The sequence below is a fragment of the Lissotriton vulgaris genome, chromosome 5 (genome assembly GCF_964263255.1).
Source record: "Lissotriton vulgaris chromosome 5, aLisVul1.2, whole genome shotgun sequence".
Taxonomy (NCBI): domain Eukaryota; kingdom Metazoa; phylum Chordata; class Amphibia; order Caudata; family Salamandridae; genus Lissotriton; species Lissotriton vulgaris.
This window is the reverse complement of record NC_141693.1, coordinates 1,499,899,722-1,499,971,810: the sequence shown is the minus strand read 5'-3', so window position 1 is coordinate 1,499,971,810 and position 72,089 is coordinate 1,499,899,722. Positions and strand designations below refer to the sequence as shown.

The window sequence follows — 72,089 nt, the reverse complement described above, 5'->3', positions numbered from 1 at the left end:
TCAAACACATGCAATAGAAATACTGCTAACCCTAACGAACCCTAAGTTAAGAATAGTGGCAAAGGCTTTCTTTAACTATGCCAAATCCCCCCTTTCCCACCATGGATTTTCTTCAAATGACTTGCAACCAAAATTACACATTCTCACGAGTGCTCTAAGACCCCAGAACTCAGTTGGAAAAATCTAGAACACCCCGAAACACATGCAATCCTGCTGCTAGGGCTAACCCTAACGAACCCTAAGTTACAAAAAGTGCCAAAAGGCTTTTCCGCGAGGATTTTGTCCCAACCACTTCTACCCGGTATTAGACCTTCCCAGGAATGCCCCAAGACCCGCCAAACCACCCGCCAAGAAGCATAACACCCCCAAACAGGCCAAAAGCAAAATCTCATACTTGCAATATTTCTGGGCCTTCGGTCCAAACGCGCTGCGTAGCTAGGCCATAAGTCGGGGTTGCCACGACGGATTTCCTGAAAAGCAAATGCAATCAAGATTAGAGTGTCCCAGCAGTGCTCCCAGACCACGAAACTCACCCACAAACACCAGGAAGCCCCCCAAACAGGCCCCCGAAAACGCTACATAGAGCAAAATGTCAGAAATAGCCAAAAAAAAATCGGCCTGGATTTTGTCCCAACCACTTCTACCCGGTATTAGACCTTCCCAGGAATGCCCCAAGACCCGCCAAACCACCCGCCAAGAAGCATAACACCCCCAAACAGGCCAAAAGCAAAATCTCATACTTGCAATATTTCTGGGCCTTCGGTCCAAACGCGCTGCGTAGCTAGGCCATAAGTCGGGGTTGCCACGACGGATTTCCTGAAAAGCAAATGCAATCAAGATTAGAGTGTCCCAGCAGTGCTCCCAGACCACGAAACTCACCCACAAACACCAGGAAGCCCCCCAAACAGGCCCCCGAAAACGCTACATAGAGCAAAATGTCAGAAATAGCCACAAAAAAATCGGCCTGGATTTTGTCCCAACCACTTCTACCCGGTATTAGACCTTCCCAGGAATGCCCCAAGACCCGCCAAACCACCCGCCAAGAAGCATAACACCCCCAAACAGGCCAAAAGCAAAATCTCATACTTGCAATATTTCTGGGCCTTCGGTCCAAACGCGCTGCGTAGCTAGGCCATAAGTCGGGGTTGCCACGACGGATTTCCTGAAAAGCAAATGCAATCAAGATTAGAGTGTCCCAGCAGTGCTCCCAGACCACGAAACTCACCCACAAACAGACGGAACCCCCCCTAAGAGCACCTCAAAGGCAAGCAAGTCATCAAAAACACAAAAAAATTTCCGCCTGGGATTTGGTCCAAAACACTTTTATCCGGTATTAGAGCTTCCCAGCAATGGCCCCAGAGCCATCAACCCAGGAGAAAACTAGTAGAAGACCCCCAAACAGCCAAAGAGCAAAAGTACAAAAATGGGGACTTAGTCAATTTTTCACAAATTTCCCAAATCACTCCGCGCGCGCTCTGCAGCTAGGCCCTAACTCCCCTCTGCCACCATGGATTTGCTTGAAACCTCTTGCAAAGTAAAGTATATATAGCCAGCAGTGCTCCCAAACCACGAAACTCACCCACAAACACCAGGAAGCCCCCCAAACAGGCCCCCGAAAACGCTACATAGAGCAAAATGTCAGAAATAGCCAAAAAAAAATCGGCCTGGATTTTGTCCCAACCACTTCTACCCGGTATTAGACCTTCCCAGGAATGCCCCAAGACCCGCCAAACCACCCGCCAAGAAGCATAACACCCCCAAACAGGCCAAAAGCAAAATCTCATACTTGCAATATTTCTGGGCCTTCGGTCCAAACGCGCTGCGTAGCTAGGCCATAAGTCGGGGTTGCCACGATGGATTTCCTGAAAAGCAAATGCAATCAAGATTAGAGTGTCCCAGCAGTGCTCCCAGACCACGAAACTCACCCACAAACACCAGGAAGCCCCCCAAACAGGCCCCCGAAAACGCTACATAGAGCAAAATGTCAGAAATAGCCACAAAAAAATCGGCCTGGATTTTGTCCCAACCACTTCTACCCGGTATTAGACCTTCCCAGGAATGCCCCAAGACCCGCCAAACCACCCGCCAAGAAGCATAACACCCCCAAACAGGCCAAAAGCAAAATCTCATACTTGCAATATTTCTGGGCCTTCGGTCCAAACGCGCTGCGTAGCTAGGCCATAAGTCGGGGTTGCCACGACGGATTTCCTGAAAAGCAAATGCAATCAAGATTAGAGTGTCCCAGCAGTGCTCCCAGACCACGAAACTCACCCACAAACAGACGGAACCCCCCCTAAGAGCACCTCAAAGGCAAGCAAGTCATCAAAAACACAAACAAATTTCCGCCTGGGATTTGGTCCAAAACACTTTTATCCGGTATTAGAGCTTCCCAGCAATGGCCCCAGAGCCATCAACCCAGGAGAAAACTAGTAGAAGACCCCCAAACAGCCAAAGAGCAAAAGTACAAAAATGGGGACTTAGTCAATTTTTCACAAATTTCCCAAATCACTCCGCGCGCGCTCTGCAGCTAGGCCCTAACTCCCCTCTGCCACCATGGATTTGCTTGAAACCTCTTGCAAAGTAAAGTATATATAGCCAGCAGTGCTCCCAAACCACGAAACTCACCCACAAACACCAGGAAGCCCCCCAAACAGGCCCCCGAAAACGCTACATAGAGCAAAATGTCAGAAATAGCCAAAAAAAAATCGGCCTGGATTTTGTCCCAACCACTTCTACCCGGTATTAGACCTTCCCAGGAATGCCCCAAGACCCGCCAAACCACCCGCCAAGAAGCATAACACCCCCAAACAGGCCAAAAGCAAAATCTCATACTTGCAATATTTCTGGGCCTTCGGTCCAAACGCGCTGCGTAGCTAGGCCATAAGTCGGGGTTGCCACGACGGATTTCCTGAAAAGCAAATGCAATCAAGATTAGAGTGTCCCAGCAGTGCTCCCAGACCACGAAACTCACCCACAAACACCAGGAAGCCCCCCAAACAGGCCCCCGAAAACGCTACATAGAGCAAAATGTCAGAAATAGCCAAAAAAAAATCGGCCTGGATTTTGTCCCAACCACTTCTACCCGGTATTAGACCTTCCCAGGAATGCCCCAAGACCCGCCAAACCACCCGCCAAGAAGCATAACACCCCCAAACAGGCCAAAAGCAAAATCTCATACTTGCAATATTTCTCGGCCTTCGGTCCAAACGCGCTGCGTAGCTAGGCCATAAGTCGGGGTTGGCACGACGGAATTCCTGAAAAGCAAATGCAATCAAGATTAGAGTGTCCCAGCAATGCTCCCAGACCACGAAACTCACCCACAAACAGACGGAACCTTCCCTAAGAGCACCTAAAAGGCAAGCAAGTCATCAAAAACACAAAAAAATTTCTTCCTGGGATTTGGTCCAAACCTCTTTTATCCGGTATTAGAGCTTCCCAACAATGGTCCCAGAGCCGTCAACTCACCTGCAAAGAGGTACAACAACACCCCCACAAGTGCTGAGTCTTTCTTCATTGGGCGTAAACCAGCCCTCTGGTTTGATGGAAATAGGAGTCTGGAGGAGGAGGATAGAGGAGCATGTTCTTCTGAACTTGTGAACCTGAGGAATGCAGACTGCGGCAACTTCAAATCAATTAGCAAACCAGCGAAGACAGTTTTGCTGATGGGCTTGATTTTGTGATTATCTGATTAAAGTTTGAAATATATTAACTGTGCACAACAAAGAAAGACAGACACACAGGAATAAAAGTGAATAGGGACGAAAAAGAAAGTTATTGATTCGTTGTCTCATTTTCAGGGCTCGGTATCACGGTCCAGGAATGAGAATAAGGCTTCGTCATCATACTCTGCGAATTCAGGCAGGGTGAGCTCAGTGTCACCTGACAGAGTAGAAATTCCCTCATCTATGTTGCTGGCCACCTCCTCTTCATCCGGCACGCTCTCTCGTACTCTGAAATCTGGTGGTATGAGGTGCTGATTCATCTTGATCATTGTTAACCTCTCCACATTTTTGGGCGAGAGGCGGCTCCGTTTGGGAGTTACAATCCCACCAGCCGCACTGAAAACCCGTTCAGAAGACACGCTTGCGAGTGGGCAAGACAAGTAGTTTAAAGCCAGGTTGGTGAGCTGTGGCCACAATTCTTTTTTCCCATGCCAATACGCCAATGGGTCAGAATTAACATAGACCTCTGTTGAGTCATTCAGATAGTCCTTCACCATCGACTCAAGGTCCTCATCCAAGGTTCCTCCACTTTGCTTAGCTCTTGCTGTGCCTCTGACCTTTTGAGAACCAAACCCACGCAGAGCTAGCCAATCCTCTTCAGCCTCCAATGTTTCTGTTGTGTTTCGTGCAGATGATCCGGTTGCCGGTGTCTTTAACGGCTGAGAGGTCACTTGTGCCACAGCCACAGGTGCAGAAGTGGATTGTTTTGACTGGGGATGGCCTGCTGATGTACTGCCATTTCCTTCAATTTCCAGCCGTTCTGTTTCAAACCTCTTGGCTGACAAGGCTAGCCAACGTTTGTACTTTGGAACATGTTCATCATCAAAAGGAAAGAATGCTTGGCCTGCCAGCGCCTTTTTGTAGCGTGGATCCAGAATAGTAGCACAAATGTAATGCTGTTCTGAGTGGATCTTTTTAAGACGTTCATCACCTTGTAGGAGCTCTAATAATTGCTCAGCCAGAAGCAAAGAGTCTTGGTTTTTGTCATCTTTTCCAAACACAGAACACACCTCCTTCAGTTGGTCCTCCAGCATGTACAACAATGGGATAGCTTTTCCCAAATTAGAGTCCTCCTTGCTGACTGCACGCGTGAAGAACTCAAAAGGACGAAGCATGCGTGTCAGGCTTTCAACTATGTTCCATTGCGGCCCACCCATCCTCAGCTCCTCTGTACCCTCTTTAAGGAAATATTGATCGAGTTCCGTATACTGCTCATACAGACGCTCAAGCATGTAGAAGGTTGAGTTCCAACGCGTTACCACCTCCTGGATGAGTGCTTTCACTGGCATTTGACGTTGATATAGCAGGCTCCTCAGCTGCTTCCGGGCCTTAAAAGAATGGCTGAAATGCTTGCACATTTTTCGGCAGGTCTCCAATACACTGTACGCTGCACTGCCTTTATTACCCAAGAATTTTTGGACAACCAGGTTTATACAGTGCGCCAAACACGGCACTCTGAAATAGTAACCGTCCCTCATGGCCTTAACTATATTGGCGCCATTGTCCGTGGAAACATAACCAACCTTGCGTTTTAGTGGGGACAGCCAGTTAAGGACCTTTGTGTTAAAGACATCCAAAATGTTTTCTGCTGTGTGACGTTTCTCCAAACCAAACATGGCTAGTGTTGCATGTTTCCGAGCAGCTTTAAAAACAATGTTTGTGTCAACACCTGTGTTTAGCTTTGCTTTAGCCCCTGAAAAAGAGACCCAGTGTGCAGTGATGCACATGTAATCAGCGCCTGCGCCACTGGTCCACATGTCTGTTGTCAGATGTATAGTGTGAACAGCACTCTTCTGCAAAGCTGCCCCAATCACCTTCAGAACATCTTCATGTAGTGCTGGAACCGCAACTCGGGCAAAATAGAACCGGCTAGGAACCTTCCATTTAGGGCAGAGCGCTGCCACTAATTCTAGAAAACCAACCCCTTCTACAAAAGAAAAAGGGAGAAGGTCCAGAGCTAGCATTTTAGCCAGCTTAGTGTTATACAGACGGGTCATTGGGTGGTTGCGTTCATATTGCGCTTCTGTAAACAACATCTTTTTAATGTTGCCCTGGACCAAGGATTTACGGGATGATGATGATCTCTTCGACCCAGTTACGCTCGCTGATGAACTTTTCCGCATTGATGTCTCACTCTCTCCCACACTCTTAGTGTGGCTCCCATGGGGTGTGCTGCTGACAGGGGAACTGGGTGTAAGTGAAGTGTTTGAATCGTCTTCTTCCTCCTCGTCATCATCAGATGAAAAATCAACGTTTTCATTGCGTGCAATTCGGGCTTCCTTGATCGCGTGTAGGTGCGCAAACCATTGGACATCGTGCGTTCTCCTAAGATGACCTCTCTGGCCTCCGGTACCATAGTTGGTACCAAACTTACCACGACTAACTCGAAGCTTACAAATGCTACAAATGGCTACGTTTTCCTTTTTTGGGCAAACACTAAAGAAGTCCCAAACTGGAGACTTGAAATGTCTTTGGGGGCCGGAGGAGGCGGCGATACTGGTGGTGGTGGTCCTGCTTCTAATGCCAGATGAAGTGGAGGATGTGGATTGCCGAACTTCAGTACGTTTTGCACTTTCACCACCACGAATTGAGGTCGAGGACGAGGTGGGTACCTTCTTGCGAGGAAGAAATATGGAAGCGGTAGGTTTTGGTGTACTACTTAACTCCAAATCTAATGATTCCATTTCCATTGCCTCCTCGCCGACATCATCATCACGCTCAGCAGCTTCTCGGGATAGGGTCAAAATGTCTCTCTGCTGCATGCCCGGTGGGGCTGCAGTGACCTTTGTGATGACTGGCTCGTCGTCATCGTGAGAGGCTTCATCACCAGCAGTATCTGTCACTTCTTGTTGAGCCTCATCACACTCCATAGGTTTGAGTTTTTGGACGACCTTCCTTTTACGCTTAGGTACCGGTGTCAGATCATGGTGTGCCTCACTGTCAGACCGCAGTTGTGGTTCCCAAGACAGATCACTTGCATCAGAACGAGGTGGGCTTGAAGAAGATGTAGACACCCCCCTTGATCTTTTCCTTGCTAGGGATGTGGAAGACAATGAATGATCATCAGGAGGAGTGGCTTCCAATGATACCTCGGCTTCATTGTCGATTTCCTGATGTGCCCCTACTTCGGGAGGAACAACTATTGTGGGCACTTGTGAACCTCCATGCACCTTTGCTTGCGCATCTCCTTTTGCTGCCTCTCCTTCCACATGTACTTGGGCGTGTACTTGCACATGGTGTTGTTGTTGCGGCTGTGGTTGTTCAACACTTGTCAGATGAGTTACAACAACCTGTGTTGATTCAGGGACATTGCTGCTACTTTCTTGCGATGAGCCAACATCACTGGTCGATGGTGATTGGAGAAGTACACTGACTGCCTCTGAAGCACTCAAGGGCTTTGACTTAAGTTGGCGTGGTGGTGGAGGCACTGAACCCAATGGAGCAGGGGTGCTGCTCCCAGCTTGGTCCCCAGCAGATCCTGCTGCTGCAGGCGTACTTTTTTTTTTTCTCCCAAAAAACGTGGCGGGTGGCACACCAGCCTCCTTGGTAACTTGCTTCTTCTGCTCCTTACTAGCAACTTTCTTGCTAGAGGAGCTACGGAGAACTTTCTTTGGGGCCATCTTCTTCAGAGCAGGTCAGACAGCAGGCCGCAGTTGCACGAATTGTAGAGTTGTCTGAGGCCAGACGTGACGTCGCGTGACGTTATGCTGCACACACACACCGCTGCAGGACTTCTTCCTGGCACTGGTGGTTCTCTTGAGTCTTGTGCACCTAAAAAAAATGGAAGACAGAGGAACATCAGTTCAGTTATAGAGCACAAAAAAATCGAAAAACACTGCAAAATCAGCACAATCCCAATCCATCCATGCCCTCCATAATGTTTAAATTCAAGACAACCCACAGAAAGACTAGGCCCATGCAAGACTCACTACCCCTGGGCATAAATAAAGGTTGAAAAGTAGGCAAAATGGTTGGAGGCCTAACAACAAAGCCTGCATTCAAAATGGCCACTTGCCTCCTAGCACATGGCCAGGGCCTGCCTGTACCAGCACTCAAAATGGCCCCCACCCACATGTCCTGTCCCCATGAACAATCCAAAAAATCGAAAAACACAGAAAAATCAGCACAATCCTCATGCCATCCATGCCCTCCATGATGTTTAAATTCAAGACACCCCACAGAAAGACTAGGCCCATGCACCACTCACTACCCCTGGTCGAAAGGCCCCAACAACAGGTCAAAAATCGAAAAACACAGAAAAATCAGCACAATCCCATTCCATCCATGCCCTCCATGATGTTTAAGTTCAAGACAGCCCACAGAAAGACTAGGCCCATGCTAGACTCAAATACCCCTGGTGAAAAGGCCACAAGTACAGGCCCAAAAAACGAAAATCACTGAAAAATCTGCACAATCCCATTCCATCCATGGCCTCCATGATGTTTAAATTCAAGACAACCCACAGAAAGACTAGGCCCATGCAAGACTCACTACCCCTGGGCATAAATAAAGGTTGAAAAGTAGGCAAAATGGTTGGAGGCCTAACAACAAAGCCTGCATTCAAAATGGCCACTTGCCTCCTAGCACATGGCCAGGGCCTGCCTGTACCAGCACTCAAAATGGCCCCCACCCACATGGCCTGTCCCCATGAGCAATCCAAAAAATCGAAAAACACAGAAAAATCAGCACAATCCCCATGCCATCCATGCCCTCCATGATGTTTAAATTCAAGACACCCCACAGAAAGACTAGGCCCATGCACCACTCACTACCCCTGGTCAAAACTCAAAAGGCCCCAACAACAGGTCAAAAATCGAAAAACACAGAAAAATCAGCACAATCCCATTCCATCCATGCCCTCCATGATGTTTAAGTTCAAGACAGCCCACAGAAAGACTAGGCCCATGCTAGACTCAAATACCCCTGGTGAAAAGGCCACAAGTACAGGCCCAAAAAACGAAAATCACTGAAAAATCAGCACAATCCCATTCCATCCGTGCCCTCCATGATGTTTAAATTCAAGACAACCTACAGAAAGACTAGGCCCATGCTACACTCAAATACCCCTGGTGAAAAGGCCACAAGTACAGCCCCAAAAAACGAAAATCACTGAAAAATCAGCACAATCCCAATTCATCCATGGCCTCCATGATGTTTAAGTTCAAGACAACCCACAGAAAGACTCAGTCCACCCACCACTGAGTACCCCTGGGCAAAAGGCCCCAAAACAGCCCAAAAATCGAAAATTCCAAAATTTTAATTGCAGCAACTGTAATGCCCCAAACAAACTTACTTGTAAAATTTCTAATCCAACAGTGATCCAAAGAAAGTCAAAAAGGCCTCAAATCCAAATATCCAGCAGCATCCACAAAAAGTAATCCTTCCAGCTCCAGACCCAAATGAAAAGTGACCAGGAGATGGACAAAGCACTGGGAGGAGCCTGCTGAACAGGAACAGGAAGTTGAAGACTGTGGGGCACTTCCTTCCTCCCACCCCCCTGCCCCCCTCCCCAAAATGGACTCCTCGCTAAAAAAGTGCAGGCAAATGTCAAACTAAGGAGTTATTCAGATAAAAATCATCATTCCTAGAAGGTTTATGCTGCTTGCTGGTGGATTTCTTGTGCAGAATTGCAAATTTATATTTTCGCTCGCCGCATCTCAAATCTCGCAATTGTGAAGTACCGCGAGACGTGATCTCGCCGTACTCGCGTTGACAAACTCTCGCTGTGCAAGTTGGCAAGCCGCGATGACGTAATCGCGCTCGCCAAATTCCCGCGGGATCACACAGCAAGATCCAAAATGGCGCAGCACTCGCAAAATATCGAGAAAAACAACTCGGCAAACGATGATAAACGCCGCGCGCCGCAAAAATTGTATCACCAACGCCGCGCGCCGCCAAAAAAATCCGCTGCGTGCGAATTTGCGGATTTTGCGGGAAATTCGCAAATCTCGCGGATTGCGAATTTCCCAAAAATCCGCAAAATCCGCGAGCGTAACGGATTTTCCGCCCATGCTTAATAGTGCCACATCTTCTCCCCCACTGAACACCATAATCTTCCACTAAAAGAAACTTGCACTGCCTTTAAATGCAATCCAATTGTGTCCTGCTATAAACGCCTGGAAGCAACTCAATTCAAATTATGCACTAGACAAGATATTCTGTCTGAAAAAACAGTAAGAACCTCCTACAAAAAGCAAACACTCACAGGGAAAAATAATTTTCTTGGCTGGAAGTGAATAATTTGGAAATGCATAATGAAATAAACATCTAATTACAAAGTACATGTAACAATACGTTGTACATGGCTATGTAGCACACAATGGATCGACGAGGGGCCCAGGATTATATAATGTACACACTACCACATACATGTCCACAATCATGCATGCAATTTAACTGTACAACATAGTGGTTTACAAAACAGGACAGAGCTGTACAGCATAGGAAGACAAGAAATGCACAGACGCTGCAGTGCACACCACAGTCCTAACCCTGAGTCCTAAAAACGACCCCCCAACCCTTAAAAATTACCCCAGCCACTATCCCCACTAACCTCACTGCGTCCTCTCCCAATCCTCCTTGTTCCTGGGCCCACCCATATCAGCATCTAGACCATGTATGGCCTTAATCACATTTGTTTAAGGCATATGCGTGGTTGTGCCTCCATTGGAGGGCCCGCGTGGTTCTGCCCATGTTGTTCAGACCGTTTCCTGTTTTAGAGAGATTTTACAGAGCCCACTAAGGTATTTCGCTAGTGGCCAACAGGCTACACAGATATCTCCGCAATAGTGACAGTAAGTACCCATCAAGCTAGCTGCCCAGGACTGGCAACTGATCTGCACGTTATACCTCGATGTCTGCAGAAGCACGTTAAACACCTTAATCTATTTTACTAGGAGTTAAACCTGTTACGTCCCGGTTACAGACTGACATCCGCAGCAGGTGGAGTAACATACAGAGCAATCTTTCTCAAGTAATACACAGAACTTTCCGGCAGGCGCATTAACCCACTGTACTATCTCCAGAAGGTTACAAACAGATCTGTGCTGCAGGTATATCAGTCTCCTGAGCTACCTTTGGAACATGCATATGGATTATATGAGGGCGTGGATAGCTCCATGCGGCTTGCACAAGGATATCTCTTGTGCAGTTTATAGGACATGCTATCTTTTAACTGTAGCACTGGATGAAACAAATTGTCTTTATCTGTAACACTAGGGTCCTCGGTACGAGTGCTCTGGAGCCACACGAGATAAGTTAGCACAGCAAACGTTAAGGTTACTGGTGGTCGTATTAATTGTGGGAGTGCTGGCTATTCTCAGTGGAACTCAGGGGTTCCAATGAGAAATGGGTCTGCCCAGGTGATTCAGTAATTTTGAGTTTAATTCACCTAGTAACGCTCTGTTCTTGCCTCTGTATATTCCCCTGAAATATTTGATATACTTAACATCCGAAAACTCAGTAGGAAACAAGACGGATCTGCTGTGTTTACGCAGACCTCATAATTTTGATGGCCCGATAACTCATGCTAGATTTCAGTAAATAAGATTTCAGGCTAGTTTCCTGAGAAGCTCAGGGTGCTAAACTCAGTCTTGGTTATGGTTAGGTGTTTGGGTCGAAGGGAAGAATCCTGACTTCAGAATCTACCCATGTGGTCAACATTTTCTGAGGAGTCTGGAGCTTAGTGCACACTCAGTCGGAATTGGTGGAACTGGATAATAAAAACAAGCTACATTCAAATTTTACAGATTCTAGCAAGGCTTTTCTGATTTCACAGGGTTGCCCAGAGTTTGTACTACCTCTAAGATGGACGCTGTGGACTTTTTGTAGATGTGTGTTTGTATTAGCATGCCCATATCTAAATTCCTCATTAAATTGCCCTAAAGCCCTCTCATTTAGGAGTAAGTGTTCCCCATTTTCCATTTACTCCCCCTAGTCCCGCCTATATAGGCGACAAAAAGTATAATCCTACATCTATGCAGCAGATCTCTTCAAACAGAAAAGAGAGGCGGAGGTCTCCAGTGATAGGTTTGTGATTGTGAATGTCATTTTGTGGTACGCGTACACGAATAGTACTACTGTAGTGCTACGATATTTACTAAAAAATGTAGTTTGTGAATAGGCCTGGCTAGCTCTACCGTGTTTAATTGAAGGTCATTGCTTCAAATCGATCCTGGTAGCAAAGGCGCACAGAGATACTGGAGACATTTTCAAAAATTAACAGGATGATGACTCACTTACTTTTAACTTCAAGCTGTGGGTGGGAGCAGGCAAGCCCGGGCCTTCAATCGTGCTGTAATTTTGCCTGCTCCTACGGTGTCACGGGCGGCCCTGCCTGGAAACAAACACCACCACTGACTGCACTCCACTGTGGGGGTGGGGGCTGTGTGACCTTACGCGTGGGTGCGGGCGCGGTACTTTGCAGCGTAAGAGCTGCACATGCAGCGTAATATAGGTGGCGCAGCACTCTCAGTCTGCCACCATGATGATGTTATAGGGATTTCCATGGTGCTGCTGCCGATTATACAAAAAAGAGGCCTGCCTGCTCACAAAATTAAAAGTTCCGATCTCCGATCATCATCCATTCTTTAATATATATATAACAAACAATGCTGGGGAATTAAAGAGGAAAATAAAAATGCCACTGACTCGACTCAGCACCAGACATTGGCCGGGTGATCCAGGGGGGGGCAAGTGCCCCCCCTTGCCCCCCCTGCGGACGCCCATGAACTCACTAGCTCAAAACGCATCCTGTCAGACCTGGAAATTCTACAATTGATTCAATTAGTAACATCAGCCACCCACAACAAAGGACATACCTTAGATCTGGTAATCACAAATAACCCAGATCTGAAAGTAGCCTCACCATCACCAGTCCCCTGGTCAGATCACTTCTTTATCCCAATAGAATTAAAAAAGCCAGGAAGACATAAGGATGAAAGCTTAGCCCCCAAGAAATGGAAAAAAGATGCTGGTCAAAGATTGATCAGCCAGAATGGGAAAGAATACTACCAAACCCAGCCAGTCCAGATACAGATAAACTAGGATCAGTGGAAGAAGGGTATTTAAGATGGGAAGCATGGATCGACAAATCTTTGGACCAAGTAGTCCCTCAATTAATGACAAAACTCAATACTAGAACAAGAGCCGAGGGATGGTTCAACCCTTAGCTCCTTGAATTAAAAAAGCAGTGCAAAAGGCATGAAAGGGAATGGAGGAAAACCTAGGATCCATCACTAAAAGTTGAATACAAAAAGGCGATCAAACTATCCCCAGAATATTAAACGTAGCCAAGCAAGATTCTTTGAGGAAAAAATAAACAACGCCCAGAATTCCTCAAAAGAACTATTTCGAGTAAATAAATTACTATCTAATATAAATCCCACCTCTAGTCCCACTGAAACATCGGTAGAGACATGTAATGAGCTGGCTACATACTTTCTCCCGAAAATGACAAACATATATAGTAACTTCAAGAACGTGAGAGACTCAGCCTCAGAGGACGATGAAGACATAGAGTCAACACCCTTACAACAAATGTTGACACAGTTCCCCCCCTATGGAACTGCAGGAGGTTATAGCACTGATGGAAATGGTGAAATCTGGCTCTCTGCTAGACTCAGCCCCACCAAAATTTTCGTAAGACCGTCACACCTGTCATCACACCGGAGCTATTGAGAATACTGAATCAATCCCTAGAGTCAGGGGAACTCCCAAGAACGTGGAAACGTACAGTAATAAAGCCCCTACTAAAGAAAGCTAATGCAGTTGGCAAATTTACGACTAATATCCAAAAAACCATATGCAGGCAAACTGCTAGAAAACACGTGAACAGGCACTTGTCTGATTTTCTGGAAAGCAATCATTGTCTACATACAACCTAGATGGGCTTCCCAGCACAGTACGTAATCTGCACTCTTTGTCGTGGTAGAGGAACTGAGACAAACATTTTAGACCAGGGGAAAACCGCGGCGCTCCTCCTGTTGGATTTGAGCGCCGCCTTCGATATGGTGGATCATCATATACTAGGTAGAAGGTTAGCCAATATCGGGATACAGGGTAATGCTCTTAAGTGGCTGCGATCATTCCTGAGCAAAAGAACCTTCCAGGTTCAGGAAAACTTTACCCTCTCGAAACCATGAACCTAGAGTGTGGGGTTCCACAGGGGCCGGCCCTGAGCCCTACCTTTTTTAATGTTTATATGGAACCCCTTGCAGAGATCATACAAGAGTTCAACATATCAATGACCTTGTACGCCGCTTATATCCAATTAGTGATATCATTAGACTGAAAAACAGCACAGACGGGGAGAAGCTGTCTCCCTGCTTGATAAAAGTCAAAGAGTGGATGACAAAAAGCTGTTTGAAGCTTATTGGGGAAAAAACAGAGATATTATATCTTGAGAATAAACTAACACCCAGCCCCATGTTAGCCTGGCCAGAGAGCTTAGGTAAGATACCCACGGCAACAGATAAAATCAAAAGCCTAGGCTTCTGGTTGGAACCCGATCTATCTATGCAGACACAAGCTGCAAAGGTAGCTTCAATCTGTTTTGGCCTACTAAGAAGTATCAGGAAAATCCTGGATAGAGTACCAATCCACTTAAGCAAGACAGTGATCCATTCTCTAGTCACCTCCCGACTAGACTATGGAAACTCTCTATTCCTTGGTGCACCTAAAGAGGTTACACGAAAGCTGCTGACCATGCAGAATGCAGCAACTAGACTGCTCTGTAACATCCTCAGTCTGGAACCGGTAAAAAACACCTAGCAAATTTGCACTGGCTCCCGATGGAGGCAAGAATAAAATTTATAACGCTAATTATCACACACAGAGCACGTCACGATAAAGGACCAGGGAAGATCAAGAAGCTTATCTCGCCGTATATACCACGCAGACAGCTGCGGTCCAGCACAGCAGATCGTCTGACACAAACAAAGGTCAAAATAGAAAGATGGGGGGGGTAAAGCTTTTTCACATCTAGCTCCCAAACTTTGGAACCCATTCCATCAGAATGTAGAAAACTAGATAATGAACTGCAATTTCGGAGGCGAATCAAAACGTGACTGTTCAGGCAATATCTTTGAACTACCTACTCTGCTCTTTTAACTGATCAAGTAGCGCTGGGAAGCCTTAGGGCAGCCATGCACTTTACAAATCTGCCATAATAATAATATATGATGATAAGCTTTTGACAAATTCTTGCAAGAAATAATCAACGTACTGAGAGACTTTCTAAAAGAGTCCCTCTCTTGCCGAGATGATTGACTGCCCTGGTAATGGTGTAGTTCCTTTGTGCACTTTGGAGATTAAGTAAATCACTGGTAACACCGGGAATTTATTGTTGAGGAACAAAAATTCATCCTTCGAAATGAGCCCTTCTTGCCTCCACTGAGCCAGATCTTCTTTTACTGCAGATTTGACAGCCCTGACTTTCTGTGGTGAAGATCTCCTGTAGCATCCTTTATCATCTAAGTGCCTGTAAGCCTCTTTGACATATTCCGTCTTCGGCCAGAGTACCGCATTACAGCCTTTGTCCTCTTTATTTACAACGATTTCATTTTGTTGCTCAATTTCTGCATTAGGTTGTTATATTGCCTTTCCTGATGTTTACATTTTCTGTTATCTTTATTAGTTTTTCGGTTGAGCTTTTTAAATTCTTCTACAACTCTATTTTTAAAGATGTTGACCTCATCCTTGGGCATCATTTGCATTAATGTTGAGGCTGGTTTGAACGGGCTTCAGAGTGTTCCTGGAATGTTACTGTAAAGAAAAAGTGTTCTCTGGGTAGTTTTTCTATTTATCTATTGGAGCGGTTATACTAATCTCATCATGGATAACCAATTCCTGTGTGAATCACATAAAATCTATCTCTGACTTTCACTTCCCACACACACGTAAGTAGAGCCACAAAGGCAAAAAGGTCAAAAAATGATTTGCTAATTCCACATGTACATTCTCTTATTTTTATTATTAAAAAAGATTATCAAAATTTTTTTTTAAAGGATTGTTGACAGATTAAAATTCACAAGTCCTTTGGCATAAACATTTCATCATTAATACAGTGCCTAATGCCAATCAACAATTTAGTCACAAACAGTTTATATGAACAACAATAACATTTAAAAAAATATATGTTTAACCAAACAAGGTTAGTTTTGTCGACGCGTTTCGGTGGATTCAGCAGTGAGCCCCACCTTCTTCAGGACAATTTTTAACCTTATTTACTTCACACAAGGACTAGGGTCATGTGTCTTTCAAGCCTCTTCCTCTTGTCTTGGATTTTATCAATTATCCATATCATCAATTTTTATCTATGGGGTACACCAGATTTACATTCAGTTTTTTGTCGCTTGCTATCTTAAGCTACTTTATCCCACATAATTCTATAGCACTACAAGCATTGTTGTGCAGGGGTTATTTAAAAATTCTCGGGTGTACTTTATATTGGGCTAAGTCCCTATTCTACTCAAGATACCTGATAACACACAACAATCTGTGGATATAAAAATCCAAAATAAAAATACATCTGGAATTACAGTTTTTATGTACATATCACATATTTGACTAAGTTGTTACATTCTATAACTATGCTGTTTGTGGTTTCACTGTCTGAATTATTAACACATGCTGTTCCACTTGCACACCAATCTTTTATTCGAGTAAGCCCCCTTCGTTTGCACATGCTTACTCTTTTGCTCACTCTGCACATTCTAATCTATAGGTTGCATACCTCTATTATGCCTAATCCGTATCCTTTCGTTAATTCTGGTATGTTTTTTCTTAAGTTACACTGCCGGGTATGTTAAATTCCAGCACCTATGGATATAAATAATTATCGTGTTATGCTCTCCATGTTTCAGTATTTAGATTTCAAGTTCGTTGTATTTTGCTGGATGCCTCATACCTGTTTTCCTTATGTAGCCGGATGCTTTTTAATATATCCTGGCCTTTGAGTACGTATAACTGCAGTCGTGGCTTAAATATTTAAATGTTCGGTAGCTTTAAAGTAAATATTTATCTCTTTTAGTAATTTACTTCCACTTTCTGGTTTGTTTAAATATGGGCCTGTTTAATGAATCATTCACCCTTGTAAGTCTTTACATGTTCTTGTATGGTGATGTCAATTTTCATACGTATTGTATTTCACAGACAACATGTGTTACTTATCTACATAGACAGTAAATAAAAAATGCTATTGGTCACCTGCTTTCTTCTGCGTTTATTAAGATATTTATCACATCTCTTTGTTATGCTCACCTTATTTACTTCACACAAGGACTAGGGTCATGTGTCTTTCAAGCCTCTTCCTCTTGTCTTGGATTTTATCAATTATGCATATCATCAATTTTTATCTATGGGGTACACCAGATTTACATTCAGTTTTTTGTCGCTTGTTATCTTAAGCTACTTTATCCCACATAATTCTATAGCACTACAAGCATTGTTGTGCAGGGGTTATTTAAAAATTCTCGGGTGTACTTTATATTGGGCTAAGTCCCTATTCTACTCAAGATACCTGATTCCCTCTTATATCTGGTATTAACAATACCGAGAGTTAAATCAAACAGAACATCTACCGTAGTAATGCTTACGGCATCATATAGGTGTGCGATGTTATAATTACCCGATAATCAGAAAAAAACGCTACCAAAGTATTGCTTGCAGCCCCACGTTGGTATCCGGTATACCTATACCCCGTCCTCTGTTTCTCAATAGTTGAAGTGCTGCACATGTGTTATACCCCATAGATTTACTTCTATTTATATTTTACACAAGCGTATGAGTTCGCGTATGTTATTAAACCAGCTGATCCTCGGAACATGCTTTTTTTAATTAATTTACTTTAAACTAGGCGTCACAACCAGTCTAGAGCTGCCCATGCATCTAGCAATAGCCCATACTTTCCTAGCGGCTTACCTCGAGTGTTTTCTTGCAGCGCAGCACGATTTCGCCTTCAATCTCTTGTGTGTGGAAAAGAAAATTGCATGCCGGTTCCGGCATTTTAAAATATTCAGCGCGGTCATGTGACCAACTCACACGCTTTCGTTCTCTTTTTTTATATCTTTATTCACTTGGTCTTGGATGGGCGCCATCTTTAAGTGGTGCTTCTTGCATACATTAACTCAGATATTAGCCTTGTTTGTGTTCTTTATTATTAATGTTATTATGCATACTCTATATTTATTTCAAATTTACTGTTCCACTCGATATCCATTCGGTTAGGTGGGCATATAAACGCCCTATTTCTATATCGATCGCTAGTCTATAAATCACGATTTCTATGTTACCTTTACTCCGGCGATCCCTTCTTATGATGCGATCAAAGTCAATGCTCATACATGTTTTTGACCTTGATATTGTTGTCAATATCCCCTGCCTGGCTTCCTAATAAAGAGTTAATCCAATGAAACGTCCCTTTTGCTTCTTCAACACTCTCAAGAAATACGGCATGTAGGGGATCAATTTTTATTATTATTGTTATGTGAACAGGGATATATATATATATATATATATATATATATATATATATATATATATATATATATATATATATATATATATATATATATCCACCACCACTCCCGTCTCTTGACAAGAAACGGGACCGACACATGCGTTTTGGAGGGGTCAGGAGATTTATTTTGCCACCATCTTGACAAGTAAGGTTAAAAACACCTGGCAGACGCGTTTCGGCGTGTGCCTTATTCATTGCCAGCTCCGTGTTCTAAAACCATGTTGTTGTAGTTTGGGACTTTAACTAGTGTTTCTGATGTTCCCATTGGTGCCGATGCACCCAATCACAGGCCAAAGATTTTCCTTTGCGAGCAGTGTTCGCTAAGCATGCTGGTGCATGAAGTCCCAGTAAGTCAGTAAGAGTCCCACAAAGCCTGGTCGCAGCTTCACCTCGCGAACTTCGATACAGTGATCCGTTCGTGCATATAGTAATGCCCCAGCTGTTGCTGGCTCGTGAGTCTGCTCATCCACCGCCTCAGGGACCATGGTTGCAAAATCGTCTCCCGACTCCATCCAACTCGGCAGCAAGCTGCCGCTCTCTCCTCGAACCAGGAACAGCTCATACATGTTTTTGACCTTGATATTGTTGTCAATATCCCCTGCCTGGCTTCCTAATAAAGAGTTAATCCAATGAAACGTCCCTTTTGCTTCTTCAACACTCTCAAGAAATACGGCATGTAGGGGATCAATTTTTATTATTATTGTTATGTGAACAGGGATATATACATATATATATATATATATATATATATATATATATATATATATATATATATATATATATATATATATATATGGAGATAGAGAGGAGATTGATTATTATTGTGATATGAACAGGGGTGTATCTATCTCATTTTTGTATGTAAGTGTCCTATCTACATTCGTTTATGTCAGCACACATTACTATCTCTCAAATTAATATCCCCAGTGTGTTAACGGGATATACTCCAGTGTTTTGCTCACAGTGTACTGGGTATGATGTATCATGCGAGTATCTATTATTTATGTAATTATCAATTCGCCCTCTGCATTTGTGTATCTATAATGTTCCTCCCTATCAATGATCATCTGTATTACTCATTAGTTATCTAATCCAAGCTCATTTATCTATGTAATCTCTCCCATTCTTCACGGCTATTAAGGCCATGTGTGTAAGTTTTGAATTTACACACAAAAAATTGTTCTTGTGTTTTTCTTTTTTGTTCAATATTGCCTCCTCTTCTGGACAAAACAGTTTTTTCTAAAACGCAACCAGCGTAGGTCTTCCACTGTGTGTTTACATTCGGACCAGTCTTCTGTTAAAGGAGCATTGCATTTATTCGTCCAAATAGCAGACCTATGTTTGTTCAAGCTCACTCTGACTTCTCTCATGGTCTCTCCTACATATCTTAGTCCGCAAGGACATATAATCAAATATATACCATTCTTAGTTTTACTGTTATACATGTCTTTAGGCATATGAACTCCTTCATTTAGTTCTATTTTCTGACCTGGTGTTATAGATTTACAGTTTACACAGGCACTACATGGATAAGTACCTACTATCTTTTGGTATCAATACTTCTCTGTTGGATTCCTATTTTTTCTCTGTATGTTTTCACTAACTGATTTCTGATAGTCCTGTTTCTCCTATAGGAGAATAATGGTTTCTCAATTTTTGCCATATTTGTATCTTGGAGATAGCTCCAGTTTTCTTTTTATGACGTTTTTCAACTTGTTACTGATTAGGGAATAATTTGAGACAAATACTATTTTGTCCATTGCCTGTTTGTCACGTGTATTATCTTCGAATAGGGCCTCAAGATTATAAAATGTAGCTCTTTTGTACGCCTGTTTTACTATTCGATTAGGGTAACCTCTATTTTTTAGTTTCACTTTTAGATTTTTCTGCATGACTTTCAAAATCTTTTCTATCAGTGCAGTTTCTGCGTAAACGCAAACATTGACCAAAAAGAATGTTATCCTTTTGGCATTTCGGGTGATCAGTGTTGTAGTGTAGCATCGTGTTTCGATCTGTGGGTTTTAGATATAGATCAACTATTAGTTCATCTCTTTTTTTTATTTTAATATTCAGAAAGTCACACTGTTCTTGACTTATGGTTGAAGTGAACCTAAGGTTAGGGTCTCCACAGTTTAGCCTTTCTATAAATTCAATAAGTTCATTCTCTTCTTCCGTTCCAAATAAAAAATATATCGTCTAAACGGGACCAGTTGGTCACGTTTTCATAGAACGTTGCCGCTTCATTGTGTATGTGCTTGTCTTCAAAGGTACCAACATAGAGGCAGGCCAGGCTAGTAGCACAGGTAGCCCCCATGCTGGTACCTTTGATCTAGCAGAATAAGTCCTCCTCAAATAGAAAAATATTATTTTTCAATATTATTTCTGTCAATTCAATAATGAAATATGAGTGCTCTGACAGATCACCATTTTCATCCTTAAGGAGCTCTCCTACTGTTTCTACTGTGGCTGACTGGGGTATGTTAGTATAGAGTGCCTCAATATCCAGCAATACTAACCATTGTTTGCGCCCGTCAAATTTTAAACCTTCTATCTTTTTGATCACATCGGTCGTATCTTTAATGTATGATCTTTGTTTAGATACTAAAGGTCTCAAGAATTTATCGACATAGATTCTTAGGGGTTCGGTAAGTGAATTTAGACTTGAGACTATAGGTCTCATAGGGGGATTGGTCAGACATTTATGGACCTTTTGGTAACCCCTATATTGCGGGAAGTACTGGATAGGGGTTATACAGAAATCCATACTCCTCGTTACAGATTATCTCATCTTCCTTCGCTAGATCCAAAGTTCTTTTAATACTCGCTTGTAGATTTTTCCATTCTTTCTGTGAGGAAGTTCTATAGTGTTCTTTGACTGCTAGAAGAGACAGCATTCCTTTATTGTAATCTTCTGTATCTAGTAACACTATGCTGCCCCCTTTATCTCCAGGTTTTATAGTCAGGCTCTCACATGTTTCTACGTTATTTAGAGCATCTCTGCATTCTTTGGATAAATTGTTGTTGTATATTTTAGTTTCTACTTTTAAAAGGTCTTCTATGTCTTTTTCTACCGCTTTTCCAAAAAGTTCTACATTTTTATTTAACATGGTGTGAGCAGGAGTCCATTTGAATAGTGGTTTTAAACCAGAGTGGTTTCTTTTCTCTGGTAGCTCTTTATTTAAAAAATATTGTTTTAGTCTGATTTTTCTAAAGAGACTCTTTACATCTTTCAAAATTTCATAGGAAATTGGTTTTGAGATGGGTGCATATCCTAATCCTAAACTTAACACTTTCTCCTCATCATTACTCAATTTCTTTTTAGATACATTTATAATTGGTGCTTTTTCTTTCTGGTTCAATCCCATGTTTTCTGGCTTCGTGTTTTCATATACTGGGGTCTGAATTGTGGAGCTGGTCGTTGGTAATTCCCCCGACCTCTCCCTCTCATTCCTTTATTTTGTCTCTTCTGGTGTTGCCCTAAAAAAGGTTTCTGATCTCTTATTTGACCTAAATGTGGGTCTTACCTATTCCTATTTTCAATGTGATTATCATCTTTAGATTCTGTGCTGGCATAGGACGTATCTGAAAAGCTCACATTTTTCTTTTGTCCTCTGGGGCGGTAGGGGTACCAGTTTTTCTTTTGATTCATATCTTGAACCGGTGTATCATAATAATCTTTTTGGGTGTACGGGTATACTAGTTCTGTACTATATCTATTTATATCTTTTCTCAGTTGATTAGTCTTTTCCCCGATCAGATATTCCCTATACCCATCTACATCTTCTGCTATCTCCTTGAATTTTTTCTTTGTCTCTTCCAGGGCGTTACTGCAGCTACTTTTAAGTTCTGCTTCCATCTTATCTAGATCTCTTTTTTCAATTAGAATATATTCTTGAGCTGTTTCGATTATAAAGAGCATCCAATCCCTACTGCAACGATTGGCTACTAAGGTCCAATGTTCAATACATTTTTCATTTTTCACAAACAGTCCAGGTTCGTTCTTCACCTGCAGACCTATAGGGATGATGCCTTTTTTGCAATATTCTATCAAGAATTCGGCATGTAGCTCAGTACGTATCACTTTTTTCTTTAAATTCCAGAAAGTATTCAATTTTTCTGAATTGGTATCAGTGATGATAGATGCACTGGTGTTACTGCCTGCTTTGCTCATTGCTTGTTACGTGAACATGGTAGTGTTGTGAGGTTCATCCTCATCCACAAGTGTTTGTAGTGCTTTCAGGGTTTCCACATCAGTGGCCGGTAGAACTTAGTTCTCATATTCTTTCAAGTGACCTCAATGTTTTGCATAGTTTGATCCCGTAGTGTCAGCTAGTGTCCCATTCTTTTTATTGGTGGTAACCTTCGGTAAATTTAGAAATAACGCTTCTACCACAGCTTCCCTTTTTAATATTATGGACGACAATGTTGCAGTTTTGGTGCTCTTGTGTTTCAGCCCAGTGCCTGCTACTCGCACACCTCCCCACCTGTTGGTTTGTTTATTTCTAGCACCATTTTACCATTGGTTTTTGCTGCGTCTCGTGGGACCTCTGACTTGTTAAGCGTTGCTGATACCACCTCACTCCAGGTGCTTTTCCTTCCTGTCAGGGGGCTGCCGCTGCGAATTTCCTTCCAGATAACTAACAAAAACACGCTGTGGTTGTGAAGTGGTGGCTTTCGTATGTTGATTTGGCATCTGTACATGGCTAACAATCTAAGACTTGCTGGGTTAGCTCCATGAATATAAAGCAGCCATATTTTAAACACATTTCATGCAGAAAGATATGAAAATCTCCTTATGCAGGAAATTTATAAGGTATGTCCTATATAAACTTTAATTGTGCAGAAAGGTTTACAAATTACAACACAAATAGTATGCCAAAAGAGTGGGAAAGAAAACAAGTAACTTTTTTTACCATGAATAATCGACTGCTATTTGTTATGCTGCGGTTTAGGTTACGTTCCTTGAACATGTCAAAGCAGAAAGTGCCACTTGCAAATGCTGTATAGCCAACTCACTGTTGCACTTGCTATGCAAAGGTGCTACAATGAAATAAACAGAATTGCTAAAGGCAACAGATAATAAATATAATATACATATAACACAAGCATACTGGAAAAAAAGGTTGTTAATGGAAATTTATTGCAGTTTACGTGGTTAGGTAGAATATCAATCACTTACCTTTTTAAGTGTTGGTTTTCTGCTTGTGAAGTATTCACTTCTGCTTGTAACCGTACAAACACTTAACTCAGAGAGGAACCAGGGCCAACAGATTAGGTTTCATTTTGGTTAATAATGGAAAATGCGTTATATAGCATTTCCTTGGAGAGAAAGTAAATTATAATTAGTCCATACAAGTGGAAATTAAATTTCCTATGCACCTTAAAAAATAATAAAACATTACCCCAGGGTGAAATGATGGACTATTCTCAGTTAACAAATGTAAGTCAAGTCAAGTCAGATAATTTATATAGCGCACTACATACCCAGAGGGTCTCAAGGCGCTAAGGAAGGGGAGGAGGATTACTTGTCAAATATCCACGTTTTAAGTTGCTTTCTGAATGCTAGGTGGTTCTGGGTAAGGCGGAGGTAAGTGGGGAGTGAGTTCCATGTTTTAGCGGCCAGGTATGAGAAGGATCTGCCTCCCATGGTGGTCTTGTTGATGCGAGGGACAGTGGCGAGGGCTTGGCTGGAAGAACGTAGTTGGCGGGAGGGGGTGTAGAAGGACAGTCGTGAGTTGAGGCATTCTGGTCCGATGTTGTAGAGTGATTTGTGTGCGTGGGTTAGCAGTCGGAAAGTGATTCTCTTGTTGACGGGTAGCCAGTGGAGGTCTTTCAGGTGACCAGAGATGTGTTCGTTGCGTGGGATGTCTAATATGATTCTGGCTGAGGCGTTTTGGATTCGTTGGAGTTTCTTCTGGAGTTTAGCGGTAGTACCTGCGTAGAGGGTGTTTCCGTAGTCCAGTCGGCTCGTGACCAGAGCATGGGTGACTGTTTTCCTGGTTTCGGTGGGGATCCAGCGAAATGTTTTTTTGAGCATGCGAAGAATGTTGAAGCAGGATGAGGATACGGCGCTGACTTGTCTGTTCATTGAAAGTGAAGAATCCAGGATAACGCCTAGGTTCCGTGCGTGGTCTGTCGGGATGGGTGCTTTTCCAAGGGCTTCTGGCCACCAAGAGTCGTCCCATGCAGAGGGGGATGTACCTAGGATGAGGACTTCTGTTTTATCTGAGTTCAGTTTCAGATGGCTATGTTTCATCCATTCAGCAACTTCTTTCATTCCTTCGTGTAGGTTAGTTTTGGCGGTGCTGGGGTCCTTGGTGAGAGAAAGGATTAGTTGAGTGTCATCCGCGTAAGAGATGATGTTGAGGTTGTGCTGGCGGGCGATGGTCGCGAGGGGGCTCATGTATACATTGAAGAGGGTGGGGCTGAGTGAGAATCCTTGTGGTACGCCACAGATGACCTCGGTGGCCTCGGACTTGAATGGTGGAAGGCGGACTCTCTGGGTTCTTCCGGTGAGGAACGAGGTGATCCATTCAAGTGCTTTTCCTTGTATTCCGATGTTGCTGAGACGTTGTAAAAGGGTGCTGTGGCAGACTGTGTCGAATGCTGCAGAGAGGTCGAGGAGGATGAGGGCGACTGTGTCTCCATTGTCCAGTAGAGTTCGAATGTCGTCTGTTGCTGCGATGAGGGCGGTCTCGGTGCTGTGTTTTGCTCTGAAGCCAGATTGTGAGGAGTCGAGGGATTTGTTGGCTTCGAGGAAAGCGGCGAGCTGGTTGTTGACAGCTTTCTCGATAACTTTGGCTGGGAATGGAAGGAGCGAAATGGGTCGGTAATTTTTGAGTTCGGTGGGGTCCGCTGTGGGTTTTTTCAGGAGGGCGGTGAGTTCAGCGTGTTTCCAGTTTTCCGGGAAGGTGGCGGAGTTGAAGGAGCAGTTGATGACGTCTCGGAGTTGCGGTGCTATGACGGAGTCTGCTTTGTTGAAGATGTGGTGAGGGCATGGGCCTGTGGGGGATCCTGAGTGGATGGAGTTCATCAGGCGGATGGTGTCCTCAGTGGAGATTGGGTTCCAGTCGTTAAGGGTGTTCGCGAGGGGAGAGTGTTCAGCATGTGGTTGGGTGGGTTGGACTCCGGGTTGGTTGTCGAAGCTGTTGTGGATGTCTGCAATCTTGTTGTGGAAGAATGAGGCTAGGGAGTCGCAGAGGGCTTGAGAGGGGGTGATGTCGTTGGAGTTGGCCGAGGGATTGGAAAACTCCTTGACGATGTTGAAAAGTTCCTTGCTGTTGTGGGCCTTGTTGTCAAGTCGCTCCTTGAATGCTGTTTTCTTGGCCTTTCGGATTAGTTGGTGGTGAATGCGGGTGGCGTTTTTGAAGGCGTCCTTGGTGCTGGTGGTTGGGTCTTTTTTCCAAGCTTTTTCAAGGGTGCGGCAGAGTTTCTTGGACTTCTTGAGATCATCATTGAACCATGAGGCCTTCTTGTTGCCAGGTTTGCTTTGACGTTTTTTCAGTGGTGCTAAGGTGTCGGCGGTGTTGGATAACCATAGGGTGAAGTTGGCGGCGGCTAGATTTGGGTCCGAGGAGTGGGCTGGTGTGTTTAGAAGGAGCGATGAGGAGATCTGGTCGGTGGTGATTTTGTTCCAGTTTCTTTGCAGAGTTGGTTGGGGGTCGTTGGTGGGTTTGGGCTTGTTGTAGGAGAAGTGAACGCAGCTGTGGTCAGTCCAGAGGAGGTCCGTAGTGTGGCTGAAGGAGACATGGTTGCTGGAGGTGAAGATGGGGTCGAGTGTGTGACCTGCGATGTGGGTGGGGGAAGTGACCAGTTGTTTAAGTCCGAGGTTGGCGAGGTTGTCCAAGAGGGTGGTGGTGTTGCGGTCGTTGATCTTTTCAAGGTGAAAGTTGAGGTCTCCCAGAAGGATGTATTCTTTGGAGGGGAGCGCGTGTGGAGTGATGAAGTCCGTGATGTCTTCACTGAATTTTGCGCGGGGTCCTGGTGGTCTGTAGAGGAGGGTGCCTCTGAGTGTGGTCTTGGGGTCGATGTGTATTTGGAAGTGAAGGTGTTCGGAGTTGGCGAGGTTGGCGTCAGAGCTGGTTGAGATGCGGATGGATTTCTTATGGACGATAGCGATTCCTCCTCCTGTGTGGCTGGTACGGTCTTTGCGAGTGATCTTATAGTCTTCAGGGATGGCAATGGTGATGTCTGGTGCGGAGGAAGCGTTCATCCATGTTTCCGTTAGGAAGGCGATGTCTGGAGAAATGGTGTCTAGTAGATTCCATAGGTCAATGGCGTGCCTGTGGACTGATCGGGTGTTGAGAAGGATGCATTGTAGGTGGTTGGGGTCGGGCGTCAGTGGTGTGGTCGTAGCGGAGATGTTGTCGGTGCCGCTGAATTTGCAGGAGTAGCAGGAGAAAGGTCCATGGGTTTGTCCAGGGGCGGCTTGGACGCAGTTGGGGGCGCGACCGGGGTTAAGGGCTAGGAGGGTGGCGGCATCGTAGGTAATGCGGGAGGGCTGGGGAGCGCGAAGGGCAGGGGGTCTGGCGCTGGGCGCGGTCCAGGCGCAGACGGGCGTAGACGGGCTTACCTTTGGCGCACCTTCGGCGTGTCCGTAGCGCGTGGACGCTGCGCGTGTGGACATCTAACATAAATGGAGAGTGGAGGGGGCGGAGCGTGGGCGGGTCAGCTGGGAGGCGGTATCGGGGAGGGTAGGCGGGCCAAAGGAAGGCAAAAACAAGCACAACAAAATGTCTCCTGGGAAAGTGAAACTGGGCTGAGGGAGATGTAATCAAAAGCAAAGCATACAATGCAGCACAGATGTCAATTGCTAATGGCGGCGGTAGCTTAAATAAACAATCTTCAAAGCAGCACACGATGTAAAAATGCTACAGGCGGCAGCAGGTTCACTGAGCTAAAGTAGCGCTTCGAAACAGGCTACAGTTAAATGCGAGATTCAGCGCTAAAATGCTCTGACATGAGAGACAGCCTACGATACCACAGGGAATCAGACAGCTCTTGAGGCAGGGAGCGTGGTGGGAGCAACCGCTTTCACAGAGGTCCAGACAGTCACAGCTGCAAGGAGGAGGGGGGGCGTTTAGTGTTCGTGGGTGGGCGGGTCAGCTGGGAGGCGGTATCGGGGAGGGTAGGCGGGCCAAAGGAAGGCAAAAACAAGCACAACAAAATGTCTCCTGGGAAAGTGAAACTGGGCTGAGGGAGATGCAATCAAAAGCAAAGCATACAATGCAGCACAGATGTCAATTGCTAATGGCGGCGGTAGCTTAAATAAACAATCTTCAAAGCAGCACACGATGTAAAAATGCTACAGGCGGCAGCAGGTTCACTGAGCTAAAGTAGCGCTTCGAAACAGACTACAGTTATTCCCTTATTTCCCTTATTGTCATAAGGGAAAAAAATACAAAAAAGGCAACCATTAGGCCATCATTTATACTGGTGTACATTTCAAAGTTTTCCATTTCTTTATTCACATTTTAAAAGTTATGCATATGTGCCTTATTGAAGAAATTATTGCGCCATATAAATTCTATGTTTTAATAAGGATGAAGGCTGTTTGCAGTGATAACAGGCAGAAGTTATGTAGTTGTTAAAAACAAGTTTTGGCAGCAAAAGGCACGCTGCGGTCACCATGGAAAAAGGGCTGGCATGCATGCTTAACTATTTGCCAATTGTGTATAATGGCAGCACTCTCTTAGCTCTTCATACCTCATGGTCACCGCTTTTGTTGCTTGAATAACAGGCAGAAGTTATGTAGTTGTTAAAAACAAGTTTTGGCAGCAAAAGGCACGCTGCGGTCACCATGGAAAAAGGGCTGGCATGCATGCTTAACTATTTGCCAATTGTGTATAATGGCAGCACTCTCTTAGCTCTTCATACCTCATGGTCACCGCTTTTGTTGCTTGAAAATGTGCCATTGTGGGGGGTTTGGTTAACATCCACATCTCTGACTATTACTGCAGATGAAAATTCACTGTAGGCCAGGCTGTGTGACTGTGACTGAGCCAAAAAACGTTGTTGTGTTAAAATATTTGGTGCCAAGTGTACCATAATGTTGTGATCTTGTTGCAGGGTCTAGTACATGTTACTACATTGCTCGAAACTGCCAGCTCTGGTGTAGGAAATATTTTTGGGGGTATTAACTGGTGAGGTGATGAAGGGAAAGCATATGTTCGTCCTTGATCCTTTTAAGAGGGGGCTCCAAGAAAGTTTTTTGTTTTCACAGTCTACTGCATCTTATTTACTTGTAGATTTCGGATGAGGGACACTAGCCATCCCTGATAAAAAGCCCGATTAATTACCTGCAAGTTACTCTGTGAACTCACATGACCAGGCTAAGAAGCTGCCCTTTAGACATAAGCTTGCCTAGCAACTCTTCTATTATTCTGCCCATTCAGCTTCGCTTTATTTTTTCCTTGCATCTTTTCTCTGCAATCTCTTTATCTTGGAGTACACCCAACACCCCTTAAGTCTTCCAGCGCTTTCCTGATTGCCTCAGTCCATTAACCATTCCAATATGAAGGTTTTTACTTATTATGCTTACCAGATGATTGGAAAAGAATCATAGCTTTGAAATGTGTCTTAGATGATTGGCCCACCAGTTTCATCTATATTTTCAACCAGCCATTTACTAAAAACTTCACCGGGATTGTCCAAAAGGAGAAATTCTCCATCTTTTCTAAGACAATGTTCTCAAGCAAATAATAGGTAATTGAATAAAGCACTGATTGTCTTTTGCCAGGTATAAAAATCAGGAATTAGTTTGTGACTGGTTTGAGTTTCAGAGGTATGATACAGAGCATATCATAAAGTAATTAACAGATTATTTAATTAGAGAAAAGCATCACAAAAAGTACACAGACCTAATGCAGTTTACATCGAACATAAGTATATTTTGGAATACAAAGAAGTGTTTAGGCCTCCATTGTGGGGTATTGAGGAAACTGCATACATGTTCAGTATGTGGTTACTAGACTAACGGTACTTTAGATTCTAATTAATATAATGTAAATGTAGGCATATCCCTATTGAGCTGCAATAATCTGCCTCATTGCCATCCTACTACTCTGCAGGCAGCAATGAAGTCGGCGTTGCTTGGTACCACAATACAGCTGTCCACACCATAACCATGGCCCATCTCATCCATTCCATCACATGCTTCTAAGGGTAGAAAGTTACCACTGTGTGCCTCACTCATAGGACTATGGGAAAAGACTTATGAGGCTGGCTGCTGGAAAAGAAAAAGCTGGAGTGGGGCTTTCTTGGAATGAAAGGTCGTTGGAGCAAGGGAACTCACATGTATCTGCCCCATACGCAAACCACTTGAAGCTCAAGGCAACAGGAGCAAAGACATATTTGGAGACTGTAGGCAGTGTGGCAAATGCCATAGAAATACTTGGATAAGTTGGGCCTAGTGGTACCGTTCACAAAGCACTGAATGCCAACTACATGTAACTTCAACATAACGTGTATTTGTAAACCATATGTTCACCCAATGGCATCTTGGCGATGAATATAACATGTTTATTGTTACCCAACTCATTGGAACTCATTTTATCAACCTCAGAGGGGTGAATGGTTGGGTGGACCCCCCAGTATTTGAATCAGTGACCAATAATTATTATTCCACTAAGCCACCAGACCCAGCTACTTCGAGGCACCAAGAGCATAGAGAGAAGTTGGAGACAAAGTAAAAACGAGGAAGAGAACAGGAAGTCTAATGTACACAAACAGTTTAAAGTATGTGTACTAAAACATTTTTTCAAGCGTGAAAAAGTACGGTCTTTGATATGCCCGAGGGCTGAATGTACATTGTGTCAGCATTGAGTTATTTTGAGGATTTAATTCCACACTGCTCTGTAAATTATGCCCCCAGTCTCTAGAAGAGGAATATATATGACATTGCTGTATTATGCTGTATCTCAGTCACAATCCCTCTACTGCACCCTGGAGTCAGCCCTCTCTATCTGATATTACTACTTTGAGTGTTACAAAAAACTCTTGACAGAAACCCCCAACAAGCTGTGCAATTCCCAGAGGTGGGTAGATACAAAGAGGCACATGCATCAATCGTTTAATAAATTGCAAAATGTGTGAATCGCAAAAACATGGCATTTGAAATCGCAAAATACAGTGTAGCAATGCATCAACTGTATACTTGCGAAAAACACTGATTTTCGCAAATATGAAGATTTGCAAAAAAGTCTGTGAAAATATTTGCGATTCTGTATTTGCGCCACCCAAATAGAGAATCGCAAATAAAGAATCGCTAATGACATGCATTAAAATGAGCAAATTGCGTTTTTCCAGAAAATCGCAATATTGCAAGCGCAAAATAAGAAGGATCACAACCAGGTGGTAATCATGAGTGAAAATCACATACAGCTGCAAATCAACTCAAACTTATTTAAACACACCCATAATGAGCTGCCACAATTCACAATGGCAGGGCTCTACCTGATGGCGAGGAGGAGGAGGCTGCAGGCTGCTGGACACAGACGGAGGCGAATAAATGAGCGCATTTTCAGAGTCTGCATAACTTTGCTAGGACAGCAAGAGGATGAGATATACGATAAGTATAGGCTAAATGCAGCAATGATTCATGATATATCCATTCGTATCCCTTCCTTGAATGCTCCTCCTTGTGTGACTATAACTTGTACATTTGCAATTTTTTTCTGTTTGTATCTTTTATGCAACGCACGTAATCCTGAGTCCTTATGTATCGCAACTGGTTCTTATGTAAAGCTCTCTGACACCTTCGGGTAAAGTTCACGCTTTATAAAATTGCATTAAATAAAAAAATAAAAAAATACATCTAATCAATGAATTGGACCCCATCCTGCAACAACAGACACATAGGACCATTGCCATCCCAACGCATGTGCAGGTCCTATGTTGCCTACATCTACTGGTGTCATGCAGTTTTCAGGGAGTCATTGCAGCAGCTGGGGGTGTGTCGCAAAGCACACTTTCTAGAATATTCAAAGCATTCCTTGATGCCATGATTGTCCGTATAGGCTCACACATAAATTTCCCTACCACAGTGCATGACCTTGCTAAAATTAAACAGGAGTTTTACCAGATTGCTCGCTTCCCACATGTTTTGGGTTGTATTGATTGCACCCATGTAGCAATATGTCCCTCTGCAGCACAGGAATATTTATATTGGAATGAGAAATGTTATCATTCCCTCAATATTTAGGTTGTCTGCAATGCCAAAAACATAATAACTGACATTGTATCGCAATTTCCAGTCAGTGCACTTGATTCCTATATATTCAGGCAAAGTGGCATTCACACCCGTCTTGTCAGGGGAGAATTTGGAGAGGGACATCTGCTTGGTAAATATGTGTAACACATTCTCACAGTCATTGTACGTATGTCAATGTCAAACTACCACTGACCCCCTTTGCTTTCTTACATGTAGATAACAGCGCATACGCCTTGCGTAATTACGTTATGACACCTTACCTCAATCCTACAACTGCCAACCAACAGAGGTACAATGCAGTACATATATCAACAAGGAACGTCATAGAGCGCACATTTGGGCTGCTGAAGAGCCGATTCAGATGCCTCCATAAGACTGGTGGAGCACTTCAATACAACCATGAACAATGCTGTTAGATAGTAGCAGCATGGCCCATGCTGCAAAATATTGCGACAAGGGGAGGAATGGAAATCGCGCTGTCTGACAGGGACTCGGAGGATGGGAACAGCAAGTGCCACACCACCGTGCAGCACAAGGGGCAAGCGCAGCAAAAGGGCGCAGGAGAAGATTGGACATCACACAAAATTACTTCTGAGGTGAGTAATGATGACACAAAAACTGTATATTGCAAGGAAAGTAATCTTTATGTAAAGAAATAATCACATGAGTGTTGAAGCACACTTTCAATATGACCAGTGGCACAGGAGTCAAGGTAATGGACATATGTGGAATGAAAAGTAAGGTCACATTGCATCAATGGTTACGTCACCATATTGGAATCTCATTGTACATGGCAGTATATCGCTTTCTCCCACGAACACCCAGGCGCCTGTCAGAGCCAGCATCTTCATCCATCATGTTGGAAGTGGAGGGGGTACTGCTCTGTGTGTTGCATCTTACTGCAGTGGCAACTGACATAACTATACTGCTCATGCTTGAGGCATCCTCACTACCCTCTAACTGTGTGTAAATGTTGGCTGCACTAGTGGATGCATTCGTCCTTTCCACTGCATTGGTCACCTGGTCCAGTGCTTTCGCCACATCCCCGCTCCAATGGCACATTTATGTTTGCATGGTCACAGACCTACGTGCCAGCAGTGCGGTTGTTGTGGCCAGCCTATTTCTCATAGATTTTGAGGTGCTGCATTAGTTGGCGATGGTGTCTTTTCTGAGATGCATGTCCCTGGTCAGTTGGTGCACACTATCGGACAGTACTGCAATGTTGTCTGCCATCTTTCCAATTTGGATCTCTACTAAACGTGTGTTCTTGGTCTGCACGCGCTGCGTACGGAGCATCTGTCCCTCAAGACCACCCCAGACCTCATTTGGTTGCTCCGCCTGCTGTGTTCTGTGTGCTCTACGTCTTCTACGCCGGACACTGATATTGCCTCTGCGAACCTGTGTTTGTGGATTTGGGATGGGAGTAGATTGGCGATGGCTGCCTTCAGGTGTTGCATTGGCCTCATCATCTGAATCCAAGGGGACCAGTGGTGGGACAGTTGCCCTGCGTGAGTTTGGTACACGTGATTGATTTGTTGGTAGTACCGGTGTGTCCACATGTTCAACTGCGCTGGAGCCCTGCATTTCCTGGACATCACTATCCTCAGCTCCTACACGTTCTGCATCTGTGAGGTTAAACAGTGCAAAACAGCGTTAATTTATGCTTGGAATGTCATGTCACAGTAATCAATTATTTGATTTGTCATTAAATTGAGGACATTATACACTATTTAGAGTTCTTTTTCGCATATTTGTGTGTTTTTCATTGTAACTGCTTGACCTAGCTACATCTCCCATAATGCACTTCCCTTTCTGAAAACATTGTGTACTGGATGGTAAAAAGTGTACACTTATGCTGTACTGAGCCCAGGTTCTAACTTTATTAATTGGGACAATGGCAACATGCATTTATCTTGCCTTCAGATGTGTGTGCTGCTCCTGAGGTGTCTAGCTGTGTCACACCAACAACAGCTTCAGGCTGGATTGTGGATTCCACCAAGTCCTCCATGGCAGTGTTCCCAGCATCTGTTGGTGTTCCCCCTCCTTTCTTCTTTGCCTCCTTCAGCTGGTCAGCAATGCGCACCTTAGCCTGACTGGGAAAATCATACCATCGTTTTTTCAACTCTTCAATGGTGCGGTGTGTCACCTGAATGGCATTCACCCTATTTTGGATCCGGATCCATATTTTTCTTTTCTCCTGCTCTGCCACTTTTAAAGATGCTTTGCCAGCTTATCATGGCTGTGGACTACTCCCTCAATGAGGGTGTCAATTTATTTTTCAGAAAATTAATTTTCCTTTTCCTGCCTGTTTGACTGTCTTCTGCTGTTTGTGCAGCTTCCATTTTCAGATAGATGGCAGGTGTTTCCAATCTCTCTGTCCCACTCCTGTTCAGCTCCCAGAGCCAGCACCCTCCTCTCCCTGAGCCTGTGCACTGAAAATGAGGCTTAGGCTGCTCACTTCCTGGTTCTGATGTCATCAAGATGCATCAATAGCGCGACTTCGGTAATTGCGATTTCGCAAATAGCAAACGCTAATAGCGAGATCGCAATTACCGATATCGCTATTTTATTTGCGATTTTTTGCGATTCTTTATTTTATCGCAATTTTTTTGTTGCATCGCCTTTTGCAATCCTTTATTTGCGATTCCTTAAATATCGCAAATAAGGAATCGCAAACTTTAACAATGATGCATGTGCCTGTAACAACCTACCTCCATCGCTAGACATTGGGGAAACATGGACTATTAGTGAACTCTGAGGCAAGACTGTAATGTAAATCAAAATGTAAATTTAAAAATGGCTGAATTTACAAGACCTTTTTTAAGCTGACATTAAAGTGATAAATCATGTTGCATTATGGGAGACTTTTTACTCTTACCTTGGTGCCATGGACATTGCATATATGGCTCCTATGTATTACCCATGGAAAGGGATTCCAGATTAACAAAGCCTTATTAACCTTGCTTCTGATGACTCTGCCTGATTCATTGAAGTGATGACTGCTGGCAGCACTGCACTGATGTTACTACTGTGGGTAATCTTCCATAGGGTGCCCATCAATGCAATCCTGTCCAATGCAATCCTGTCTGATGGGATTATTAATTCAGCCTTAATATTAGTAGTTCAGGATGATATTAATAGAACACAAGTAGCTCCTATTATAGAAAAAGTTGGAGATGCCTGATCTAACAACCTAGCTTAATAGGAGTGACAATTGACAACATTTGACCTCTGAGAACCTTGTTCAGCCTTTGCTGCACAACAGCCAGTGATGGAGGCACCCTGACTCCAGGGGTGTAACACAGGCCTTGCAGCCCCTGCCTAGAGATAGGGTTCTGTGGCATGTGGAGGTGATGCCTTCAAGGGCCCCCTTTCAACCCCAGGCCAGTGAACATCTCCATGGGGCAAATGCCATAGAAATACGTGGATAAGTTTGGCCTAGTGGTACCGTTCACAAAGCACTAAATGCCAACCACATGTAACTTCAACATAACGTGTATTTGTAAACCATATGTTCACCCAAGGGCATCTTGGCAAATGAATATAAAATGTTTATTGTTACCCAACTCATTGGAACTCATTTTATCAACCTTAGAGGGGTGAAAGGTTGAGTGGACCCGCCAGAATTTGAATCAGTGACCATTAATCTTTATCTTACTAAGCCACCAGACCGAGCTACTTCGAGGCACCAAGAGCATAGAGAGAAGTTGGAGACAAAGTAAAAACCAGGAGGAGAACAGGAAGTCTAATGGACACAACCAGTTTAAAGTATGGGTACTCAAAAAATATTTTAAGCGTCAACAGGTATGGTCTGTGGCATGCCAGAGAGTTGCATGTACATGGTGTCGGCAGTGAGTCATTGAGTTATTTTGAGGATTTAATTCCACACTGATCGGTAAATTATGCCCCCAGTCTCTAGAAGAGGAATATATGTGACATTAATGGGTTATGCTGTATCTCAGTTACAATTCCTCTTCTGCACCCTGGAGTAAGCCCTATCTGATATTACTACTTTGAGTGTTACAAAAATCTCTTGACAAAAACCTCCAACAAGCTGTGCAATTCCCAGAAATGGGTAGATACAAACAACCTACCTCCATCGCTAGACATTGGGAAACATGGACTATTAGTGAACTCTGAGGAAAGACTGTAATGTAAATCAAAATGTAAATTTTGAAATGGCTGAATTTAGAAGACCTATTTTAAGCTGACATTTAAGTGATAAATCATGTGGCATTGTAAATCGTGTGGCATTGTGGGAGACTTTTTACTGTTACCTTGTTGCTGATGACCCTGCCTGATGCATTGGAGTGATGACTGCTGGCAGCACTGCACAGAGGTGACTACTGTGGGTAATCTTCTATAGGGTGCCCATCAATGTAATCCTGTCTGATGGGGTTAATATTGTAGCTTTAATCTTAGTAGCTCAGGATGATTTTCATAGAACACAAGTAGCTCCTATTATAGAAAAAGTTGGAGATGCCTGATCTAACAACCTAGCTTATTAGAAGTGACAGTTGACAACATTTGAACTCTGAGAACCTTGTTCTGCCTTAGCTGCACAACAGCCTCCTGTTTGCTCAGTAATAGCTGGTGAATTAGGAACTCAATGGGACATAAAAACCTGCTGGGAACCTGGCCATACAAAGCGAATATCCCTTCAATTAAACTATAACTTCCATTCAGAAACAGTGATGGAGGCACCCTGACTCCAGGGGTGTAACACAGGTCTTGCAGCCCCTGCTTAGGGGTGGGTTTCGGTGGCATGTGGAGGTGATGCCTTCAGAGTACCCCTTTCAGCCCTAGGCCAGTGAACATCTGAGATATTGGAAACTTAGAACTCCAACTTGCAGACAAGCCAGCAAATTAACGGGTAGAGCTGAGCCCTGAATGTGTTTGTTTGATTTTGTAAATCATGCAAACATTCCAAAATTTGAAAACGTTTCTTCACAATTTAAAGCATATGTAATATTTAGAAGCTTTGACATTAATACGTCATGTAGTAGTATTGCACTGAGAAGAACTTACAATTTAACATGGTAATCACATCTTTTAAGCAGGGAAGCTGTGGTTTATCGAAGACCTCTAGTTTAACATTCTATAAATCAGCCAGTAAAGGGTATCAATTTGTATTATTGCTGTTATGTTAACGCTTAGTTTGTACCTCTTTGAGCATTTCCAGTAGTGTTTAGCACAAACTTGACAAAGTATTTTCAGAGGCCTGGCTTGTTCAGTAACACGGTGGTGGGTGGCGCGGTTTAAACTTTAGATTTCCCAACAATCATGCTTGCATAGCTTGTTAACATAAATTATTTGTGAAGAAGGACATGAGGGGGCCTTAAGGGGCAGTGGAAAGTGATAGCAGTAAAACTAATGACTACAGAATGCATTTATAAGGAGGGGGGTTACCACCAATGTCCCCACTAACTCTTTTCCTCTGTGTGCGGCAGGGGAGGGTCTCTGTGCGCTGCAACAAAGGCTATGTGCACCAAGAATCAGACCGTGTATGTGTGCAGTGCCAAATGTCACTCCAAACGTTTACTTAAAAAAGTGAAAAGATGGTGCATTTTCACTCATACAGCGACACAATAAGAATCTAAAGGCCGGTTTGAAAATTTCATAAACACGCCATGACATGAATTGGTTACACAGGCAAATACACTTCAGGTTTAGAAGAGCCCAAGACTCCAACAGTGGTACCATCATAAGATTTTACTAAATATTCTTAACTGAATCACTGCTCATTGAGTGGGGTAATGGTGAGAGCCTATACAATATCACATATACACAATAAGTTACAAAATTACATAACATATTTACAATTTGATGTGAAAGCTACTGAGTAATGTTGGGCTATCCCGCCAGAGATAGTTAGTAAAACTCTGACATCCAGGCAAACATGGACTGTGGGAGAGGGCTGTTCAGACACGTCAAGTGGCATTACTAGTTGGGTGACAGGGTTGCTTCTCACGGCGATCCTTGCCATTTCTCCAGTGCTGATAAACTCTAACGAGGTCAACTTTCCCATTCAGCAGGTCAGCGTTTGTCTTCCTCAGCAAATCCAAATGCTTCTGCTCTAGTCTATCTCTCAGTTTACTCTTGATAGTATTAATGAGGCTGAATCCTCGTTCACAATCTGCACAAAATGCTTGAAATGTTGCGCAGACATCAACAAGCTGAGACACCACACTATACTGAGCAGCATTGCGTACAGTGTAATTCACCATGTCTTGATAGGTGGTAAATAACGCACCCTTTACATGTTCTGCCACCACATATTTCTAGTCTCTGTATTGTAGAACAACATCTTCTGGTGTTTCACAATCACCCAGGACCAAGACATTTTTATACTTCTCAACAAGTCTTTGTATATTCTTTTTTGCATGTGCTCACTAAAAAGGGAAACAAAAGACAAAATAGGCCCACTGTCAAACTCTTGCCTTTCCTTGTACAACACCATAAGATCTCTTACATTTCTGCTTCAAAAGACAGTGTCTCCAAAATACGGTTCCTTAATATGACCAATCTTTGCTCTTGCAAACTGTACAGTAGTCAAATAACTTTTTTGGAACAGTGTGCACAAAGATGCAAATTCACTCAGAATGTCAGAATTAAGTACTGCAAGGGTGTTACAAGGATCCTGCTCATACACAGAATTGTGCACAGAGACCCAGGACATCAGTGAATTGTGGTGTACCAGAAACTCACCTCAGTACCTAGAAAAACCCCAACCAGCTAGCATCAGTGTCGCTTTAGCTCTTTGTCCTATAGCAAAGTAACCAATAATTAGATAACCTAGAACATGCAACTTAGGACAAACTCAGGAATGGTGGGAAGGGAGAACACTCTTTTGTTATACTCTCATACCAGTCCACAACAGGAGTAAATAAGAGACACGGGCAAGGTTAAAATATTTATTTTATGAACGTGCTCTCAGGTGCAGTATCTTAGCCAACATAAGCAGACATATGATTAGAAATAATATGGTCAACATTGTTACAATTCTATAAAATACAAAAGGAAAAATCATATTATAATGATGCTGAAAACAGGTCTTATAGCGCCTAGTTTTAACACCCTCTCTAAATAGGAACTATGAGGTCCATTAGGATGGTGGACGGATGCATGATCGCAGTGCTGGAGGCGGCGGAAAATGCACCTCACCGTCCGCCAGCAGCGGCCCTTCTGTCCGCCATATTAGGAAGTCGAACTGGGCTTATTTACCATAGACCCAGCCCTACACGCCTTCCTGGCCCTGTTCGTACTTCACTTCCAGCAAGTCATGCACCGTCGTGGACCCCGCCGCAGGTACACAAGTATGCAATACACACATACCATGCCACAGTATACATGAACACTGTTACCTGTTCACACCAGCAGCGTAGGGTTAGTAACAAGGGCACTAGGGCACTGCCCGAGGGGCTGGTGTCCAGTTCCAGCTGAGGGCTGCTGTTGTAGGGAAGCTGAGGTGGATCAATCTGGGCGGTCCCTGCATTTGTAAATGACCGCCAGCGACCCAGTGGGTGCCCGAGAGGCCTTCCTGTAAGTAAATGTGTGTTCATTGCCACCCTCCCATCTATGGCAGAGGTGTCACTCCCTTACTCTTGCTGGGCCAGACCAGTAATATATGTATATTGAGCGGTGCAGGGGGCATGATCAAAACTTGCCTCACTAGTTGTCAGGTGCGTCACCATTGTGAACTAATCCGTGGTAGACAGGGCATGTTGTAAACACAAGAAATCCACAATGCAAATACACAACAAACACGGACACTGACAAAGTACACAACATGAGTAACTGCCTTTATTAAACTTCACAAAGATAGCACTCTGATGTATCCAGGAGCCAGCCCAGTGGCCAGTTCACATTGCAGAGCATGTCCATGAGAAGCAGCACAACCAAGGGGCAAGAAACAGCACCGTTACAGGCAGGGCAATGAGGGAGTGCAGAGCATGTCCATGAGAAGCTGCACAACCAAGGGGCAAGAAGCAGCACAGTTACAGGCAGGGCAATGAGGGAGTGCAGAGCATGTCCATGAGAAGCTGCACAACCAAGGGGCATCAAGCAGCACAGTTACCATAGAGCCTGTGGCCAGAACAGAGCAGTTACATCTGAGGCAGCACAAGTGAGGGGCACATGACATCAGAACTCAAACAGGGCCAGTGGCCAGAATAGAGCAGGTACAGCTGAGGCAGCACAAGTGAGGGGCACATTGCATCACATTACTAACAGGGCCAGAGGCCAGAACTGAGCAGGTACATCTGAGGCAGCACAAGTGAGGGGCACATTGCATCACATTACTAACAGGGCCAGTGGCCAGAACAGAGCAGGTACATCTTTGGCAGCACAAGTGAGGGGCACAGTGCATTACATTACTAACAGGGCTAGTGGCCCGAATAGAGCAGGAACAGCTGAGGCAGCACAAGGACATGTGTCATACTGACAGTCCAATGGACAAGAATATTGCAAGGGTGGTTACAATGATCAGTCCAGACATCAAGTACAATGAGATTTGAGTGATGGGAACTGCACCTCACAGCACAGAATCAGGTGGACTGTGGGACCTCGCACCTTCGGACACAGTGGCAGGACCTGATACAGGAGTGTGAGAAACAGCCACAGTTCTAGTGACTGGCACTTGAGCGACAGACCCGGACACACTGCCAGGACCTGATACAGGAGTGTGAGAAACAGCCACAGCTCTAGTAACTGACACATGAGCGATAGACCCTGATACACTGCCAGGACCTGATACCGGAGTGTGAGAAACAGCCACAGCTGTAGTGACTGACTCATGAGCGACAGACCCTGACACACTGCCATGACCTGATACAGGAGTGTGAGAAACAGCCACAGCTCTAGTGACTGACACATGAGCGATAGACCCTGACACACTGCCACGACCTGTGCCTGGACACTGACAAACAAATACCATGCCAGCATCTGAGACATGAGATTGGCGGACACCCACAGTGGCAGTACCTGAAACAGGAGAGGGCACAACTGACACAGTGCTACTACATGAGGCATGACAGCGAACAACAGACACAGTGCCACTATCTGACACATGAGAGTGAACTGCAGTTGACCCACCGGGACCACTGAAATGATGAGCTACAGGGCTGTATGGGCCAGGAGGCAGGGTGGCTCTGGGAGCTGGAGACAGCTGTACTTGTGCGACATTGGGGTGGCCAGGTGTTACCAGTGTGTGCTTCCATTTCTTGGGGATTCGGTAGGGCACCCTGGAATTCACTGGACTGGTAAGTGGTGCGGCCTCATCTGAAACATCACCCATCAAGGTTGGATCATGTGCATGTGTGGGTCTGCTCTCTGGGGACGTGCTGGAACCTGCTTGACGTTTGCTCTGACCCTGCCTTCTGCCCTCTGCATCATGTGTAATGGGGGATGCTACATCAGTATACTCCTTCCTCTGCTTCACTGGGGTGTGGATGGGAGTAGAGGTATGTGGGCCTCCACCTCTGACACATGTGGTTTATGTTCCTTCACCAACACCAGCTTCAGGGGACGCATGGGTCATGGATGTCTGTCCTTGGTGGATGTCTGTCCTTGGTGGATGTCCTGTCCATGTGAGGCGCCTTGCCCCTGGGAGTAGCCTGCTTCCTGGGAGTAGCCTGCTCCCTGGGAGTAGCCTTGGCCGTGGGAGACGCCTTGGCCTTAGGAGGTGTCCTGCCTTTGGAATGTACCTTATCCGTGGGCGGTGCTCTGTCCCTGGGAGGTGCCCTGTCCATTGAAGGTGCCCTGTCCATTGAAGGTGCCCTGTCCATTGAAGGTGCCCTGTCCATTGAAGGTGCCCTGTCCTTGTGAGGTACCCTGTCTTTGTGAGGTTCCCTGTCTTTGTGAGGTTCCCTGTCCTTGTGAGGTACCCTGTCCTTGGGAGGTGCCCTGTCCTTGGGAGATGCCCTGTCCTTGGGAGATGCCCTGTCCTTGGGAGGTGCCCTGTCCTTGGGAGGCGACCTGTCCTTGGGAGGTGCCCTGTCCTTGGGAGGTGCCCTGTCCTTGGGAGGCGCCCTGTCCTTGGGAGGCGCCCTGTCCTTGGGAGGCGCCCTGTCCTTGGGAGGCGCCCTGTCCTTGGGAGGCGCCCTGTCCTTGGGAGGCGCCCTGTCCTTGGGAGGCGCCCTGTCCTTGGGAGGCGCCCTGTCCTTGGGAGGCGCCCTGTCCTTGGGAGGTGCCCTGTCCTTGGGAGGCGCCCTGTCCTTGAGAGGCGCCCTGGTCCTTGGGAGGTGCCTGCTCCTTGGGAGAAGCTGTGTCCATGGGTGGTGTCCTGTCCTTTGTGGATGCCCTGTCCTTGGTGGATGCCCTGTCCTTGGTCTGTGCCTTGTCCCTGAGATGTGCCTTGCCCTTGTGAGTACCTTTTGAGGGGGATGCATGTGTGTCCCGTGAATCTGTGCCCCCCATCACCCCTTGAGGGTCCTGTGTGTCATCTCCAGGGTAGCTGATGTCGTGTTCTATGAAAGATTTTCCTTTCCCAGGGGATGGTGTCTGTGGCCTCCGTTGCCTGCCTTGCCTCCTGTGGCTGCTTCTAGTGCAATACCCTGAAAATGACAACTGTTCAGAGGTGTCACTCTCCCCTGAGACAGTAAGTGGTGTTGATGGGGGAACTGAAGTAGAACCTTGTCCATGTGACTGTTGAATGGCTGCAGACACTGTGTTGGATAAGGACTGTACTGTCCCGTGGAGACTAGCAACATCACCATGCATCCCCTTCATGAATGCTACCACCTGCCCCAACTTCCTATCGTGGTCCAGGAATGCATTTATCATGTTTGTTTGCCCTACACACAGCTGTCGCAGCAGATCAACCGCCTCAGCACTAAGGGCAGTTTGTGTCACAGGGGCAGGGGCAGCGGTGCCTGCACCAAAGGCCACTCTGCTCCCCCTACTCTTGCGAGCACGAGCAGTACTTTTTGCAGTTGGTGGCAGTGTAGGCCCAGTGTGCTGTGTACCGACTGAAGGTGTAGATTGTATACTCCCTGTGTCTACCAACAGTGCTGACTCACCACCGCTGTCTGAAGATGATGACGATGGTGTCTCCACATGTGAGTCCTCAGGGATAGTTCTGTCCCCCTCTCCGGGGCTGCTCTGTTCCATCTCAGTCAGTGTTTGTGTGGTGTCTGATCCGGATGCATTGCTACCACTTCCCTCCGTCGTTTGTCTGTCAGTGCCCTCGTGCAAAGCTGAAAGAGAGATCAGAGGTATACCTAAGTGCCACACTCACTAACTGCAAATTACAAAATCCAAACTTCCTTGACTGCTGGACAACATGTCGAACCCATCCAGCACATGAACCACCCCTCCCAGACATCCTCATATCAAAGAATTAGTGGGCCATGTGACACATGTACACGAAACAAACAGGGCAAGTGCATGCAGATCACCACACATGTGATGCCATGGGACCGATGACATGAATGACATGTCCTGGGCCCCTGCACTACAATGCAACTGGTATGGCCAGCTGGCTGACATGGATGCTGACTCTCACTCCGCTAATCCACCAACATGCAATAGCAGCACACCATAGAGCCAATGGATGTCACTACTGTGTCTGACCAGCAATACATGCATGCACTCCCAAGTCACAAACCCATGTCTCACTGCTAGTTTGCTGCTGCTCCCCTCTCAGCCGTGCGGACAGGTCAGGATGTGTCACAGCTATGATACGTAGCATTAGAGGGGTCATGGTACGTCGTGCAAGCCGACCTGATCTCGGAATCAGCCCCAGTGTCATCTCCGCCACAGTCTTGCTGAGCCTGGAGATGTCGTCCCACCGCTTGTGGCAGTGTTTGTGTGGCCTGTTGCACACCCCCACTGCCCGTACATCACGTGCTATGGCCCTCCACACGGCCTTGCCATGGTGCAGCTTGACCTAACATAATGGGAGACAAGAGGGGGCAAGTCAGTGAACAGTTGGCCGTTCACACAGATAGAAGGTACAGGTATCTGTCAGCAGCCATGCACAGTACAACAACTGTGACTGGCAGGACAATATGGCATTAGTCCAACATAGATAGCAGGTGAGGCACACACACACAAGATAGCTGTGATCGGTCGTGACCCAGCACAGCCACAAGACTACACAGGTCATGTTTGTTACCCCTCAAAGATAACACTGCGCAGCATAGAGGTCACTCAGTCAGTGACAGAACCAAGAGCACATCACAGGGTTTCTGGCCTGCTGGGGCACACCCACACTGCCTCCCTCAGAACACAGCCCAGATTGCAGACACCAGGAGTCAGGGACCACCTCATGCACACCAACATGTCCCCCACTGCACTTACCACCTGTCCTGGGCCACCGTAGAGCCGTTCATAGTGGCTGAGCACACCGTCCACAAGGACCTCCAGCTCCTCTGCACTGAAGGGACGGGACCGGATCTGTCCAACTCTTGCCCTGGCAAGGTCCAGGACACTGGCACAACAGCAGCAGTCGGTGGAGTGGGCAGCAGCAGCAGCAGTTAGAGGTGATGGGTGCAGGCAGCAGTGGCTGGAAGCAGTGGATGTGTGGTGCTCAGACTCACACATTTATAGGGCCCTGAGCTGATATCGGTGGCACACGTCTGCAGCAGTTGGTGTTCCCGGGCTGCCTCATTCAAAATAAGCCAATGACTAGCCCCGCTGTGGCGGTGCACGGCTTCCACCTTTTTGAAAATCGCTTACGCGTCCCGCGGTACCTGTTTCCATTGGCTGCATGTGAAAGGACAATCACGGTCACACACCACCAACCGCAGGTGCGCGCTACCGCGATGGTGCATCATTTGAAATACATCACTTGCTGGCATCGCAATGGCGGAGCACGCATTCCGCGGCGATGGGGCAGGCTAACGGATAAATATGAATGTGCAAGTGGCAATGCAGTTGTTATCCCCCATTCTTCACATAGCGGCACCTACCGCCCGGACCCGGTGGTGGGTAACTGCCCATGCCCATTCAGTCCAAGGGCCCGCCATGCAGATAGCTGTACCCACCGCCGTTCCCCGGCGGTGAGTCACTGCCCATGCCCATTCAGTCCAGGGGCCCGCCATGCAGATAGCGGTACCCACCCCCGTTCCCACGCGGTGAGTCACTGCCCATGCCCATGCCCATTCAGTCCAGGGGTCCGCCATGCAGATAGCGGTACCCATCGCCATTCCCCGGCAGTGAGTCACCGCCCATGCCCATTCAGTCCAGGGGCCCGCCATGCAGATAGCGGTACCCACCGCCATTCCCCGGCTATGAGTCACCTCCCATGCCCATTCAGTCCAGGGCCCGCCATGCAGATAACGGTACCCACTGCCGTTCCCCGGCGGTGAGTCACCGCCCATGCCCATTCAGTCCAGGGGCCCGCCATGCAGATAGCGGTACCCACCACCGTTTCACTCACCGGTGGGTACCGCTATCTGCATGGCGGGCCCCTGGACTGAATGGGCATGGCATGGGCGGTGACTCAACGCCGGGGAACGGCGGTGGGTACCGCTATCTGCATGGAGGCACACACCAACTGCCATTTCACAATGTAGATTTAACTGTTGTAGAAAGCCTGCCCCGCCCACGCGGCATGCGTGAACCTCCATAGCGGTGCCGGAGACTGGATGCATTTGAAAGATGTACCCTAGCGGCAGCGCACGCATGACCGCACCGGTGTGTCCCAGCCAATAGGAAATGCATTCGGGGAGGCTGAATGCAAGTTTTGAAATTGCGGCAGGCGTGCACTGCCAGCGCGAGGCCAATTACTGCATGGTCAGGCACACATTCCGTTTTGGCAAGGGGACATGGGTGGCTGAGCAGGTACATGGTACCTGCCAACACATCATGCTGTGGCGCGGGCGCTGTCCAAGGGTGTCCATTGGCCACCATGATCATGCAACAGGGCAGTGCTAACATTGCAAGTTACACACTCAGACCAGTGCTGAGTGCACATGCCATGCCAGTGCACATCTGTGACAATGTAGTGATGTGGTGGCACAGTGGAGAAGCGTGGCTCAGTGGTTAGAGGCGGCAGACCCAGAAGCTGAGATCGGCCATGGACCAGGGTTCGATTCCCCGCCTCGGCGGGTCTCGGGCTCAAAAATTCCACGGAGTCGACAATTCTCGCTCTGGTGCCTACTCGACTCACGGGGCCACACTCTGCGACTCTGGGCAATAGCTTGCTTAATCTCCACTACGGCCCCTCGCAGCGGGATGCCTGGCTTTCACCTTGTGGATACCCGCCCGGGGTATCTCACAGGGGAATACCAGGACGGGTTCCCTAAGCAAGCGCCTTGAGGCCCCTGAGTTAAAGCGCGCTATATAAATCGAAACACATTTACATTTACATTTACATTTACATGGGTTGTTGGTTTACATTTACACAGTTCATTGTTACCATGGACCTGCAGATTGTGTTACATGTGTGTCTGTGCATGATATGTGCAACGAAATGTGATGTGATGGGTGCACTATGAATTTGTTGCTGTGTGATGTATGCCTGATGGATTGCCCTCTCATGTGTCCTTGTCCAGCCTATGCAAGTCTAGTCAGAGGTGCATGACCTCATGGACTGTGTATTTATATATTGGCATGGTGCAGCACAAAGATTGGGGCCTGTGTGGATGCATGAGGAGTATGTTGCACAATCAAGGCTGTCTGTGCTACATGTGGGAGCGTGCCTTTGTGCATACACATGTCTGTGACGTCATGTCATTGTGGGGCTGTCAATGTGGCAAGTCTACAGGTGTGCCATTGTTGTGTGCCATGGCCAACCCACATGTAGTCTGTGGTACCATCACTGGTGATGTCAGTCATTGTTATTGCTGTGTCTGTCATGATCAGAAATGTGGTACAGCTGTGTTGTGTTTACAATTGACATGTGCTACCATCCTAAGAGGGCTCCGAATGTGCACCGTCCATACACTGTGCTGGAGGACATTGTGGACGACGAGGTAATACACAGATTCTACTTGGTCCGTCCCACATTGCAGATCCTGGTTGCCCAACTGGAGCCCCACCTGCAGCCACGAAGGGAATATCCCGGGGCAATCACACCAACCGCCAAGGTGATGGCGGCACTTCACTTCTTCGCTACTGGCATTTTCCAGCACACAATTGGTACAGCAGGAGTGGTGTCCCAACCACTGTTCCCAAGAGGCCGCGCGCGCGCACTTCTCTACCCCCGAGCACGCAGTCCCATGTGTGGAGCGCGCACAGAGGGCACAGAGGGCACATCCCGTGAGAGTATTCGCGCCGCCGCCGCTTTTAAAAGGCGCGCAGTGTGAAAAGCGGGCATTTCCAGAAGGTAGGAGAAGGCGGCGAAAGGGGCGGAGGTAAGTGTTTCCATGTGGCCCCCTTGTGTTATGTATTTTCCTGAAGCACCTGTATTGTTTTGATAGTAACGCGAGGCTGCGGGGCAGATGGAGTGCTTTTATTTAAGAATCCATGTTAATTGCCCTTCACGAGCGGCGATTAACATGGATATTTAAATAAAAGCACTCCATCTCCGCCGCAGCCTCGCGTTACTATCAGAACAATACAGGTGCTTCAGGAAAATACATAACAAAAGGAGCCACATGGAAACACTTACCTCCGCTCCTTTCGCCGCCGTCTCCTGCGGTGGGGCCAGTAAACCTGAATGAGACACAAATGGAAGTCTGCCCCTGAATCAGGATTACAAGTAAATGAAAAATACTACACATTTTCACATTGCCAGGATGAACTGAGCAGTTTGTGCGGAGAAAACACTATATTCCTTGTTTGACATCGGACGAAAGCATCTGGTATCACTTATCCCAGTTTAGTTCTCGTTCTGAGACTGCACCCTGCAATATCTGTTGTTTCCGTTTGCAGTATTAAACATCAAATAACCAGGCACTCGGATGAGGCCCAAAATATTTAAAGGCTACTGCTGCAAATGAATAGTAATTGCTACCCGAGATATAAATATGCTTCAGAAAGAAGATCACAAATTCAAAGGCGTTCACAGAAGCATGGACACAATTTTTCAATTTTTATTCTCCAGACTACCACTTCTGTTATGAAAAATTCACTGCCCACAAAATGTTCACCGCACAAGTTATTTTCTAAAAAGTATGATGTGTGGTGGAAAAAAGCACCAAATCTAGAAGGCAAATAATTAATATGGGAATTCCTTTGTAGTGGTTTACTGACTAATTCATGTGTGAAATAAATAAAGCGCACTACCAGAGGCAACTCGGACACAAATTGCTGCTACATGAAGTTAAAATTAAAAAAGCACAGAAAATATCTAAAGATGTCAAAGCACAAAAAATCAAGAAAGTGAAGATCGAACTTGCTTACATCAAATTGTGTACCTTGTGAATGCTTTAGTACATTTGTCAGGAGCTATCTTTGCACTGTTTCTGCTTTACCCCGTATGTGTTTTGTTCTCAAAAGCTATTTGAAGGAAGTGGGACACTGCAATTCGGTGGCTGTCTGCTAATGTATATATAGACAAAAAGGGCCAAGGGGGAGATTTCGAAACCAGCGGGTATCAGGTCCCCACAACATGATTTAGAAACACAATAAAATACCCGGGTCTAAAATGATACATAAATGCGAAAAACGAACTCAGAAGTCTTTGAAATTGTGGGGCAGATTTATGAGGCCGTTGCGCCTCTTTGCGCCGCAATTGCGTCACTTTATTTGACGCAACTGCGGCACAAACAATGCGCCCTATTTACAACGTGACGCATCTAGGAAATGCGTCACGTTGTAAAGCACTGCGCCATAAGGAGGCGTTCCTGCGCAGGGGGGGGGGCGTTCCTGCGCAGGAACGCCTCCTGAAAGTGGCTGAGTGAAATCTATGAGACTTCACTCAGTCACTTTCAGGGCAATATTGCGTCAAAACCCTGCGCCTGCTTGAAGCAGGCGTAGGTCTTGACGCAGCATTGTGCAGATGGTGTACCCCCGAGCCTTGCTGGAGCTGCGGCGTGCTTGCGACGCAACTCCAGCAATGCGCCACATTTCCAGCACAGATGCGTCACGCATCTGTGCCGTTTTTGCACCATGGTGCGCCGCATTATAAATGCGGCGCACCATGGGTGGCGGAGCTGTGGCGCACTGTGGCGCACGTTAACTGGCGCATCCCTGGGGATGCGCCAGTTAACATAAATCTGCCCCTGTGTTTTTAAGGATGAGAACCCTCATCCACCAAAGGTGGCATGCTTCGTCATAGGGTCCCTCCTCACACCACCTTTTTGTAGGACCATATGTGACACAATAATTTAGGTGAATGATACTGTGTGTATGAAAATAAAAGAATAGTTAATTAAAAAAACTAAATACCCCACAGGCATTCTGCTCTATTCTTGTCTGTTGGGTGTTAGGATTAAAACCATGCAGAAGTGATTCCACTGGGAGGAAAAATTATTTTGTTGATATGGTCAACATGTTTCTGCCCCTCATTTGCCCTAACCTTAGTTGTAGGCGAATTCATTCGACAATACAACACTTCTGCTGTATAGTGCTAAAAAATGTGAAAGTAAAGGGAAAAAAATAGCATTTCATTAGCTGGTCACAAATGCTTTCTAGACGAGCCACTTCCACTGGACCCGCAAAAGTCCTGTCTTAACATTAGCCCTGGCAGGGTACTCAAGGTCCTCACTGTAGCAAGCCTCTCATTCGCCCGGTGCATATATATTGTATAGGCTCTCAACATTTCCCCACCCAATGAACAGTGCTCCAGTTAAGAATATTTAGTAAAAATCTCATGATTGTACCACCGTTGGAGTCTTGTGCTTTTCTAAACCTGAAGTGTACTTGCCTGTGTAATCAATTCATGTTATGTTTATCCAATTTGCAAACCGGCCTTGAGATCGGCCTTTTCACTTTTTTAAGTAAACGTTTAGACTGACATTTGGCACTGCACATGCGCGTCTGGTTCCTGGCGCACATAGCCGCGGTTGCAGTGCACAGAGACCCTCCACTGCCGCACACAGAGGAAAAAAGTTAGAGGGAACATTGGTCCCAACCCACGTTTAGTGTGGTACTGCGTGATGTCCTGGCAGCCATGATGCTATTTAAGGATGAATATATCCATTTTCCTGGGGCAGCGGAATTGCCAGCTGTGAAGGCTGATTTCTACGCTCTGAGTCGGATTCCACATGTGGTGGGTGCCATTGATGGCACACATATTGGTCTGGTTCCACCACAGGCATGTGAATACATTTATCGTAATAGGAAGCATTACCATTCCATCAACGTCCAAGTGGTGTGCCAGGCCAATCAGATCATCTTGCATGTGTGTGCCAGATTTCCAGGCTCTGCACATGACTCCCATGTCCTGCAGAGCAGCATTGTGCCCCGACTGATGGCGAATATGCATCCGGAACAGGGCTGGCTTGTTGGTGAGTTTTAAGTGTCAAACACTGTGTTGTATGTGTGCCCTGCTGACCCACACCACAGTGGTAATGTTGGATGTGCCTGTCCACCTCTCCCATAGGTGACTCTGCGTATCCGAACCGCCCATGGTTGTTGAGCCCAGAACGGAATCCCACTAACACCAGGCGAACAGCGATATAATGTGGCACATGGCAAGACACGTCGGGTGGTGGAGCGCACATTCGGGCTGCTGAAGTCAAGATTCCGCTGCCTGGACAAGACCGGAGGGGCCCTGCCTTACTCACCCGCAAAGGTCTGCAAAATCGTGGTTGCCTGCTGCATGCTCCACAACGTGGCCATGTGCAAGGAGATCCCCCTGATCCTGGACCCTGCAGACCAACAAGTGGCTCCGCATGCTATCTTGCCCGTGTCCAGTGATGACAATAGTGGAGAGGAGGAAGGTGTGGACCAGAGACGTCAGCTCAATAAGCGCTACTTCCCCTGAAGGTGGGTGTCAATGTACGGTGTTGACATGGTATGCGGGAGGGGTGGTTGGTGGTGATGTCTGGATGTGTGTTGTGACTGCTGCCTGTGGTTGGCTCTGTGCTGCTTGCAAATGTGTGTGGGACATGGTAGTCATGCACGGCTCACAAATGGGTATGTTATGACTGGTGAAAATTGTGGAGTAGATAGACAGCACAGCCGTGAAATGCGGTGTGGTGTGAAGGCTGTGATGCAGTATCCTGCCATGTGTATGTTGTGCTCTTGTTCTACCTAGGTCGCTTCATTTTCAACACGAGTACAGACAAGCATTGCTCCTTGGACATGGTAACGTTTACATCATTGTACACCCTGTGATTAAAACATGGAGTGCACACAGACATGAGTGTTTCAAGGGTGTTTATTTACAATGGTGGCAGTGTTGATGGAGTGCATATTTACAAGATGGGGGTGTGGGTATCATCAAGTTGAAAGTCATGGAGGATGAGAACATCGTGTAGAACCCACAATGTCGTGGGAACCCAGTACAACACATAAAAGTGATAGCCTGGCGGTGTGGGGGAGGATAGTCCGCAGAGTGAATCGCAGGCTCAGGGCATGGTGAAGTCAGCGCCGGCTCCTCGTCTGGTAGCTGGCTGGTGCTTTGCCACTGGTTTCAGCTGGCTGTTTCCTCGGACTTCCCCTCTGTATTTTGGACGGAGGAGGGACTCCTGTGGGGGCAGCTTGCTCGGGGGACACATACCTCTCTGTGACCTCAGGGGATGTTTGTGTAATGACATCCTGAAGGCCACTGGGGGTAGGGGAGGTGGTATATGGGCTGCAGGCTGCTCCCTCCGAGACGCTGCTTGCTGCCCCATGATGTCCACCACTTGTGCCAGCCTGTTGACGATGGACCTCAACAGCTGCCGGTGCTCCAGTGTGTCATGGCGTGTCTGTGCCCGCTCATAAACGTCCACAACCCTGTTGATGGCATCCAGGGCCTCAGCACCACAATTGGGTGGGTGTTGCTGGCCACCTGCCCTTCCACTTGCTCTCCTGTCTGGAGCCTGTTACCTCACCTGGGTCCTAGCCTGGAGACTCTCCCTGCTCTCCTGGGATGTGGTGGGTGTTTTGTTGTCCAATGGGTCTGGGAGGGTGGGACAGGGTAGACTTGTTGCAGTGGTGATGGTGGTGGTAGTGGCAGTACAGGTCCCGACGGCAGGGGCCACTGTTGGTGTTGTGGTCAAGGTGGTGGTGACAGCAATGTCCTGGGACCGAGAAGGCACTGGCGACACTGGTGTACTGGCCACTTCCAGGGCATCCGAGGCGTCAAGGTCATCAGCTCCAGAGAGTCCATGGTCTGAGGCGGGTGCCTGGTGTTTCCGGTTGCTGACATTTCCTGCCAGTTCACGATCACCTGTTGTACAAAGGATAGAGAGTCATTGATGTGTACTGCACAGGTTGGTTGTTGTGACAATTGGGATGTCATGTCATGCAGCAAAAGATTGACGAACTCATCACATTTTTGTGGTACACAGTACAGGGCATCATGACGGGTTCGGGTGGCATACGCCACTTGGCTAGGTGTCATACTGTGCTGGCCCCTCACCCAGGTACACCCCTCCCTGTGAAGATGGCTACCTACCTGTTACTTTGGTGAGGCTAGCTCATGGTGGAGGGACTCCATCTTGCTGGGCTGTGAGTCAAGGGGGCCTGTTGGGAGTTGTAGCGCTGGCCCCTCAACCAGGTACACCCCTCCCTGTGAATATGGCTACCTACCTGTTACTTTGGTGAGGCTAGCACATGGTGGAGGGACTCCATCTTGCTGGGCTGTGAGTCAAGGGGGCCTGTTGGGAGTTGTAGTGCTGGCCCCTCAACCAGGTACACCCCTCCCTGTGAAGATGGCTACATACCTGTTGCTTTGGTGAGGCTTGCACATGGTGGAGGGACTCCATCTAGCTGGGCTGTGGGTGAAGGGGGCCTGTTGGGAGTTGTAGTGCTGGCCCCTCAACCAGGTACACCCCTCCCTGTGAATATGGCTTCCTACCTGTTACTTTGGTGAGGCTAGCACATGGTGGAGGGACTCCATCTTGCTGGGCTGTGGGTGAAGGGGGCCTGTTGGGAGTTGTAGTGCTGGCCCCTCAACCAGGTACACCCCTCCCTGTGAAGATGGCTACATACCTGTTACTTTGGTGAGGCTAGCACATGGTGGAGGGACTCCATCTAGCTGGGCTGTGGGTGAAGGGGGCCTGTTGGGAGTTGTAGTGCTGGCCCCTCAACCAGGTACACCCCTCCCTGTGAAGATGGCTACCTACCTATTACTTTGGTGAGCGGGGTTGCATTGCTAGTACATGGTGGAGGGACTCCATCTTGCTGGGCTGTGGGTGAAAGGGGCCTGTTGGGAGTTGTAGTGCTGGCTGCTTAGCCACATGTGACCCAGGAAATGGTGGTTGCTCCGTGTGTGGGTGGTCATGGTGGATGCATTTTGGCCCTGCCATTCACCCATTTGGATGTATGTGTGCTCAACATGCATGGTGTGGGGCGTAGGCGGAGTATCGTAGCAGTTGTGCACGGCATTACTTAACATTGTGATTGTGGTCATTAGGTTGTACTTACCAGCCTCCATTCCCTCAGCTATTCCTTCCAGGCTCTCTGGGTGCAGCATTCCAAGCACCTTCTCCTCCCATTCAGTGTATGGTATTGGCTGGATGGAACTGCCGGTGCCAGTACGCTCGGCCCGCTCACGGTTCTTGGCTCTCATTGACTTCACCTTTGCCTTGAGGTCGTGCCACCACCTCTGGATGTCTCTTTTGTTGTGTGGTGCGGTCCCTGATGCGTTCGTTCTGGTGACTATCCTTTCCCACATTCTGGTTTTGTTGGCCAGTGTGGTCCGTTGTACAAGGTTTCCAAACAGAGTGGGTTCTACGCATATGATCTCATCCACCATGACTTTCAGCTCACTCTCTGTGAATTTGGGCTGTTTCTTGTGGGCCATGGTGTGTGCTGTGCAGGGTGTTGGGGGTGCAGGTGTGTGGTTTGTTGTGATGGTGTTGTGGTGGATGGTGAGGTGGGTGTGTTGATGTGCAGGTTGTTGTGTGGCTATTGGTGTATGTGGTGCTGTGCTCTGCTGTGTATGTGGTACTGTGCTCTGCTGTGTGCTTCTTCCTCACAGTTCTGCTGTATGCCTCTTTCTCTCAGTTCTGCTGTGATGCAAAGGATTGTGGGGATGGGAGGGGCTCCTTTTATTTTCGTTTTTGTGGCTGTGTCCCAATGGGATCTTGCAGTCAGATATGTTGTGTGGGTGGACCCTTGCCTGTCAGGTATTCCACCATGGGGGTGAGTTTTTGATGTGGGTTATTGGGGGAGAGGTGTGTTCATGGAAGGTTTGTGTCCTTATTTGCTGGATTGCATAGTGCCTTGCAGCCGCCATTTCTTTTGCGGTCAGACCGCCCTTCCGCAGTTACTTATATTTGTCGATGTTATTTTCCACGACGGTCGCGGAGGAGGATTCTTTACGTTGCCCTGACGGTGTTATCCTAATCGTGCAGCCGGTCGCTCCGCTGCACTGTCGGCGGTTGGGCCTGTTACCGCGGCCACTCCGTCCACGGCGGTCATTTTTTTCAATGGTTCAATCCGCGGTCGGCGGTCTTTGTTGTCATCCCTCTGCCGCGGACAAGTTTTCTATGCTTCCGTCCGCGGTCGGAGGACTTTGATGACATCCGTCCGCCGCGGTAGGGTTTTGCTGGAGGGGAATCATAATTGCACCGCCGTTTTCACCACGGTGCAGTCGGACGGACAATTCCCGCGGGACTGGCGGTCAGGACGCTTTCCGTCCGCAATCCTAATCGGCCCCTATGTTTATAAACTAAAGAAGGTCTCTTAGGCTTGCTTGGGGGACCCCATTACCTTTCCGCTCAGTAAGAGTAAATCACATTTTAAAAGTTATGTATATGTGCCTTATCGAAGAAATTAATGCACCATATTAATTCTGTTTTAATAAGGATCAAGGCTGTTTGCAGTGATAATGGGCAGAAGATTTGTTGTTGTTAAAAACAAGTTTCGGCAGCAAAAGGCACGTTGCGGTCACCAAGGAAAAAGGGCTGGCATGCATGCTTAACTATTTGCCAATTGAGTATAACGGCAGCCCTATGTTAGCTCTTCTTACCTCATGATCACCGTGGCAAGGGGTATGGTTCACATCCACATCTGACTATTGCTGCAGATGGAAATTCACTGTAGGCAAGGCTGTGTGACTGTGACTGAGCCAAAAAACTTTGTAGTGTCAAAATATTTGGTTCCAAGTGTACCATAATTTTGTGATCTCGTTTGCAGGGTCTAGTAGGTATTACTCCATTGCTCGAAACAGCCAGCTCTAGTGTAGGAAATATATTTTGGGGTATTAACTGGTGAGGTGGTGAAGGGAAGGCATATTTTCGTCCTTGATCCTTTAATTTCCGAGGGAACTCCAAGAAAGTTTCATTTTCACGGTCTACTGCATCATATTTACTTGTAGATTTTGTATGAAGGACACTAGCCATCCCTGAGGAAAGGGCAGGGATTTAATTATCTGCAAGTTAATCTGTGAACTCACATCACCAGGCTAAGAAGCTGTCCTTTAGGCATAAGCGACTAGCAACTCTTATATTATCCTGCCCATTCAGCTTGGCTTTATTTTTTCCTTGCATCTTTTCTCTGCAATCTCGTTGTCTTGGAGTACACCCAACACGCTCTTAAGTCTTACAGCACTTTCCTGATTGCCTCGGTCCATTACCCATCCCAATATGAAGGTTTTTACCTATTTTGCTTACCAGATGATTGGAAAAGAATCATAGCTTTGAAATGTGTCTTTGGTGATTGGCCGACCAGTTTCATCTATATTTTCGACTAACCACTTACTAAGAACTTCATCAGGATTGTCCAAAAGGAGAAATTTTCCATCTTTTCCAACACAAACTGAATGTTCGCAAGCGAAGAATAGGTCATTGAATGAAGCAATGATTGTATCCTGCCAGATATAAAAATCAGGAATTAGTTTGTGACTGGTTTAAGTTTCAGAGGTATGATACAGAGCATATCATAAAGTAATTAACAGATTATTTAATTGGAGAAAAGAATCACAAAAAGTACACGGACCTAGTGCAGTTTACATCGAACATAAGCATATTTTGGAATACAAAGAAGTGTTTAGGCCTCCACTGTGGGGTATTGAGGAAACTGCATAAATATCTAGTATTTGGTTACTAGACTAACAGTACTTCAGATTCCAATTAATGTAATATAAATGTAGGCATATCCCTATTGAGCTGCAATAATCTGCCCCATTGCCATCCTACTACTCTGCAGATAGCAATGAAGTCTGGCGTTGCCTGGTAACACAATGCAGTTGTCCACACCATAACCATGGCCCATCTCATCCATTCCATCACATGCTTCTTAGGGTAGAAAGTGAGCACTGTGTGCCTCATAGGACTATGGGAAAAGACTTATGAGGCCGGCTGCTGGAAAAGAAAAAGCTGGAGTGGGGCTTTCTTGGAATGAAAGGTAGTTGGAACAAGGGAACTCCAATGTATCTGCCCGATACGCAAACCACTTGAAGTTCAAGGCAACAGGAGCAAAGACATACTTGGAGACTCTAGGCAGTGTGGCAAATGCCATAGAAATACTTGGATAAGTTGGGCCTAGTGGTACCGTTCACAAAGCACTAAATGCCAACCACATGTAACTTCAACATAACTTGTATTTGTAAACCATATGTTCAACCAAGGGCATCTTGGCGATGAATAGAACATGTTTATTGTTAACCAACTCATTGGAACTCATTTTATCAACCTCAGAGGAGTGAATGGTTGAGTGGGCCCGCCAGAATTTGAATCAGTGACCATTAATCTTTATTCCACTAAGCCACCAGACCCAGCTACTTCTAGGCACCAAGAGCATAGAGAGAAGTTGGAGACAAAGTAAACACCAGAAAGAGAACAGGAAGTCTAATGTTCACAAACAGTTTAAGGTATGGTTACTCAAACATTTTTTCAAGCTTCAAAAAGTATTGTCTGTGGTATGCCAGAGGGCTGAATGTACATGCTGTCGGTAGTGAGTCATTGAGTTATGTTGAGGATTTAATTCCACACTGCTCTGTAAATTATGCCCCCAGTCTCTAGAAGAGGAATATATATTACATTACTGTTTTATGCTGTATCTCAGTCACAATCCCTCTACTGCACCCTGGAGTAAGCCCTCTCTCTCTGATATTACTACTTTGAGTGTTACAAAAAACTCTTGACAAAACACCTCAACAAGCTGTGCCATTCCCAGAGTTGGGTAGATACAAACAACCTACCTCCATCTCTAGGCATTGGGAAACATGGACTATTAGTGAACTCTGAGGTAAGACTGTAATGTAAATCAAAATGTAAATTTTAAAACGGCTGTCATCGCATATATGGCTCCTATGTATTACCCATGGAAAGGAATTCCGGACTAACAAATCCTTATTAGGGGGTCGTGGCTAGCCGGCCATGAAGGCAGTTGGTGGCCGATAGAGCTCCAGAGGCACCCGGGGCTTTAATCCTGACACAGGGCTTCTGTAGGAGCCTGGATGTGCCCGCGAGTGGCGGAGGGGACACGGAGGACTGGGCGACGACCTGGTGGCCTGCCCTGGGCAGCAGCGCCCTGTATTGGGCTCCTCTTGTGGCTGAGCCTGCCGGGGCCTCCTACGAGTGCGAGCCGGGGGCGAGCCGGGGGCTCACGTTTGAGCTGGATCCGCTCGTTCATCTCTGGCCGAACTCAATCGGTTAGACTGGGCACTTTTACAGCTCCCACCATATCCACCAACTGTGGAGTGCCTCAAGGTTCTTCGTTGTCCCCCCTGCTTTTTAATTTGTACCTGCGTCCTCTTTTGTTTTCCCTCAGAAACGCCAAGGTAACCATCTTCAACTATGCAGATGATTTGCAGCTCATCTTCCCTCTTAACACCAAGGACTCAGTGGTAGAATTTCAAAACACCATGTCCCACATTCTGAGTTGGATGAGCTGCAATCATTTGAAACTTAACTCAGGCAAGACCGAATTGGTCTTGCCTGGACAGAGTATACATAGTTGGAACCCCAGCTTCTGGCCCTCCTGCATGGGTGCCCCTCCATCTAAGTCATCTTCGGTCAAAAGTCTGGGCATCCACATCAGTGAAGACCTTTCCTTGAAGAAACCGGTGGGAGCAGTCGTATCCTCCAGCTTTTTTCAGCTGAAAAAAATTTAAAAAATCTCCTTGGTCTTATCCAGATTGGACTTTTCCAATAGTCTCTATCTTGGGCTCCAAAAAGGAGAGCTTAAACGCCTCCAGTTGGTTCAGAATCAAGCAGCCAGACTTCTTCTGAACATCCCTAGAAGGCAATCAGTCAGACCTGGCCTGAAACAATTACACTGGTTGCCGGTGGAACAACGTGTGGCCTTTAAAGTGGGCTGCATTTTATTCAAATCCCTACACGACACTGGCCCCCAATTCATTAGGGACCTATTCCATAAATACAGCCCCCCCGATATCTCCGGTCCACCCATAAATCCCTCTTGATTGTGCCGCCGTACAAAAGGAATCGTCTCGGAGGCAGCTGCTTTGACCATCTCGCAGCTGCCTTCTGGAACTCTCTCCCCCCTCATCTAAAACTAAGTGATAATCTCCTCAGTTTCAGACATCTTCTGAAGACCTGGCTCTTTTCTCAGGCACATCATTGAGCTGCCTCCTTCTATCAAATGATTGATGCGCCCTGTTCCTTCCTACAGCGCCATGAAGCCTCCGGGCGTACGAGCGCTCAATAAATGACAGTTAACATTAACATTAACATTAACGTACGGGCGGAAGTGTGTGGCGTGGCGGTTCGCCCGGGCGGAAGTGCCGGGAAAAGACACCATAGCCGGGCGGAACGGATGGGGAGGCCGTCTGGAGCTTCAGACCTCCTGCGGCGCCCAGGTACCGTCACTGATGCGGGACTCGAGACGGAGCGGGTCCCTGTGAGACCCGTGTTTCGGCCGGGACGGATCACGTGGCTACCCTGATTCTACTGCTGCATTGCTGAACGGGACAGCTGTCCCCCACGACTGTCGTGCTGCCTGGAAAGCGGAGCAGGGACTTGGAGTGGTGGAGGTGGGGGTGAACTAGATTGCCCCCCCCTGCACACATCCCACGCCGGGGCCTCCCCCTTCCCCCCTGTCTCCTCGACGGGCTTTGGCTGCAGCAAAGGCCATAGAGGTTGCTCTAGCCCCACCCAAGAGCGGATTGAGGCGGGCCGTGACACTCGGACATAGTACATGGCCCCTGGGATATCGAATGAAGCCCGGGGCTGACCGCTGGCTGGCGGAGGCTGGAGATGACTGGTTGCCCTGAGGTTGCCCTGCTGTGCGACGCCGATGGTGCTGTGCTGGTCAAGAGCGCATATACGCTGTGGCTGTGGTCTTGAGGGCATGCACTGGGGGTTGGTGGACTCCCCACCCTGGATACTGTGAGACTGCCGTGAGTCCTGCTGCCCGGTAGGCTGACTCTTGAAAGGCCTTCTCCTTCTCAGCGCCTGACAAATGGGGGCCCCCTCGAGGACATTGGGGTGGTTGATTGCTGGGACACTCTGCTAGGGGCGACACCCCTTTCGCCTGCAGACGACCTTGGGAGCTGTGACCCTGAACCTCACTTCCATTGCTGTTGTTCAGCTCCCCTTGGCCTGCATAACCTGCTTTTGCACTACTGCCGAACCCCTACGGCCTCGTAGAGGTTGTTCGGTACGTCTGACCCTGGGAGAAACTATCTAGAGGATTAACTGTATAGACGGCGCTCTAACTCTACTGTTGGCGCTATGGTTCGTAAGGGACCTAAAGGGCTAGGGGGCCCAGAAGACCCTGAGTAGGCATGAGCGGATTTTGCGGATTGGCAATCCGCGAATTTGCGGATTTGCGAACTCGCAATCCGCAAAATCCGCGAATTCCCGCGAATTTGCGGATTTTTTTTTTTTTTTTGTGTTCGCCCGTGTTTCTGCCAGTTCGCGAGGGTTTTTACAATTTCGCAATTTGCGAACTTACCTGTCGGGTCGCAAGTTTTGCGAACTTGTTGTTTCTACGTGTCCAACCTGTTTGGGACACTCTTCTTCATCACTGCCACTCTCTGTCACCACTGCCACTCTCTGACTACTCATGCCACCCTCTGGCCCACCCATGCCACCCTCTGTTTCATCACCACACCCTCTGGTTGTCCAGTGTACATTATTTTCGGCAAAGCAAAGCACACCTTCCCTGCCTCAAGTGACCTGAATTAATTTGGGGCTGATTAATGTGTCACAGAATATTTTTTTAGCTGGCACCTGCTTCCTTAGTGCGCCCTGATTAGTGATCTTTTGCACTTGCTAAGTGCTTTCATTGTTGCAAAATTAGTTACAACACCTGCCCTGCCCCAACTGACAATAATGAATTAGGGGCTGATTAATGGATTTTAACTTCCAGCCTGGCTCCTGCTTGTCTCCCTTAGCTGTAATTCATGACCTTTGTGGCATATGTGTAACTATTCTGAGGTTCAGAGCAGGGTCACATAATAGTTTCAACTGGCAACTGAACTCTGGAGGGGCCCTCAGGAAGCACTACAGGAAATGGCTACTAATGATGTGCCTGAACTTTTGAACCTGGTAAGTAGTTACTTTCAGTTTTGCTTAGATCGTATTTCTGCAATTTCGCACTTATTCGCGGGGCGCGAACTCACGCGAACAGTGCGAGCAGTGCGAGCAAAATCCGCTGCTCGCGGATTTGCGGATTTTGCAGGAAATTCGCAAATCTCGCGGATTGCGGATTTCCCGAAAATCCGCAAAATCCGCGAGCGGAACGGATTTTCCGCCCATGGCTGACCCTGAGTTGACGCGTGCTGGTTCTGGGATTGGAAAGAGCCGGCCCATGCCTGGAGCGGCGGGACCTGGGGGTGATGGGAGCACTCCACCGGACAAGTTGGATCTAATTTTTTAAGAAATACGAGATTCTAGAGCGGCGATGGAGCTGGGGGCCCTGACTACTAACTTTTCCCTCTTGAAAGCGGACAATGGCAAATTAGCGGACAAGGTTAAAGACCAGAGCCTGGTTCTTGTAGACCTCGCACCGACTGTGGCGGACCCCTCTTCCTCCATACAACATCTTCAACAGCAGGTCACCTCATTGATCGATCGTGTGGAAGATGCAGAAGGAAGAAACAGTGCAATAACATACGCGTTATTTGCCTGCCGGAACACTGTGAAGGGACTCGAGCGGCAGACTATATGGAGCAATGGTTCCGTGACCACGTAACGTCAGAGGGCCTCTCTCCGTACTTTTGTGTTGAGCGGGCGCATCGGATCCCGACGGGCCGGCCTAGACCGGGCCGGCCTCCTAGGCCTCTGATTGTGAAGGTCCTCAACTACAGGGCCCGTGACTTCTTGTTACAGAAGGCTCGGGAGAAGTCGCTCATACAGTTTGAAAACCACAGAATCTCCCTCTACCCCGATTACACCAATATGGTTCAGAAGCAGCGCTCGTCGTACCAACAGATGAAGAGAAGACTGCAGAAGGCCGGGCTGCCCTCCACTTCCCTGCCAGACAGAAGGTTATTCACGACCAGAAGACGCACTTCTTTGAAAGCCCCTCGGACGCAGAAGAATGGCTGAAAGTAATGGACATAGTGGATGGCCTTGAGTTGACGCAGGAACGGTCGGGACCGTCCAGGATGGTTGAACCGGATCAGGATCTGGAGGGGTCCCTTGAGCCTGATGGGAGAAGTGGCCGCTCAGGTCCATCGTGGAGGCAGCAGAAAAAGGACCAACTGGGAGCACTGGTGACAGCCTGGCGGTGGCCCAGACCTTTCGGGAGGCGGCGGACAAGATTGAGACGGACTCGGAGGACAGTATGCTTCATTCTGATTCCGATCACAGCGCTGTCCTTTTCCCCACAATTACACCCAGAACGGCTGATGATCTTGTAGACAACTGAGAACACTGTTGGACCAGTGGGACACGGACTCATGCAGATGATTCAAGTAGTATCCTTTTTTCTTTGGAACTGGTACTGGCCACCATATGGTGCTTCCCTAGATATATTGCTCAGTTACTTTGGATGTGTTTGGGTTGTGATGTGGGGTTGTGATGTGGGGGGCCTGGTGCATGGAGCCTGCCTCCTCTGGGACATGGGAGGATGTTGATGCAAGGGAGGGCCTACGCCCAATATGGATGCTTACATAGCCTGTATTTCCCCCCTTCTTTTTTCTCCCCCTCCCCCCACTCCCCTCCCACATGCTGCGGGCTGTCATACATCCTGGTACCACAGGGTGACCTGCCGTTGAGCAATCGGAGCTAGCCATGAACAATGACCCGATGGTTGAAGGTCAGCCACCCCCCCATTAGCATAGGCACCATGATTTGGACTGATTTGTTTATTCACTTCTTGTTGGGCCCAGCAGTGTTTTGCTGCTGTGCCGAGTTTTTTTTTTTAATGGTTTTGGGGTATAGGGACTCCTGGTCGCTACATGCAGTGGACACGACATCTGACCTATTGTTCACTTTACCAGAAATAAGAGACGCACATGGCTGAGACTACAGGGTCATATCAATTTCTCATTTGGAACGTGCAGGGTTTGGGTGCAATCCAAAAATGTCACAGGATACACTTGTTCCTCCTCCGACACGTATACAGATTGCATTCCTACAGGAAACACATCTGACTGTCATGGAGTCGCAGAAATTGTGAAAGAAATAGAGACGCATGGTCTATTCTACGTCATACTCTGCCTTCTCCAGGGGAGCTGCTATATGGGTGCGTCATGGGGTACCTTTTGAGGAGGTGGAGATAAAGGTAGATGACCAGAGCAAGTATATCTTAGTCAAAGGTACATTAGACGGGAGACTAATAGTCCTGGGAAGTATATACGCACCAAATTATGACCAGGATCAGTTTTTAACTAAATTGGGTTTGGCATTATCAGACTGGGCGGAAATACCCTGGGTACTGGGCGGTGACTGGAATGCGGTTTTAAATGTGGATATGGACAGATCTCATCCTCCCCTGCAGGCTACTGGAATTGCCAAATTAGCCGATATTTTTTATACCTGGGCTGCGGGATGGAGATTATTGGACACATGGCATGAGTTATATCCCACCCACAAGGAATATTCGTTCTACTCCCATGTTCATAACTTACACACTAGAATTGACCGATTCCTATGCTCAAGGTCGATAATCCCTAACGTGGAGAAATCTGAATACTTAGCAAAAAGTTCTCCGACCACAGACCCTTAACTGTTTTATTCCTTTGGGGCAGGGTACCGACGCCAGTTCCCACCTGGAAACTTAATCCTTCTTTATTGGAGGACCCCCCTTTCAGGCATCCTTGTCTGATGCTTTCACTGACTATTTTAGATTTAATTGGATTCCGCCTCCTCAAATCTGGTGGTCTGGGATGCAATGAAGGTAGTGATCAGGGGGGCCACTATAGGGAAATTAGTGGGGGCGAGGCAAGAAGTTCATAAAAAACTCTGTGAGGTGGAGGATCGGTTGAAGACCCTGGAGCGGGAGGCTAGTAATATCGCGGGTAAGAGAGGTGACCTACAGGTAGGGTACATTGACCACGCAGAGATTTTAGAAACCTTACGGACGATTGATTATAAGGAATACTTACGTAGACAACATACAGAAGCTGATAAGTCTGGCGCACTCTTGGCCAGGTTGGTCTGAGACGGCCAGATCCGCCGACTATAACGCAAATACGTGACCCGTCGGGTACCTTGGTGTGTACCCAGGCAGATAAATAGCGCCTTCTACGCTCATCTGAGCGGCCTTTATTCGCACACAGGATTTGAGGACTCGATGCAAAGTGCAGACTTCCTGCGGGATCTTCCCTTCCCGGTACTACCGGAGGACATACAAAAGTTGCTAGAGGGTCCTGTCACACAACACGAGATACGTGCCGCGATCAAGTGCCTTAATCGTAATATGTCCCCCGGCATGGACGGGTTGCTGGTAGAATTTTATGCTACTTACTTGGATATCCTTGTCCCAGTACTCGAATCAATATTTAAGGAGGCGTTCAAAGAGGGTCTCCTACCCGAGTCTACCATGCAGGCCCTGGTTGCTTCCATCCCCAAACCCGATAGGGATACTCTGGACCTGGGTAATTATAGTCCTCTGTCCCTGTTATCGACGGAATACAAGATCCTTAGTAAGGCACTGGCCGCATGGATACAACCGTATCTCCCTACACTCATACATCCATACCAATGTGGATTTCTCCCTGGCTGCAGTAACTCCTTGAACATTCGCAGACTGCATGCCTTGATGTCGGCCCCTGCTCTGGACATGCCGAGAGCGGGCTATATAGTGCTGGACTTGAAACAAGCGTTTGACTCCCTATCATGGTCCTTTATGTTTGAGGCTCTGAACCGTTTCGGATTTCCGGATAATCTTATCCATTGGATACGCTTGTTGTACACTAACCCCACAGCTAGGGCTCGTACAGGCAGGTATGTGTCCGCAGGATATATGGTCCATAGGGGCACCAAACGGGGTTGCCCCTTCTCCCCGATTCTGTTTGTACTCGCACTAGAACCTCTAGCTGTGGCGCTACGTGCCGCGTTTGGTCAGATGGGTATACCGGTAGATGGGACACAGCATCTGATATCCATCTACGCAGATGATATCATTCTGTACCTCTGAGACCTAGAGGCAGATCACTTGGCGATTCACGGTCTCTTTCAGCAATTCAAAACAGTGTTGGGCCTATCGATCAACCCACTGAAATCGGTTGGGTTCTTCTTCAGGGACGGCGTATCACCCCCCCATATTCATTTTGGGACATATCGGATCCCGGTGGCCCCTGTGTCCTTTAAATATTTAGGTATACAACTTTACAGGAAGCCTGCTGACCAAATTGATGGGAACATTAAATGCGCCATTACTCGACTTCGGGGCAGTGTCAGTTTCTGAAACTCACTACCACTCTCGGTCATGGGTAGGGTGGCCATTTCTAAAATTATGATGCTCCCCTGCATGTTATATTTTTTTGTCAATATGCCAGTAACTCTTCCTCAACACATTTTTGCCGCTCTGAATACTTTATTGATCTCCCTTATCAGAAGGCAAATTAGTCTGCGTAAACTCCAGTTGGGTACCAAATCAGGAGGACTTGGAGTACCAGATTTCAGAGGGTAGTATTATGCCAGCCAATTACAGTGGTTGTCATATTGGCTTGTGGGGAATAACCTGCAAAGAGATTGCTCTCACGAACAACTGGATCGTGGGGCGCTCCACTCCCTGTTATTACCGAAGGCCCGGATCCCTCCGGACTGCTCTCCCCTCTTACACACTGAGTTAACGTGCTGGAAGGAAGCATTGTCCTATACATCCACGATACCTCCTTATATGAACAAAATCCCACTGTTAGGTATTCCCACACCGCAGGGTAATCTTACCAGGACCGCGTTACAGGCTTGGAAGGACTACGGGGTAGAAGAGGTTGGCTCCTTTTTTGGGGATGAGGCGTTGTTGGATCAAAAATCCTTCATGCAGATCACGGGAGCACCCCCAAGATTGTACCTATTACATGCCTCGGTCACGTATTATATCAAAAACACATGGGCACCACTGAGGGTAAGACCTACACAACACAAACTGGTATATTTAATGTACTACATGGGTGAGGGAGGACACCTTGTGCACTGGCTATACACGGGACTCGGAGAACACGCTGCAATCCTGATTACTACACTTAGACAGATGTGGGCTTAAGATGCCGGGTTAGAACTCACAGATAAAACCTGGCAGCTTATATTGGAACACCCGAAAAGGGTGTCACGTAATGCTAAGTTCCGGTTTATTCAGACAATGGTACTCCATAGAGCCTACCTAACGCCTAGGAGGCTCCACTGTATGTTCCCGATGCCTCACATTGTTGCCCCTGCTGCCAGGGAGAAGATGCTGATTTTGTTCATATGCTGTGGTCCTACCCTTGATTACAGAGTTATTGGGCTGACCTCTGTCAGACACTACATACTATCACACAAGTACCTGTCCCGATAGAAATCTTATATTGCTTGGTGGGGATGCGGAGGAGGTCCAGGGCGCTGAAAGTGAAATTACAATTCTTGGACCTGGCCATGATCCTGGTGATCCGATGTATAACTAGGAGGTGGAAATCCCACAGACCTCCTAATCCAGTTATGTGGCAGTCGGATCTGATACAATGGGGTAGAACAGAGGGTGCAGCTTTGAGGAGAGAGGAAGAGAGGGGTCATAGGAAACATCCTATAGTGCTGGACTGGGATGCAATGGTGGTAGAACTAGAGGGAATGGTAGATAGTGTCCCTCAGACACCTGGAACGTAGTAGCTGGGTCTGAAGGAAAACAGAAGGCAGAATGGTTGGGCCCCCCCTCCTCTGCACAGTGGGGTACCTGTACACTGTATACTAGACTCACAGCTTGATGTTTATTGTCCTTTCACTTCAGTAGATTTGAATCTGAATCTGCAGCGACCAGGAGCGGGTTGGTGGGTTAGCGGGGAGGGAGGTTTGTTACGACGGGGAGTTTATCGTTTACGGGACGAATGTTTGGTAGGAATGAGGCGCTATATGTATAACATGTAGTCAGTGGGAAAACTGGCGACGCCTTATTTTCTGAAGTCCGGATGGGACGATAATTATTTACTTTGAGCTGTGAATTGTGGTTTATCATTGCACAACAAAAGAAAAATTTACTGTGATGTGTAACTGCCCTGATATATCATGATGCTTCGATATGGTCAACAATAAAGAGTTTAAACAAAAAAACAAATCCTCATTAACCTTGCTTCTGATGGCCCTGCCAGATGAAGCTGAAATTTCTCAATATGGTTGCAGAGCTGTGTGTGAACGCATATCTAGATCAATTTAGCCAGAGTCATGATGCTGGTGATCGGACGGACGTTATTGGGATAAGCTAAGTTGGCTTTGGGCTTCTTTGGGGTGGAATTGACTTGACCTGACCTGAGGCACTCTGGAATTCTCCCCTGTAAGAGGGAATATTGGATGATCCGGGACCACAAAAGGAGGATGGCTGGGTTGAGATCTTTACAAAACTTGGCTGGTAGTGGATAGCTGAAGTTATTAGAAGCTTTAAAGGACGCCATAAATTGGAGCAGCTCCTAGTCATCTGGTAGAAGAAAAGTATTCCATGATGCGTTGTTTTTTGGGAGCGCAACGTATGTGGAAGCAAGGTGCACTCACTGCAGAAGGTTCCCTAGGTTCTTCTGATGATGCAGGGGAGTTCGGATGACGCAAATTAGGAGTGGTAGTTTGCAGCTCAAGGTCAATCTTCCTAGCCTTTCAGCAAAGTGTGTTGAGAAGTCCTCCCCACTAGGAATGGAGGTTATGTGTGCCGAGCTAGGGTTGGTAGAGTTGTTAGCTTGCTGTTTGATGAGTTCAAAGAGTTTCTTGGGTCTGTTTTTAGTGCTGTCAAGTTGAGCCCTGAAGTGATCGGTTTTAGCATAGCGAATACATTTGTTGTATGCTCTTCTCATCTTCCTTAACTGATTGAGGCTGGTAGTGGAGGGAAAGTTTCTCCAAAGTCTCTCTAAAAGCCTAGGTTTGTGATGATCGTCATTTAGGGAGTTATTAAACCAGGGTTTGGATTGTTTGATGAGAATCCTTTTAAGTTGTTTTGGAGCAATAGAGTCAAAAAAACTCATCATTGCTTGTTGCAAGGATCCTGCTCATACACAGAATTGTTCACAGAGACCTAGGACATCAGTGAATTGTGGTGTACCAGAAACTCACCTCAGTACCTAGAAAAACCCAACCAGCTAGCATCAGTGTCACATTAGCTCTTCGTCGTATAGTAAAGTAACCAATGATTAGACAACCTAGACCATGCAACTTAGGACCATCTCAGGAATGGTGGGAAATGAGAACACTCTTTCGTTATACTCTTATACCAGTCCACAACAGGAGTAAATAAGAGATACGGTAAGGTTCAAATATTTATTTTAACAACGTGATCTCAGGTGCAATATCTTAGCCAACATAAGCAGACATATGATTAAAAATAATATGGTCAGCAACGTTACAATTCCATAAAATACAAAAGGAGAAATCATATTACAATGATGGCGAAAACAGGTCTTATAGCGCCTAGTTTTAACACCCTCTCTATATAGGAACTATGTATTATAAACTAAAGAAAGTCTCTTAGGCTTGTTTTGGGGGACTCCATTACCTTTCCGCTCAGTAAGAGTAAATCACATGTGGATCAGCATAAGCTCTCTGCATCCCTGGAAACGGAAATCTTCCAAGTGTGCAATAATAAGGGCGCCAGAATCTTAGTTGGCTCACAGCTGCCAAATTGTTGTCTAACAGCGTTACTCAATGATGTCGAACAACATCTACCCTGTTATGATAACCTTGACGGCTTCAGCATTCACTGTGCAGACTAGGGGCACGATGTAAGTCTAGAGATGTCGAAAACAAACCTTTTCTCATGTGTAGACCTTCACGAAGCCTAACTTACAAAAACAGTTATATGCAGTGTCTTGTGCAAAAGCAGCAAAAGGTAAAATGGCATTTAAACTTCCAAAAAGCCATCCTAACATAACATGCATGCAAAGCAGGCCTTAGCCCTTACTACACCCTCCCTTGATTGGAGAACGCACAATAAAGGGGGCAAGATTCATAGAATGCAGAGATCCAACAGCGTATTGGCACTGTATGTCGCACTGCCTCCAACAGGTAGTCGTTGTTATCATCTGTGAACATTTCAGCCATCCAATTCAGTAATGGAAATTAACATACATGTTCTTCAATAGCCGGAGCCTCTAGCAGCATCAGAGGACAACTCAGGCTTACTTCAAGATAACTGCGCGCCAGAAAGTCATTGGCCGCAATCCATATGTTCCAATTGCCCAGGACCCCATGAGCCGCTGCGCAGGCCATAATCACGCAACCAGAACAATCTATTTCATGAGCAACTAAGGGACTCATTAGTAGAATAAAATCCAGGTCAGGAGACACCGTGTTACAGAGATACAAATCCAGGGCCCATTCAAATCCGCAATCCAGGCAATGGAAAACAGGCTTCACACAAGTAAAGTAAAAAAAAAACGGAAGGATAAACCATAAGCTACTCTGTGTTGCTAGTGGTAGCGATCCATAGTATTTGAGCATCTGGTTACAAAGCTGGAGCAGTTGTGGCAGATCGTCATGGGGCAGAGAATGTGCATCCATTTTGGAGCAAACAAATTAACAGCAGTACAAGGCCAGAACTTACAACTTTAAAAAAGTGTGCCAGGCCCGTGGTTGACGAGGCATTAAAAATTATGTGCACGAAGATACCCTATGCACACACAAAGTATTAATGTACACGTAGGTAGTAGTACACGCAAAGTAGACAAATGATGACAAGTCAACGCCGTCTCCTCGTCGTGCTTCAACATCCTGCGCATGCTACGTAAGATCTTCCGGTGGATCCCCACCGAGACCAGGAAGACGGTCACCCAGGCCCTCGTCACCAGCCGTCTGGACTACGGCAACACCCTCTACGCCGGAACCACCGCCAAACTCCAGAAGAGACTCCAGCGGATCCAGAACGCCTCAGCATGACTCATCCTGGACATCCCCCGTCGCAGCCACATCTCCGGACACCTGAGAGATCTGCATTGGCTCCCGGTCAACAAGAGAATCACCTTCCGTCTCCTCACCCACGCACACAAAGCCCTACATAGCCAAGGCCCAGGATACCTCAACAGCCGCCTCAACTTCTACGCTCCCAAACGCCAGCTTCGATCGACCAGCCATGCCCTCGCCGCCGTCCCCCGCATCCGTAGAGCCGCCACAGGGGGACGGTCCTTCTCCTACCTCGCCGCCAAGACATGGAACTCCCTCCCCACCCACCTCCGCCTGACCCAGGAGCACCTCGCCTTCAGGAAGCAACTCAAGACCTGGTTGTTCGAGCAGCAGCAGATCCCCCCCCCCCCAGCGCCTTGAGACCCTCTGGGTAAGTAGTGCGCTATATAAATGCAATGATTGATTGATTGATTGATTGATGTGGCAGAGAAACGTTCCAACTCCTTGGTTCTTTAATATCCGTATGATATACAACAGCCAGCCGACATGTGTTTCATCGCTTACGCGAATCTTCAGGGCTGGAAACAACAAAATAATTCTTTTTGAACATAAAAGTTTTTTTACATTATGATTCCAGAAAAGTTCATACTTGTGGCGTGATGACAAGTTCAAGCATTAAAAAGGTGATCCAAAAGGTTAAATGTTCATAAGGTGAGTGTCCATAGAAACCCCTAGACCCATGCACGCCATAGGGTGTTTTTAGAATTTATATCGATCGAAAAAAAAAGAAAGTGTCAGTGAATTCGTAAATCCAGAAGTATGTGTAGAATGGCACACAGTGCGCGATCGTATTGTGATGGCATGCACACACATTCCCGAAAATTGGATATCTATGCGGGGTGAGAAGTGATGGTTTAACTCTTTGCGTGAATAACAGATTGGACGTTGTATGCTCGTGATAATAAGGTGACACTCTGAAATTATGAAACGTCTCCTCAAAGATACATACTACAACACATACCTCAAAGTGGCTGCGTATATGCCGAAGGTCTATAGTGAGAAACAGTGTAAATACAAAAAAGAAAAGAGACCAGAAAAGAAAGGGGAAGGGAAAAAGAGAAACATAATAATGGTTGAGTTATTTGTAAAGTATAAAAGAAGACCAAGCCGGCCACACTTTCAGAATGGTCGGTCTGACCAATGGAATCTTACTATGTGCAACCTTACATAATCTATTAATTATTCATAAATAAACGCTCCCCGCTCTGCTGGTGATACTACCGACCCGGTGGGGCCCTAGACCAATTCAATTCCAAATATGGAAATAAAAGACGTATACTGAAAGCAAAAAAAAAAAAAACGGGGAAAAAGAATCAGATGTATTGCAAACGCAAGCCATATATAGAAATTCCTGTTGATTTTAAGAGCGGTATATAGCCCTCCTTTACCAATTATTGTCATCATGAGTAATGGTGGGGACTGCTCTTATAATACAAAGGTCCCAGAAGCTATTAACCTGTCATGGTGCATCAACTGATTTGTAGTGAACGCTATATCACGAGAATATCTAAAAATGATGAACATGCCCAGAAAAACATTATGCCTAGTTAGAGGCGAGTATGTGCAACTCACTTCTATGTCGAAATGCGGGGTGAGACATCAGTGAACACATCATTTCTATACTAGGTCTGATTAAGACGTTATTATCGCTCTCTGAGGTGATTGATAGATTATCGCATCTAGCACATGGCAGAGAAAAGCCAATAAATGGGCAGCATAGAATTCTTAAAATAGGGCTAATTACCTGGAAGCTCCATATGCCACAGCATATATCCCGGGAGCTTAAAACCTTATCATTGATATGGAGCGAGTGACTCTATGGACATCGTATTCTGTAAATGATAAAGGAAATGAATAGAGTCCAACTTGAGCGGTAACCTGTCATGAGTAACGATAATGAATAGTACTGCTAGAGACAGAAAAGTCACATTGCAATTTTCAAAGACCCTCGTATATTTGTAAACTCACCTCGGTATGAACTTTTCTGGAATCATAATGTAAAAAAACTTTTATGTTCAAAAATAATTATTTTGTTGTTTCCAGCCCTGAAGATTCGCGTAAGTGATGAAACACGTGTCAGCTGGCTGTTGTAAATCATACGGATATTAAAGAACCAAGGAGTTGGACCGTTTCTCTGCCACATCATTTGACTACTTTTGCGTGTACTACTACCTACGTGTACATTAATACTTTGTGTGTGCATAGGGTATCTTTGTGTGTATATTGTTGTGTTTTGCCAGTTTTCTGGTTTAACTTTTGAGTGGTTATTAGGTTTTCCACTTACCCAGTTGCCCCACGGATATTGCTTCTTAGTGCTCCTATAATAGGCTGTGCACCCAGTACTTCATTGTCATAAAAAACCTTTCTGCCTGAAACATTGTTTCGGTCAATTAAGGGTAGCCGACTAGCACTTCCTAAACGCTCGTACTCGAGTTGTTTTCTTTTTTCTACCACTAATAAAGGTTGTGGGATCCATTATGGACCACGGCAAAGCGGCAGAGGATTTGTTCGACAATTTGGCCAAAGGCATGTCAACCCAGACAGCCACCACCAGTACTAAACCTCCACGCAAAGAGGGTCTTAGAGACAAGTTCATAAAGCTAGAAAAACTGAAAAAACAAGAGAATGCAAAATGGTGGGACGGAACCACGTTAAAACAGTACTTGAGACTTAAAAGAATACCGAGGGATTTAAGAGGCTAAATCTTCCCCACATATGATGAACTGGATACAGATCTCATGGGGAAGTGGGAAGAATCACTAACACACAACTCTATTACCCTAATAGACATCTTAAGAGAAAGTGCCGATAGAAAAGTTACTAAGTTTCAGCAGGAGATATCCGTGGTTGAGCAGGAGATAAAAGACCTTAACCTGCCAGAAGCCACTGTTAAGAACTATACTATTTTAGACAATATTCTTCTAAAGCAACAGTCTGAAATAAAAAATAGGAACGCTAGACAGCTCAAGAGGGATGAGCTAGACTATCAGCAAGGCAGGATATTCACATATGCAAGGAAGTACGATTCCTTGATTCCAAACACCATGGCTAGAAATAAAGGCAACCCCCCAGGCACAGGAGCCAGCTCTGTGTCTTCAAGCAATACCTCACTGAGCACAACAGGTGTCAGTGAGAGTAACCCTGAGAATGTGGAGGGAGCAACACCTAGTGGATCTGCTTTTTTACGAGAGGTCCAACGTATAAGGAGGGGCAACAGGGTC

General features: G+C 46.4%; 1 pseudogene; it reads right to left on the bottom strand.

Moving 5' to 3' along the window:
- Nucleotides 1–28,110: 28,110 nt before the first annotated feature.
- LOC147712850 (uncharacterized) lies at nucleotides 28,111–55,010 on the bottom strand (annotated as a pseudogene).
- Nucleotides 55,011–72,089: the final 17,079 nt, after the last annotated feature.